Raw genomic sequence first — 70608 nt, 5'->3', positions numbered from 1 at the left:
CACGTGCAATGATGAGGCCAAGACAGCAGTCCGATGGTGGTTGCACAGTCAGCAGGACGAATTCTGCCACAGAGGCACCTCAGATTTAGTGCTGCGATGGGACAAATGTCTAAACCGGTGTGGGGACTATGTGGAAAAATAGTTTCAGGTACGTAAAGTAGTACGTATATTTGTAATTACCTGTATGTACAGGCAATGGTACAGGTCGGTCCACTGATAGAGGGAACACGCGAGCGCGTGGCTCATGAGACTCATGTAAAACCCCTTAAACTTCGTAAAGTAGTGCCACGCTTTGAAGAATGTCGCCTCCTCCTCGCGCGCTCTGGCCGAGGGCGACGCCGCATCTCTACTGGCTTAATAGCATCACGTGGGCCCTCGCGCCATGCATGCGCCATTTTTGCTCGAGAAGCGTCTACGGAGTGGCGAGGAGCGCATGTTGGCGCCGTTGCTACGCTCGAGCACTGTAGGCGGCGCCACGGTCTAGGAGGGAGCGTGAAAGAGAGGAGAAACGAGGAGGAGTGAAGGCGGAGGAGGAGAGTGTCGGTACCTTACGAAGCACGGAGGTAGGAAACTCAGGAGAGGCCTTGACGTCACTCTGTGAAGCGAAAGTGAAGCCGGAAGTTGGCGTTGCTCATGGCGTTGCTCCGCCTATCGGGCTCTCTTGTTTACATTTCTCGCGAAACCACGCCGCGCTAAGCGCAACCGTGCTACTCGGACCCGCGCGCTCCGCAGCAATACTAAACAATCGTTAGCACGTTAGCATGATTCCGCCAAAGAGGGCAAAATTTCCCGCGGATATTCCTTCGTCCGTTGCCGTTGCCGTGGCGCGGTACATTGCGTACAGCGTTGCATGCGCGTTCATTTCACGAACTTTAGTTCCTCCTGTCCCACCTGGCCACAGCAACATCCGGTAGAGCACGGTCCAGATAACGCAGCGCAACAAAACACGGAGACCAACGCAAACCTGCCTGCACGGCGCCTTTGCCACGGTACGAAACCTACGGAGCAACACGTGTGAGCGCACAGAACAATAACAAAGCCGCCACTGAGGCCCGAAAGGCGGGGCCGCTACTGCAAAGAAATAAAAAAAACAGCAAAACACAGGAGAAACTACTACGTCATTTCCTCCACACTTTTCTCCTAGCGCGCGGAGGGGGTAGGGCCTCTCCTCAGTTTCCTTCCTCCATGTTACGAAGTTTAAGGGGCTTTAGACTCATGCTCCGCGCAGCACCATCTACGAAAAGTGGCGAAAACCAAGTGCATGCGAGAAACTAGAGTCTAGTATCATCATCATCAGCCTGGCTACGCCCACTGCAGGGCAAAGACCTCTCCCATACTTCTCCAACTACCCTGGTCATGTGCTAATTGCGGCCATGTTGTCCCTGCAAATTCTTAATCTCATCCGCCCACCTAACTTTCTGCCGCCCCTGCTACGCTTCCCACCTCTTGGAATCCAGTCCGTAACCCTTAATGACCATCGGTTATCTTCCCTCCTCATTACAGGCCGGCCCATGCCTCCCCCCCCCCATTTATTTTTCTTGATTTCAACTAAGATATGTTACTCGCGTTTATTCCCTCACCCAATCTGCTCTCTTCTTATAGAGTGTAGTATATTCGGGTACAACTTTAGAAAAAAAAGGGGCGTTTGCTCCTCCAAGGCGGATGCACACGAGCCTCTACCAAAGGGCGAACGCTCTAGACTGACGTTACTGACGTCAAGAACCGGACAGTCGGTCACCCCCCCTCCCCCATGTAAAAGATGGCCGCCCGCGCTTCGAACTGGGCCGATTTGCGTCAGTCGAGTGCGTCTGCCCCACGTTAGATTGAATTCCCAAACTGTTTGTAATGGTCTATCATGCCGGTGCACCATTTGTGCCGCGTGCGTTTATTCTGAGGCGTGATCCGGCGACGAAAGTTTACGGCGAGCATCGCTGACGCTACGCTACGCGAACTGGTGCGACTGCAGGTTTACAAAAAAAAAAAAAAAACGTAAAAAGGAAGGGAAAAAACATATCACATTCTTCGAAATAAGTTTGTGAAAAAAAATAATAAATCATGCTATTTAAGACCAACAACGATGAATGAAGCGTTTTTGCACCTTTCCAGCCTCGATTGTCTTCTCGCCCCAGGTAGGCAACGGTTTCGATAAATACATTGTTTTTTAAGTACTTCTTAAATAGCAACTAAGCCATTTTAAGCTCGAAAAACGAGTAGTAAATGTGTACATGTAAACGAGCGCAAATGCCGTGCAGAGCTGCTCTTTCTACTTTTGTCTTTTGCAGTGAAGCTAAAAAGCAGACGACGCGCAGCATTCTAGACGACACATGGTTATTTTTCTCTATGTGCTGTGGCATTCCAATCACGAGAGCTCTACCGAACCATTCATCAAAATACAAGTCTTTATTTATACCGAGAACTACGCATTTTAGAAGCACTTTTTTTTTTTTTTTGAGCAGGACTATTTTAGTCGTGGAGGCAATCGGCTGTTCGCGTAGCTCCCACGTGAAATCCGCTATTCAAAATTTAATCGTTGGGATAGGTAGTGTCGAGGACGGGCCCCAAAGTACTCATTTGCTGTGGTCACCTTTGTTGATAATCAGAAAGTTAATTACCGTAAGTTCGCCAATTACGCGCGTAATTGCGGAAATTGTTCTGTCTAGAGGCTGCCAATCCGTACACTCGAATGGTAAACATAACGTTACCATGATCAATGGCGTAGGAACGGGGGGCCGTGGGCCAAGGTGCCAGGTGGGGGGGGGGGGGTTGTCATATGTTTGAAGACCCGCCCCCCCTATTTCCGCCGGCTTGACTGGGCGTGAATGGTAAAGAATGCTCCGGTAACCAGCAGCACGAGCTCACGTACCAGTTGTGTAGTGCCGCAGAATTGTCGGCCGCATCTTTATCAACATCCTACGTAATAATTGCACGAATTTCACTGTGTTCCATTTATCAGTTTTGTGTCGTTTGTATTAGTTTTGTATCAGTTTCGCGGTGTTGCGCAAGAATTCAGCGGGCAGCCACCCGAACTAGTTCGTATCTTCGCAAACAGGGCCTTAGTGTGTCCATCGAAAAATGCGCGTTAAGCGCGTTTACGCGCAAACTCATGGCACCGTACCCTGTTTCTCCCAATGGCCAGAAGTCTCACCGCTACTTAGGTGTGATTATTGACAGTGACCTGTCATGGAGCCCCCACTGCATCTACCTGAAGCACAGACTAACAACCGAACCCACAACCTTCGCATGGTTGTGGGTTGTGAGAAGGTTGTGGGTTCGGTTCCCACCTGCGGCAAGTTGTTTTTTCATCCACTTTAATTTCCATTAATTTATCGTTTCTTTGTTTCATTTATTAAGCACAAGTAATTTCCCCTATGTTGTGCTTGGTGTCGGTGTTTGTTGGCTTCTTATGAAATTAGCTTACTAAATTATTTTACTTAGAGAGAAGGGTTTTCCCGCCGCCTCACTCCAAGCTAAGCAGGCCGCAGGCGGTCACACTGCAAACTCCTGCAACCGAACTCCTACCCAAATCCGGCGTCCCTTAACAGCATATATCCTGAGATTTATCCGACTTGTTCTTGCGTGCCTGTGGTGAGGTTGCTACTTTGCCTCATATGCTCTGGGAGTGCGGGTCGCTGGGCCCGAAGTTCACCAAGCAAGAGTAGGACGCGCTCCTGCGAAGTCCCGTCTTTGAGGACCAAATCCTGGCCGTCCAGCGCGCCCGCGATCGGGCCGGCAGACTATAGATCTGTCAGTCCCGTCGTGGGATTAGCCGGGTGCGCATTTTGCTGGACCAAATAAAAGTTTATTCACTCACTCACTCATATGAACAAATAAAGGACATTTACACCGATGGATCTGTCTCCGCCGCCAGCTCCACAGGCGCTGTTATCGTCCTGGCCTTACAAGTCATAATTATGCAATTACGTTCAAAGTGTCCCGTATAACTACCTCTACGGCAACAAAGCTTGCCGCTCTACGTGCCGCCAAACCTCGAAACCAAACCTCGAAAGTGGGTCGTTTTTTGTGACTCCAAGGCAGCCCTTCAGAGTCTGAAGTCAGCCTTACGGCGCAAGACCCACGAACAACTGGTGTTTGAGACCAGAGAGGTTCTTCATCAAGCCCTCATGAACGGACATGACATCATCTTCCAATGGCTTTCGGGGCACTGTGGCATCGTCGGAAATGATCTTGCTGATGATGCGAGTGCAGACCAACAGTAGCGCAAGCTTTCGCTGGCAAGGGCTTCATCGTGGCCTTCTCATTTTTGCTTGGTGACGCCAAGAATCGACGCGGAGCGTGCTCCATTCCATTTCCAATCTTGTGGCGCTACCGCAGCTCGGATGATCACGTTTGCCAAAAGCAGCAACTAAAGAAAGGCCTTATGGATCAGAATGAAGAGAACTCGTCATTGTCATACCATTGGCGCCCACGCAGCAAGCAAGCAAGCAGGTGGCGTTTTCTGGCAGGGTGGGGAGATCAGCGTCACTGACACGATATTTAATTTTCCTTTGGGTTCAAACCTGGCGACAGCCAAAATACCACAAGCCGTAGTACCTACGACGATTTTTGTGGTTGTTGTTGGGCAACATATGACTGTCGGGCTTCTATTTTGCAAATGCAATATTGCCTCTGAAAATCGCTAATTAAAACTTTATCTGTATTGGATGCCAAGCCTTACAGTCTGACAGCAGATGTGCAAATGCGCTTATCACAAGCTATCAGTGCAGCACCCTGTGTTATTTGGTGCAGAAATAAAACAGCCTCTACACCTGCTGCATTAGCGATCTCTGGGAACAACAGCGAAGTTGGGGGGGGGGGGTCCTAGGTGGCTGTGCTAGTGCTGAAACATCACCCCCCCCCCCCCCGCCTCCACTCCCGGGACATTTTCGATATCCTCGCCTTCTTGACTACACCAGGGGAGGGGGGGGGGGAGGCGGTGACAGAAGAGCTATGGGCCCCGGGAGCCAGACGACCTAGCTACGCCACTGACCATGATTTATATTTTTCTAAATTAAAAAAAAAAATGGTGCAGCTAAAGAAACACACCCTGTATAGTCATTCGAAAGTATCGCTCTTCCAAAACGATAGTGAGGAAGTGACACTAACGTATATAAACAAATACACAGAGTAATACTTGTTGGGGGGCTAGTTGGTGCATGTTTTCAGAAGAGGGTTGTAGCGCCGAAAAAGAAAACACACAGCAAGCGAGACGGGACATGCGCCTGTCCCGTCTCGCTTGCTGTGTGTTTCGGCGCTACCAACCCTCTTCTGGAAGAAATACATAAAGCACAGCGACGTACAGCACAGCGACGTTATTTGGCGTATCCAAAGATACCGTTCATCGAAAGATAGTTCTGCCCCTGATTATTCGTATTCTACGTCACCGTAGTGGAAGCGAGTGTACTTATGTGCTTTCTACGTCTAACAGGTGGCGTTGCATGGAATTAAATGTTTCTCCTTGAAACGGATACTCTTGACGTGAGATTTCACGGCAGGGTGGCCACGCACAAGCAGGGCGGGCGAAGGTGCGGTTTGGTAGCAGATGACGGACGAAGGAAGGAGACACGAGACAACCACGTAGGCGCACTAACAACTGAGCGTTTTATTTCTTGACACAGGAATAAACAGCTGCTGCCAAGGATCAAAACAACAAGAAGAAACAGGGCCGTCATCTGCATCGCACAACGAAACCACGATGCCGAACAACTTCCAAGTTCCGCTCCCAAGATACGCCTTCGTCTGTTATTTTATTTGGTGCCTTCGTTGTAATGTATAAACCCGCCGTGGTTGCTCAGTGGCTATGGTGTTGGGCTGCTGAGCACGAGGTCGCGGGATCGAATCCCGGCCACGGCAGCCGCATTTCGATGGGGGCGAAATGCGAAAACACCCGTGTGCTTAGATTTAGGTGCACGTTAAAGAACCCCAGGTGGTCAAAATTTCCGGAGTCCTCCACTACGGCGTGCCTCATAATCAGAAAGTGGTTTTGGCACGTAAAACCCCAAATATTATTATTATTAATCATGTATAACCAACTCGCCCACCAGCACGTGCTCAAGACCAGAACAGCAGCGCCCGCGGGAGGCAAAAAAATCTTAGCTTTAAAAGTGTCCATTTCGCTGGAAGACGAATTATAGACGGCGATAAGCATCGAGCTATAAAGTTTAACGTTGCGCTCTAGCTCCTCGCAAGGTGTTATTACAATGCGCAGGTCGAGGCGACGTGCCGCGACGCAGCACGCGAAGCAACTATAATGCTGCGCGCAACAGGAACGGCGGGCTAGCAGATGCGATGCGTGTCACAACGCTGGCGCGATGAGTAATGTCGGCAACGGCGTTGTACTGCATGGCATCGCACCTCGATATGGTGCACGAGATGAGACCGACGGGAAACTGTCGGCATTTTGCAGCGCTAGATTTATCTTGGCATTTACTGTATATTTCTCGCCCACACCAGCGTGTGCACCACGGTGTGATAAGCACACGCACTAGCTATCGCGTTCAGTATGAGTGAAAATCAACGCGCGGTCTCTTGGCCACGCGCTTTCGCGTTGTAGCTCATGGCTGAGCGCGATCTGGCTGCTCAGCAGGAATGCTGAGCATAAAGCCCCTCAGGGGCTTTAGCTGAGCAGCGTGCGCACGACGCTCACGCCAGCAAGGGGAGCGAAAAATTGACCGCGTGACCCACACCTTGATACGCACAGCGCGGAACAAGATGGAACACCTGCAGCTGGCCCCGGTCTCGTACCTCGCGTGAGGGTGACTTCGAGGCTTTCGCAGCTAAACGCACTCCACGTCTCTGTATACCCATTCTAACCTTTCACGCGCGGGCCGCATACGCGTCGATACCGTGACAGCACGGCGGCGGCTCAGACGTACGCCCCTTGTGCCCTGATTGCTGTCGCAGTAAGATGGCTCTTGTAAATAGTTCTTACTGCAAGAAATAGCTTAACGTTATATTAGGTGAAAAAGCAGCTGAATGTTCGAACACGCGTATTCTAACTTGGGAACGAAAACATGAAAATGGTAAATGAAATAAATAAAAAAAGGCGATAAAATGACGCAATTGCAAAAAATAATCGTATTGAGAGATATGACAGAGAAATCGCAAAAGCGGTAACAGTCACACCTCATGAAGAGCAGTTCGAAGGAAAATATTTTTTCTCTCCCAAAAAAAATATTCTTTTGCTAATCTAATTATAAGGAACCAGTTTTTCCAATTTGTGCCGTGAGCTTTGCACAGAATGCTTTGGAGCGCGCCCGCATGTGCTCGAAGCTCCCACCTATGCTCATTAATGAACGGGCTGCGTATTCGCAATTGCTGATAGGTACAGCGGGGCGTGGCACTTACGGAGACGACGGACGTTTGCGCGCATGCGCGAGTAAGAGCGGAGGTGGGAGAGGTAATAATAATAATATTTGGGGTTTTACGTGCCAAAACCACTTTCTGATTATGAGGCACGCCGTAGTGGAGGACTCCGGAAATTTTGACCACCTGGGGTTCTTTAACGTGCACCTAAATCTAAGCACACGGGTGTTTTCGCATTTCGCCCCCATCAAAATGCGGCCGCCGTGGCCGGGATTCGATCCCGCGACCTCGTGCTCAGCAGCCCAACACCATAGGCACTGAGCAACCACGGCGGGTGGAGGTGGGAGAGGAAATGTGCGGACTTTTGCTCCTTGAATATACAACTCTGCCTAGGCACTACGGAGGGGTTTCTTAGCGCGTTGTATGCGTTTGTCCCTATAGGCGTGCCGGCAGAAGTCGCGGGACGCGGTAGTGCTGAACTTAGCCTCACAAGTTGGCGGCTGGGCGTAATTACATTTATTCAATCGTATTTTGTACTAATTGAAACAACGTGTCATTATTTCGCATTATTGGCGGCGCCTCGATCCAGGACACCAAAGCTAGAACCCGGACTGATTCGTGGGTTAGGGCTCGCCGAAGCTTGCGCGTGCCAAGGGTGTATAAGATCGGCTGTCCGCTATTGCAGACAGCCGATTTTTTATGCGAGCAACCCCTGGCACCGCTTCGGCCTCTGCCGCCTCAATCCACGGGCCTCCAGGCTTCCAGCTTTGATCCTCCCGCTACCCCTTGTGTGCCCTGGAGATCCTGCACCGCCTGCTTTATTATAACCTCATGAGCTCTCCTGAGCATCCGTTTGCCGGTTACATGTGCCCTCCTGGACCAGTGCTTGTGAAAAAATTCCATCTGTCGTCGCGACGAAAAAAGCGACCCGTGACTTATACAACACCAGTCAGAAACTTGCCCCTTCAGACGCAGCGATCACCAAATGGGGCGTCCGTGCCCGCTGGCTCACCGCGCGGGCGTCGAACGGCGCTCGACCGCACTCCGCAATGTCGGCATGTCTAGGGGACAAACACATACAAAACGCGCTAAGAATCCTCCTCCGTAGTGCCTAGGCAGAGTCACATATTCAAGGAGCAAAGGCCGCCAGATTTTCTCTCTCGCACCCGCTCTTACTCGCGCTTGCGCAGAAACTTCGAGCGCCGCGAGAAACGCCACGCCCCGCTGTACCTACTAGCAATTGTAAAAATGCTCCCCGGTCCCCCCAAGTGCATGCCCTCCCAGGAAGCACGCAGCTAGCTAGCGTACGTCGATCTTGATCTACCTAAGGCCACAGCTAGTAGCCGTCCTTTGTAAGCTGTAATCTAGACCTAGATCTTTACAAGCCAGCTAATGCTCCCTCAACTTACGGCTAGTAGCCACCTTGACAAGTAGTGCTGTAGCCGCGGTGTAGACATTCATTGTCCAGTCTTGTTTCAGCTGCTCAGCTGCTATAGTTAGCTTTACTTACCATGTTTACGGTCCTGGAAGGTTGAATTATTTTACATGTCACCACAAAAGCACAAGGCAACGCAGACCACAGTAAAATTTTCACTTTGACTGTGGTTAGCATCTTACTTGTGTCCATTCCGAACCAGATGATCTGTTGTCAAGTCATTAATTGGTTTCATGCCACTGTAATATATTGCACAAATGCCCAATTGATATTCATTTAAAGAAGTAATAAATACAGTGCGACAAAGTACTTCTTGTCAATACAAAGACCCCGTACCGAAATAGTTATCCCAATGTTCACAAAGAAATGTATTTGTGCTCTATGTATTGTTCTCCCACTCCTTGTAAACTGGTGCTTGTAAACTGAAAGACAACGGTTTTCACCTAAGCTCGAGCAAATACATGCATTTCTAGTGATCAAGAGGCATCAGCACTAACCAAATTTAATGTGTACCAAAGTTGGTAACGAAACATTATTGTAGGTTTTAATGCAAAGTATGACATCTGCCTCTTTGCATGTGCAGCAGAACGAGCGACTTTTCATTATGCCCCTTTATTGTTAAGAATTTAAGCTACAGTTTAAACAAGTACAGCTGTTCAGCTTAAGCACGCACTGAGTACACATGGTGCATTGCAGTCCACTAATTTTGTTGGGCCATTCTCTACGTTCGAGCACCATGCCTGTAGATCTACATTTTCAGTCTGAAAGGACCATTGTTTTGTGATACTAGTGGATCAGTACTAGCATAGTATACTGTACATGCTGGCTGTAACAGTGTATTTAATCAGCATGTCTGTCTGAAATAGTGCAACAAATATACAATTATATTTCCCTTGTTCCATAGGCCATGAGTAGGTTCCACTGCATATGCATCTTATATGTGCCAGTAGACTTGTATTTGGTATGAAAATGTATGGACCCATATGCAAAAACCAGATATACCATTTCCATGACCGAATACAGCCAATAAATACCACCATTACTTCAGGTAAACTGCACTCTAAACGGTTGCATATAGTACTAATGGCAGCAGAACTGAGTGGAAGTGTGTGGAGAGTGCATATTAAGCAAGATAAAACAGCATGCGGAAAGGCTGTTTCCTGTCTCTACACAGACACAACCTTGCATAACGGCTCATACATGCTTAAGGGAGCAGTAAAAATGCAGTTTATTTAATAAATACAAATGTGATTCAGTATGGCCGGTCGATATGAATATGGCTAATAGAGCGGGCCCTTAGTAAATGCAATTTCTTTACAGAGAACTTAGAAATCTTAATTATCAATGCAACAAAAAATAAAATTGTCTTAGTTAAAATGAGAAGGTAGGTGGTTAACCGAGGGGCCCGATTTTTATAAATCATATCATGAAAGCCAACAAACAAAGACACCAAGGAAAACATAAGGGAAATTACTTCTACTCACTAATTGAATAAAAGAAATGATAAATTAATGGCAGTGAAAGTGAATGAAAAAACAACTTGCCGCAGGTGGGAAACGATCCCACGTCTTCGGATTACGCGTGCGATGCTTAGTTAAAATGGTAATTCAAATGTTTATAAAGTGTGTACAGGGACAGATTAGCGTTCTTTGAGAGCATTACATGTAGTAGACGTTATTTTAAAATAAAGGCAATCAGTGCAGAGAAGGATTTAAATTGAATTACAAGCTTAAACGGCAGCAAATGTGCATTCACAATGCTCTCTTGAATATATCTTTCCATAACCAATGCTCGAAAATAATTATTTTACTTACACACACACACACACACACACACACACACACACACACACACACACACACACACACACACACACACACACACACACACACAAAACTCCTGAAATACTGGAACACACGACCCCGAAACTCTGCTTTCTGCTACGGCAGGCAGCGACACAAGCATAAACTTGTGTCGTACACGCACGCACGCGCACACACACACACACACACACACACACACACACACACACACACACACACACACACACACACACACACACACACACACACACACACACACACACACACACACACACACACACACACACACACACACACACACACACACACACACACACACACACACACACACACACACACACACACACACACACACACACACACACACACACACACACACACACACACACACACACACACACACACACACACACACACACACACACACACACACACGGTAGCAGCGCGCATCCCATAAATTCAGACAAATGTGCACTTTTTTCTTAAAAGTCAATTAACTGTGCCAAGTGTTACACTAAACGACGTAGGCTCCAAATTGCGATCTTTCAGCAAGATTTGAGCAAGAACAGTGCAGCGGTGGGCGCACAACCTTTTTTCGAACGTGTGTAACGAAGTGTGCAGGACCCAGTATATTTAAGTTTTGGCGCCTCGAGAGAGTCCCGAGCAGGGTGTCCCGAGACATGCGATCAGTCACAGGTGAATACGGGTGGGCATCGCACACGTTCTTGATATCACTTTAGTATGTCCTAGCAGCTTGAGTTTCATGTCAGCGTATTTTTTGAAAAACGAAAACACTTATTTGCCGTATATGTATTTGTCCACACTAAGCACTCAACTCATCGGCGTTCGGATCGTCATTGCTATCGCTGTCAATCATGGTGCGCCTGAAACACCGGTATGTTTTGGTTGAGATATTGTGGAAAGACTGGCAAAATCCACATATTTTGGAGCTCCCCGTTGCAGAAAAAGACATTTACGCGTGCGTGAGAAAAGCTGTGCACACCTTGCACGGGGACTTTGGCCTCGGCGTCACGAAGTTCAACCTCGCCATCAAGTTTTTCAACCCACACACACGTGTCTTTTTGCTGCGGACCCGGAGAGGCGCGCACACTTTGACTTTGTCCGCGCTTCCATTTGTGAAGAAGATCAAAGATCAAGTGGCGACTTTGAGAGTTCTGAAGCTCACGGGAACCATCAGGTCATGTTTAAAATATCTGAAAAAGTACGACTGTAGCGTCTTGCTTAGCGTCTTGAACAGGTGCGACAGCGTCGAAGCAAAACGTGAAGTCAAGAAAAAGATTGCCGAAGTGTACGACTCGCTGCAGACTAAAGGTGGCGTGCGCCCAAGCTAAATACAAGATGTCAACTGCTGCCTTATGAAGCTGATTATGATGTGAACGTGTTGCATCGAGAGTTCTGCTGCTGCATTTTCTTGTGCGCAGTTTGTGCGTGCGTCATGCGAGCCGCGGTCATGTATGTTCACGATAGTTCGGAACTAGCAACAGGCTTGCAGTTTTCAAAAATGTTACCGATAACGGCAACGTAGTGATCTTAGTGCAACATTTTGTTTTCCACAAAAATATACACCCATTTTGTTGATTCATTATGACCATTCTTTATTGTCTGTTGGTTTCGAAGTGCACATTTCTTGGAACAAAGCTTTTGAAATACTAAAAAAATTACAGCATGAACGGCGCAAGCACATGCACATTTAGTGTACTTAAAGAAAGACAGTCAAATGAAGCTGTGTCTGCACTATTCACACTGTAATTGAGACGTGCAAACTAGCCCAGCACAAGTTCTGCTAGACAAAAAAATAACAGTGAAAGTGACATCAGTCATTTCCCAGCCCCCCCCCCCCCCCCCCAATGCAACCAACCTAACCAACAAGCTAGCACAGCACTCAAATGTGCGCATGACAGTATTCACTAGTGCGTTAATCTCAACCTTGTGTGGGCAGATGCACCTGTGCGTTGTAATAGTTATGCATACAGAAATTGAAAGCTGCTACGGGGAATAAACGTAAAAATTGAGACGTGCAGGCAAAACAAACAAGCACAGCACTCAAATCTGCTTGTGACAATATTCACAAGTATGTTAACCTCAACCTTGTGTGGACAGATGCATGTGCGCATTGTTGGGATAACTATGTATACATATATGTAAAGCTGCTACTGGGAACAAATGAAAAAATTAAATATGCAGACAAAACAACATGTGAATGAACCTTTTGTCCTTTAAAAAAACAAAAGCCACATAAAATTCTTAGATGCAAACTTAAAGCTGCTGACTTGGCACAAGCCTCAGCAGTGTGTACAAAGTAAAACTGCACACAGATTATGATCTATAGGCAGTGTGTGGCTTTTAAGCATTGAGCTAATCTAACTTGAGAACACAATTTTTTTTTGTGCTAAATTACTAGTTTTTGTGCTATCCTAAATTCACATTAGATTTTAACAGGGAAGTCACACCTTTCACAAGCACCAAGCTTTCAGAGCCTACAATCTTGACCAAGTCTTGAAAAAGCTTCAGTGAGGACAGAGTAAAAAGGTCGCTGCTTCAGCACACAAGACAAATTACTTTGCACATGCATAAATTGTGCAGCACTTGCAGCATCAGTGCAAATCAATTGGCGCAAAACTAAATGAATCAACAAACACAATAAGTATGGCTCAGCAATTTGGTTTTCAAATTAACATGTTTCGAAACAATTTTTGACAGAGCCTGTCCTAACATAAATGCTTAACAAAAATGATAATTTTATAAGCTTGCATGAAACTTTCAGTTCAAGCTTTCAATACTTGAATGCCACCTAGTTGCACATTCTAGGTGGCTCAGCTGTAGTAATATGCATTACATTTTTAACCACAAAAATATTTCTCTTCTATTACCACTTTATTCCTTTATGTGTGGCATTGCCATCATGCGATGGCTGGATAAAACTACTAGATCAGTGTGACATGGCACATATGTCGTGATCAGTGTCGCCAGGTTCATTTGCACTCTAGATGCACTGGGCACAGCTTGTCACAGTATTGTGGTGTTCCATTGCTGTCACACTCGGTGATAGTTTTCAAAATGCTTGACAGTTTGAAGAACTCCATCAAAAGATGTCACTGAAATTGCTACATACTTGTATGGCATTTTCCAATTAGCTTTAAAAACACTGACCTTAACTTCATTTGTCAAAGCCTTTAAAACATTCACAAAGGCGACGTAACACAGTTAACACAAGAAAAGAGCAATCAGAAATGGACATGCTAGTAAGCAGTACATTACACTCTAAAACAAAATTACACCTTTTGTTTGGGTTGTATCTTGCCACACAACAATAAACGTCATCTGTCTTGTCCGCATTTCCTTTCTTTAACGCTGCGAGCCCGGTACTTTCCAGTAACGAACGGCATGCGCATTATCAGCATGACATAGCATTCCCGACAGGAAAGTAGCGGACGCAGCATTTTCAAGAAGGGAAACGCAAGCAAGGCAGATGACAATTATTGTTGTGTGGCAGACATACACCCCAAAGGATGTGCCTTTGTCTGAGAGTGTAGCGTGCCAATGGTACCTGTCGACTGTGCTGCAACACTGAACAAAGATGAAGCAACATTTTGCAATGCAGAAAAAAAAAGTGGGAGAGAGAGAGAGAGAGAGAGAGAGAGAGAGAAGGGTTCAATAACAGCAGTCAGTACAACATTAACAGCTTCTAAATAATGTGCTGTCAGGCTCATCATTAGTCATACAGCATGTGCCTTGGCCACCAAGCAAGCTGAAGTGTGTCCAAGGTTGTATTGCCATAGCACTAAACAAAAAGTGAGGGTGAGAACATTTGTGCATGGTAGACATAACCAGCAAAACGCTGTAGCTCCATATTGCCCAATACAGACTGATAACATTTTTCATTCTAGGAGTGTGCTCCAGCATAAGCTTGACATGACAGGTCATGAAGGTGCAGTAGAACAATGTGAATAACCTGCTTTCCATACTTTCCACTCTTCACAGTGAAGTCAGACAACCATGGTCGTACACTGTGCGATTGACTGGGCTTTATCCTATGCGGCTCATAATCTATAAAGAGGACAACTTTGGCTTTTTCAGCGAGGTCTCCGCAGATGGTCTTTTCATTGTTCTGCAGTGTTGCCACACTGCAGAACATGCATGAACCTGGTCTTGCAAGAGACTACGACCCAAAGCTAAATGACTGCACATGAACACATACATGTGAATATACAGTACCGAAGCTCAGGCACACAGAAAGCTGTCAATGCTGTAGCTGATATGAAGCTCCTTCTAGATATTTTAAAATTTAAAACACTTGACCACACAATAAAAATTGGTGGAATAAAAAATATTCCGAGTTTGTAAAACACTCTCTAAAATGTATGGTGCAGAAAATGCCACCCTGCACCAAAACAACCTTAATCAAACCCAGCACTTGTGCATGAAAAAGGACAGACAAACTTTGTGCGTACCTACTATAACAGCACAATAACACACACCAAGACTTGCTAGCACTTGCATCCACAAGTTTCCCTGCTGTAGCGGCAGACAGTGGACAATGCAGCTCCACCAGATTTCTGCCTTGTAACATAATATGCAGTATAGGCAATCATAAAGGAGCATCCATTATAGCAAAGAAATATGTGGTATGAATACTAAAAGATGTAAGTAGCCCAAGAGATTTAAAAAGGATCAGAAACAACACCTTGCTCACAGGACGCCCATTAGAAAGTTTGATGCAAGCTCAGAAAATGTGGGACTAGACTGCCAACGCAATTAAAAAGCTAATAAAATAAAGGAGGGATGGAAAGGCCTCATCAGGCTTACACAGACTAAGCAAATAATTTACAGGTTCCAAAAAATTTATGAAACTAAATTGAATGTGGTGTTAAGAGTTCAAGCATATACTGTACCTCTTGTCATTTAAATTCACAAGGGCAGCTTGCAAAAATGTGATGACAAATCAAGTTATGAAACTGAAACATGGTGTGGAAGAGTCACAGTAGAGAGTTCTGCCACACAGTGTGACCATTGTAGCTTTTCACCACAGGTGCAATGCATGGCTCACATGCACTGTGCTGGCAGCAGCTACCACAGATGACGATGCCCGTGTTGGTTGAATTACTGTGGCACGCATCTTTCGAACTTGTTTCATGTTCTGCTGTTGAAGCCTTTTCATAAGCACTTTCCCTTTGCCTGACACCACGCTGAGAACAGAGTAGCAGCCCTTTGCAGCTCTCTTGATCTTCTCCGGAGCTATTGCACTAGTAGATAATTTTTCTTAGTATTCCATTTACAACATCCATTGTTTGATCGTCGAGAAGTACAATGTCGAAACTATTTAAATATTGTGGAAGGCGTTCTTCGATCTGTAACAGAAGTAATTAGTAATTAGTACAAGCTATGAGCTGAATCAAGTAATATAAGATGCATTTATGCATAAACTGTGAAATAATTGCTCCTAATAACAGTAACAAAAAACCATAACATAGGGTAACACTACTCAATGACTAATGGTAGTCAGTTGGTACAGCATAACCAATCAACAAGGCCACTTACGACTTCACTAGAATTTCAACTGATCTCCTCGAGTAATGCCCTTTGTTCATCACTTCTCATGGTTTTGACATGACAAATGGTGATGTTGACAAAATGCATCAAGGAAATACTATGACATAGAAATTTAATGAACAAAAGTGGATTCTCCAGCAATCCACAAAATCTGAACGATAAAGACAAAGAAGCCGATGAGGGTAACATGAGAACGGTCCAGTAGATTCATTAAAATACAGTGCTCATGTGAAATATGTGCATCTACTGATGATAGCCTAGTGCGACACAAAAGTTGTGGGTTTGATACCTGCCAGTCACATGCTGTCTTCTTCCGCACTTTTAAAGTAACTGCCTATGATTGAGACTGAGGACTGTCTGTAGTATAGAGCAGAAAACTTGCGTCGCTGATATTCACAGCAGACTTTCTCTTTTTCTCTGAATATTTCTGTCCCTTCTATCTTCCCCCAGTGCAGGGTAGCCAACCGGGCTCAGTTCTGGTTAACGTCCCTGCCTTTTATTGATCCATCTTTTTCCTCTCTCTCTCAATGTACAGTTTTATTTCTTTGCTTTGTCTGCTTTCTTGCAAAGCAAGCGCAGTGCTCTATGCAAAATCTTTCCCAAGCAGTGCACCTCTGAATAACCACATGCCTAGCCAGAGGGCTACTTAGTTTCACACTTCCGTTAGAATATTTGTTTGCATGTTTCTTGGTGCCAACAAAAACTGGCGAAAATACAACAAAAAGGACATCACATACAAAACTGTTGAAGACACAATCTTCCTTGGAGATCGATTTGGGGTTTTTGGGTATCTGGCTGCCAGTTACTGAACACATTTATCAAAATAAGGTACTCCGAGGCCTTCTAGTGCACGTAGGACGACGAAAAAGACTCGCCATGTTAGTGTAGAAATATGTATGGAACAGTACAAATACATAGTTAGTGCAAAAAGGCCAAAATTAAGCCCAGATGGTAGGGTATGAAATACTTTATTCTCGTTCAAACTACACATGCCCAAAAGCAGAACCGTAAGCGTAACTTAATGAAAAATGTGCACTGATCCCAGAGACAGTGCAGTCTAAATATGTGGGCCGATCCTGAAAAAGGTAGTGCAGAAAGAAGAAAAATAAAAGGAAAAAACTAAAAAGAAAATGAGCAAACCACATGGTACGCTCATGTATCCATGAAAACCTTGTATTTCTTCGATGTCAATCGTCATTGACGTGTCTTTCTTTTAAGAGTAAATGACACATTAGAGATCATGTGTTTATCTTGCAAGATGTGAACATGTAATACGGTGCATCCTAAATGGCCAGTGTCAAAAGGGATAACAACACAGTCGTTTCACAAGCAGTTCTGTCACGCAACATCTGCAGCTGCTTACAATGCTTTTTTTAAGGCAGTAGAATCACAAGTGAGAACTTCTTGACGGATTTCTTTGTGCTCTAGAATTTATTTTCATAGTAGCAGAAAGAGGAAACAGTGTTACAAAAACAAAAAGAAAGCGTACCCCCCCTCCCCCCCACTTCTATGTCATTTCTTGCATTACAGCCTTGTGTACTTCAGTCACTCTGTATTTGTCTCAAGCACAAATAAGAGAGAGGCTGTTCAGTTGCAGGTTTCACAAAGGCACAGAAGAGCATCACTTAATCAGGCTAGATTTCTTCTGCAATTCTTTGTGGAAAATATGGCTTGCTAGCAGAAAATAAGATGACCAAACATCCCTGTATTGAAATTCTGTACTTGAAACAAAACACCAACGTCCCTCAGTGTGACATCTTGTTTTCAAGTGTAGATTAATTTTTGTACTTGAAGAGTTCGCTAAAGTGACCAGGTTGACTTTTATCTTCGAATGCAGTTTAACTATTTTAGTAATAAATCGATAACTGGCCATGGGTAGACACTGTTGGTGTGGGAATTTCACAGTGTTGTGTCTGCTCCTCTTTCACTTCTATGCCAATTCCTGGGCACAGAAATCCTCAATCTTGGCAAAAGTCACATGTTAGGTATCCCTAGAAGTGCAATGAACCAATATGCTCAGCATTTCTCCATGTCGTCCCTTTGAATTCAACAGTTTGATTTTCTGAAATGATATACTTCCACAATCCCAAAGTTATACAGGGCCTTCAAAGTTCACTTTAATAAAAAGGCTGGGCCATCTATGTAAATGCTGCTTGCACAGATGGCCTATATGCTTTGATGAACACAAAGTCAACAAATCCATAATTAACAAAATGAAATTTATTAATTTTCTCCATTTCGTAATTAATGTATGCTTATACCAGGCGACCAAGGAGTCCTTGCACCTGATTTTTACAAGGCGTAACTTTTGTTGTAGTTGTTGGATAATATTGCAACTTTACATTTTTGTTCTTTACATCTTTTTTCTTGAATTGGTAAAATATGATATTGCTTAGTTTCACACTTTCAAGGTAACAGTTTCTAAATGCATTCAGACCAAGGTCATTCTGCTCTCCATGTTTAGGAGCTGGCACAAAAATATTGTGGAAATCACTGGCGCTTTCCACATGACAATCCAATTTACTTTCTGATTCACTGAGGAGACTAATACAGTCTGGCATTGAGCTAGGAGTGGAGAACCTTGTACTGCATCATTTCCTACAATGGTCAGAATTATCAATTAGCAGACTTGGCATGATTCAGGGTTTAGTTAGAAACATCACAGAATGCTATCTGTGCTTGCGTTCAATCACACTCCAGAAGACGCATGCTTTGGATGATCTTATGAAGTCAAACCACCCTAACAAGTGTCATACGCTTCTCAAGCGTCTCTCAGGAATGCCAAGGTACAGTGCCGTTCACTGACGAGAAACAATTACACACTGAACAAGTTTCAGCTTCCAAAATGACAGAAGTGAGATTCCATTGGAGAAAGAAGTGAATGAATGTGGTGTAGGTCATGGTTGACTGGCAAGAGACCCTTGATTTTTATCTACCAGGAAGTGAATTACCTGAACAACATTCTGAAGAGACGTTATTGCCCTGGAGCCAGTCTCACTTCAAAGACTGACTGCAGAGAGGCAAGCAAGATTCTGCGTCTGCCCACAAGGTCAAGGTGATTCAGCAATGGCGCGGCTCTAAGTTTCCGAACTTCATCAGTTTGCAAGAGTAGCCTTCTTATTTACCTGGCTTACTCAACCTTCCTGTGTCGCCTGTGCTCAGAGCAATGTCTGCGTAACTCCCCACAATAATTAAAATAGCCTACAGCATTCCCTTCTGACAGCACGGGAAAAAATTGACAACCAATACCTCCGTTCCATGGTGAATGTATTCTCGAAGCTCCGTAAGGCCTGAGCCAAGGCTAAGAGAGGGCTTTTTGAAATCTAAGCATTGTCTTGTTGTTCACAGTGTTGAGCTAAATTGTTAAGTTTTACATTTGTATCTCCCTTCTTGTTGTTTAGATGATGAAAATACCAGGTGCAATGACTTTTTAGCCATTCGGCATTAAACATTTGAAGACAACCATATTTGAACACAACTCTATTTTGCTTGACTCTTCTAAAGCGTGTTCCAAGGTATTCCAAACTAAATTTCATACCGGGTATGGGAATATGAAGAGCCAAACTTGCACAAGACACCAGACTTCTTCCACCTTTCAAGAGGCACAGAAAGACAACTAAACAAGATTTTCAGTAACGATAAACAAAAGAAATGAGACATTAAACTCTATACAATAAATTTGCCTAGTTAGCTGTATCATTAATGAAAATAGATTTTTGAGACACTTCTTCCCTTAAATAGATGCCAATTGTGCGGCAGTGATGCACTAATGTGCGTATACAAGTGTTGCACTTGCAAAAAATGTGCACCATTCATTTGGTTGCAATGGGAACAGTTGCAGAATGTTCTGATATTTGGTAAATTGGTGCCAATGCACTAAGAAAACACTGCAAGTTGACTTGATTCTGATTCGAAAATTAATTCCCAGTGCCCAGCTGCAAATTTTCAACAATACTTTGCATTAACTGTGGTTTCCACAACCGAAATTAGAATGAAAAAAGTGGTGGGCGTATCTAATGTTTGACTTGGGTGTCTCTTAGTGGCACTCACACCTCGGCGTTGGTGTTCTTTAGGTTAACTTTAGACAAACACAATGCACAAACCAAACTTGGAGGCAAATGTTTTCCATTAATTAGCAAGTTAAATATCATGCCACCTGCTTGTGTGCGATGTCCTTAGTGACGCCATTACTTCCGCTTTCTACTTCCAGGTTTCCAGGAATTTCGCCAAAGTCATGCTCACATGGTGGGTCTCTCAAATTACGACTCTGTGCTTTGGTGTACGGTAATCAGTGATTTCTAAGTAATTCTAATTATTCCAGACACTTCAGTAACTCAACTTAACTTATGCTCTGATATCATATCTATAATGAAATCCATGAATTTCGTACTGGAATATTTCTTTAACATTTTTTCTGATTTATTTTGAATTTCATACCTGGTCATATCAGTGATTTCTAATTAATTCCAATTATTCCAGACACTTCAGTAACTCAACTTATAACTAAACTTATGCATTGCTATCATATCTATATGAAACCCATGAATATTCTACTGCACTACTTTTAAAAAAATTTTTCCCGATTTATTTTGACTTTCCTCCCCAGTCGTTTCAGTGATTTCTAAGTAATTCTAATTATTCCAGACAATTTAGTAACTCAACTTGCAACTAAACTTATGCTCTGATATATCTATAATGACACCCATGAATTTCGTACAGGACTATTGTATTGTTTTTCTATTTCTTTCTGGTTTATTTTGAATTTCATCCCCGGTTGTCTCCGGAGGTGACCCGGAAGTGCTATGCAAGAAACAAGAGTGTCACTAGATTCATGTGCCACTAAAAAAATAAAATAAATAAAGAATAAATAAATAAATAAATAAATAAATGAATGAGGTGGCACAGGATCTGCACATAAGGAAAAGTGATGGTGCTGACTGCGAAATTATGATGACTGCTTAGATATGTACCCCCTCCCTCAAAAGTTTTCGGCATGCGGGATCCAAGTAAAATCTATTTCCTCACAGCCTAGGTACAGGTTCTTCAACCAAAAAGTAGAGTAGATACTTCTCACTAAAACCATCACATTTCTGACATACATTTCACACTATGTAGTGAAGCTGCGAGACAATTTAACTTATTCTCATTTTCTGTGCTTCAAAATATTCTGAGGGTGGTTGTACGTGTAAAACTGCATACAAAAGACTCCTTGTTTTTGGGTTCCACATTTATCAAAATTTCAGGAATCAAAATTGGTGGCTGCTTTTAGGATCAATAAACAGAGAGCCCCCAACTATTGTATAAAAGATCCAACTGGGTTTTTTCTACAATATACATCCAGAATTTGTGCTTTTCCAAATAATTTTTACCGATGAAAGTTGCTAACAATTACGAGCAGTCTTTTGTAGGGCACAATGTATTATTTCATTTTCATGGGCAAGTCATGTGCATTCTAACAAGTATTTCTCAGCTGTCATTTCTCTTTTTTATTTGTTTCTCATTGACTTCTAGCCACACACCTGGTTACTGATCCCAAAAAGGTTTAGTCACCAAGCAAGTAGTCGAGGTAGCATTTCTGAAATGGTTGCTAATTTTTATACTACGTAAGCTAATTTACTTCTTGGTGCTAGACTTTTAGTATTGCCCCATTTGGGCACTACTCATGAAGGAGATCTTAAGAGGCAACCACATGGACATGACATTGCCAAAACAAATAGCGACAAATTTCCATTGTTACGTGATCAAGTACAACCATACACTCGTAAAAAATGCAAATGTACCACAACACAAATGCTTTAACCAGTCTATACTATACAGCAGAACCTCGTTCACACGTTTTGGGAAACACCGCGAGGAAAAAAACGTACTAACCGAGAAAACGCACGATCCTAACTAAAGAATTGTGACAAACTTAACTATTGTTGACATCTACGTAACGCGAAGCGTCGCGCAGATCGTTGCGACACAAGACACCCACGCGCGTCGAGCTGGTCGTGCTCAGGCGGCCCGAGACGCGTTTTGTTATTTTCCTATTGCGTGTTGTTTTAAGAGGGCGACGCGATGGGAACCGAAACGAGATCGTGCTGGTGGGCGACGCCGGATGCTGCTGAAATGAAACGTGATGCCCACATTGAGCCGCCTACAGCAGGGAACGGTGGCGCATTTGAATTATTGCCTACTAAAAGCGTGCAGTACGCTACCAATGGCACTCTGCACCAAGCGCTGTAAAACAGACAAGTGAAGATGCTTATCGCAATAGGTTTGGCAGCGATTGCTATGAGTGTGGCGTGCGACGACCCGGGTGGAGCACGGAGATTTGCTGGTACCGGAATAAGAAACTGTGCGCCGTCGTTTTCACATGAGACGGACTGTTCTCAATCGCACGCGCCTGGCACCTTTTTTACAGTGAGACCTGTATATGGCTAACCTTCCGTAGTCTTTTCGGCATCCGGCAACATAAACGGACTTAGCGACTTCTAACAAACCTATACACAGTTGTGCATTGTTTGCTTTGTGTGTGTGATCCCGTACGGGTGCACTGCGGCGGTGCAGATGTCAAAGTCTAGAACAGATTAGAATGCTCGCCGTGAAAAATAGTGTGACGTCAAGGTTATCGCAGTATATAAGCAGGAGTGGTATCGGCGCTAAAAACAGCTGTGTTATCGATGGGGCAGACACGTATAGTTCATACACCCGAAGAACAACATGCCTACGAGGAGCGCCGGCGCGAAGCGACTATAACGACGAAGAACATTCCCGCAATGCTGAACGAAAACGACAATCGCGAGCTCGGGCAACCATTCCACTCTGTGAAAATGGAATGGCAGCGAAAGCACTTTGCTTTTCATTTGAGAGCTTTGACTGTCATCAGCTTTCGCTGCCATTCCATCTTCACAGAGTGGAATGGCTGTTATTATTTGTTCACATGGAATCTAGTGGCTGGAAAACGTAGACAATCGCAGTCTGCAGCAGGGAACGGTGGCGCGTTTCGGTTATCGCCTACTAAAAGCTTGTACTATGCTTCTGACAGCACCACGTGTTGTGAGACAGATAGGCAAATATGTTTACATGGCAATAGGATTGGCGGTGATAGGTGTGAATGCCGCATGCGACGCCGCCGGAGATGATTTGCCGGTACAGAAATGAGAAACTGAGTACGAGCCGGCATATTCAAGCGAGACGGCCGTGTGAGTACTGCAGTGAAGATGCCGCGGTGGGCAGGTACATATGCTGGTCTCGATCGTGTGCGTCTTGCGCACTTTTTTAGTTACACGGGATCTAGGGGCCAGAAAACGTATACGATCGCAGTTTGGCAACATAATGAACGTTGGTACCAAAAAATTGTTTTCCGGGAATGTATGAACCGGTAAAAAGATGAGCGCAACTCTATTGGGCCATTTTTGTATTTGAGATTGCGAACGTTGGCGCCGGGAAAACGTACATAACAGGAACGTATCAGTGAGGTTCTACTGCATATAATTTAAATATGCTGTTATAGTCAGTGAGAAAAAAAAAAAAAGTTTACATCACCAGCGCTAGATGCTGTGGCTCCATCTGGTCAGTTCAAATCAAAACGCTTCGGCAGTTGTCGCTTGCACCTTAGGCCTATGGCATCAAAACAAACATCTGATCTAAAAAAATAATGCCTAAACATCGCAAAATTTTTTGTAATAAGTGTGAGATGAGACTACGCAAAGCCTAATTTTGTCATTTATATTTTGCTGACATGTTGGAGGGCAAGTAGCAATAGCGAATTCATACTGAAGCAGGTGGCCTGAGTGCTGACATGTTGCTACCTGTCACTGTAAGCCACTGCGCGGACTTCCGGGTGACAGGCTAAGTTTTCTGGCTGGCCAGAAACTGGCGACATACTGCCCTTCATGATGGTCAAACTTGTCATCCATTGTCGTCGCTTGTCACTGTCACTCGAAAATCGCATGCATGTAGTTGTGGCTTTACTCCATACCATGGCACTACTCTATAACAGTTATGAATAAGCCCTGCTTTGAACACCTTATGTAGTTGTCATTGGGATCTTGCCAAGAATCTTTTATGTTGCATTATGTTGACAAAGTGACCAAAATGAGGCAGTAGCATAATTATACTGTTCTGGTGTCTTGTTTGTGCTTCATCTGAAGTGCACATCTATTGTCCGAACTCACCATCTTGACCGCCAGGGTCAAGTAGGCCTGTCATTGCCTACTTTTAATATTACCAAGGGAAACGAGAGATCTCATGAAATTCAAACGAACTGAAGGGCTCCAATATTTTTATGCAATATGATTACAGTCGGTGCACACTGCACAAGGGCCGCCTACTTTGGGAAAGTGCAAAAACCAAATGCAACAGCGAGAAATGGGTCACTCTTATCCACGACAATATCAAAACTGATGGTAAACTTTTTTTCTGGGATGAACAAAAAAATGCACGTGTGGCTCTTCATCCGCAAGCTACAGGCTCAGAATGATGCTCTCGGCAAACTGCTTTCAAAGAAGTGAGTGCTTAACATAAATGTGCAAAGTTTATCGAATAAAGTTCGTAAGCTCGAATACCTCCTACTCGCCAACGATCCTCACATTACAGTAATTACAGAAACCCGGCTGCACGAAGATATAAAGGATTGAGTTCCAATTCCTCCAACCTACCAAATTTTCATATGTGACTGGCCTTCTCGAGGAGGTGGTATAGCAATAGTTCTTACAGATGACATTAGTGCTCTGCTCCTAGAACAGTATCACAACTACGAAAGTTTATTTCTTGAAATAAACTGCTGGGGTTATTCCTTCACTGTCTGTGTTGTCTACAGACCACATTTAGCAATGCCCGAATATCTAAGTTATATGACCACATGTACCTGTTCAAAAATGATCGTCTGGTTCTTGCAGGCAATGGTAACTTACCCAATGTTCATTGGCGCGTTCAAGATTCTGGCTCTGACATAATTCTGAACCTGCTTGCTGACATTGCTTTGATGCTTGATTTTGTACAGATTGTTACCGAGTGCACCAGAGAGGCTGGCAATGACCGTTCTACACTCGACTTAGTGTTCTTAAATTCTAATCTATCTAGTTATGCAGTCTTCGTTGAAGATGGCATCTCCGATCATAAAGCAGTGTTTTTATCCTTCTGTATTGGTGAAAAAAAGGGTGCACAGGCAGGAAACAAGACATGCTGTTAAGGATTATTCGAAGGCTGACGACCAGGCCATTTTGGGTTATCTGTGGCTTTTATGTGATAATCTTCCTGATAATGCGTCCACTGTTTGGAATGAAATGAAAACTCCCATACATTACTGCATTGACAAATTTGTGCCGAGCAAATCATATCAGGAAAAATAAAAATAAACCATGGGTTACTAGAGATATAATAAATACATTTGCACCGCAGACTAAGATGTACCAGAAAGAAGAAAAAGAAACCTGCTGTAGACTTACTACATTGAGGAATCAGCTTGAAGCTCGGATAACCGAAGCCAAGATGAGCTACCTCAACTACTCACTCCCTCACTATTTGAAAAATAACCCTGATAAATTCTGGCGGTACATCAGTGACAAGCACAAAAAACTGACCGCGATATCAGTGGACGGCCATATTGTCAGTAATGCCACCAAAATAGCAAATCCATTCAATTGCTATTTCCACTCAGTATTCACTCAGGAACACCACACTGACACGAGTAATAATTACCTTCCTATCATATCTACCGATTTCATAACTCTCGAAGGTGTCTTTTCTTTGTTGCTGAAACTTAAGACTAAATCTTCTGTTGGTCCAGACGGTCTACGGAATGTATTTCTGCAGCAGTATGCTGAAACTATTGCACATGCCTTCACCCATCTTTTTCATTCTTCATTTAACGATTCAATTCTTCCTGATGATTGGCTTAGGGTGCACATAGTTCCTGTCCTGAAAAAAAGGTGATCACCTGAATGTTGAAAACTACCGGCCTATATTGATAACTTTCGGTCTCTGTAAACTTTTAGAGCATATCAATACACATTACATAATGTTTTTTCTAGAAAAAAATAACAATATTTTGACTCCCTTCCAGCATAGTTTTAGGAAAGGCCTGTTGACTACCACCCAACTTGTCACCAGTATTTATGACTATGCAATAGCAAGGGTGGCCAAATAGATGCTATCTTCTTAGATTTTAGAAAAGCCTTCGACAGTGTCTGTCTTGGTAAACTACTCATGAAGCTTTCTAGCATTGGTCTGCCCAATAATCTAACTGGAATTGCTCCTACCTCACCAACCAGAAACAGTTTGTCCAAGTCGAAGGTTGCAGCTCTAAGTTCTGCTTGTGACCACAGGAGTTCCCCAGGGTAGTGTCCTTGGCCTTGCCTTGTTTTTTATCTCATCAATGACATCGTTTCATCAGCAGGTACCTCGGCCATAAACTTAAAACTTTTTGCAGATGACTGCATTCTTTACAAGCGAATTAAATGTAGAAAGGACCACTAGTGTTTGCAGAACAACCCAAGTTCTCTCTATGATTGGTGTAATACCTGGTCAATGGGATTAACATTAGGAGATCGGTCTTTATGGAACTATCAAATAAAATTAGTCCATTCACATCTAGGTATACATTAAATAATAATCCCTTGGTCAAAGTCGGCAGTTTTAAACAGTTGGGCGCCACAATTACCAATCGACTATATCATGGTGTAGCCATATTGACGATGTCTGTTCATCTACTTCTAGAAAACTTGGATTTCTTAGACACAAACTAAAGAACATGCCATCCCAGATAAAACTTCTTGCATATAATACTTTTCTCTGACCTTGCCAAGAGTATGCATCTGTGGCCTGGGACCTGTATATTAAAGAGGATGTTTATAAGCTAGAAATGGTTCAAAGGAGAGTGGTAAGTAAGACTAATCTATAATGCATAATCTATAATCCCACTCTTGGAACCGCAAAGAGCTATCGCCAGGCTCAAATTTCTTTTCTTGCTCCACAATTGGCAGTTTAATATCAATGTTGGTATATACCTTTCTCCCACTTTTCCCCGGCAGACCAGACATAGTCACAATAACGACCGGACACTATAATTCGCATGCACTAACCTTTTCAAACACTCATTTTTTTCTGCGTACCATCAGCAAATGGAACACACTGCCTTCAAATGTTGTTTCCAGAATGTAGCCTTCCTGACTTCGAAAAATACATGTATCAGTTCATGTAAACTACATTGTTGATAGCACCATACTCTTGTCTATATTTTGACAACTCATGAACTAACTTGTATTTGGTTTTTCTTTGTGCACAGAAAATTGCTTTCACAGAGTTGTGCAATTTTTTGTCTCCAATGTATTTTTAATCATGTTTGTTAGTCTATGCTTGTCTTTGAGTGGTAATGTTTTCTATATTCTGTTGTATAACTTGTTCAGTTTCGTTCATTATGCTAATTTTTTTCACCCCTCCTACTTGGTCTTCGGACTACAGTATGCAGTAAATAAAACATGCCAGATGACAACAATGTTGACCGGAAGACACATTTAGGAGAGATGACTGGTTCAACTCAATTTTCATCAAAGCAGCTCAGGGTGGCAAAAATAGGGAGAAATCAGGTTGTATCTGAAAACTAAGGGCCTTACCCATATGCAACATCCAACTAAACCTTCTTTGGTGCCCATTAAGTATGAGTTGGTCTAGGTTTAGGAAAGTAACAGTAGCATTAATAGTTACATACCCTGCTGTTAAGGAAGCCAATGCGAAGAACCACTTCCTGTAGCTGATTACCAGCAAGCATGTCAAGGTCACCAAGGGAGTCTCCTAAGAGAAGGATGTTGGTCCTCTCCTTCACTGCCTGGTAGTATTCAGGATGCACATTTGACCGGTTCTTGTTGTACATGTGAATCAGCTCACCCTTAAAGCCAACGATGTTACCCTAGAGGAAGGAAGAGCCTGATAAGCTGATTGTGCATTCCACATTGACAATTGAAAGAGACAGCATGACCACATTCTGAATACAGCTCCTTCATTTATTCCACTGCCAGTAATTAAACATGGTTAAATTTAATGTGGTCACTTGTATTCTAACAAACATCATGAAACAAACCATCAAACTATGCCAGGAAGTGCCCTGAGCAGTAAGAACACCGCTAACATACTTCCATTAACCTATACGGGACAGTAACATCTGCACATACAGGGTCTCACACATAGATAAACACATACATGCAGAAGCATGTTACCACCCTGTGTGTGCCATGTAGTATGGCACATTCAAGGCTGACACAGAGATCATGGGTCCTGCTTCAGGCTATGCCAGTCACAGTGCTAGTGGAAGTAATGTTGCACTACACAGGTGCAAGGTATGGAATTGGTAGTGCTGGTAGAACAGTGCCACATGCTTCCAAGTGCTGTCAGCGAGGGGCATGTGTTTACTCATGTGCCGTGGCCAGTCACTTTGTACCACCAGAAACTGAAAGTCTGTTGTTGACCAGCATTGTATAGTACATTGAATGGTCACTGATGTGACAAGCACATTGCCTTCTGTGGCAAGTTACGAAGAACCATGCTTTGTGGCAGACATTGTGTCTCAGTCAGCACTATTTAAGCTCTTCATAGTTTGTAGTGCATAGTGGCTGTTCCCATTAGCTTGAATGGTTAGTGTGCCACAAGGATGAGCCACACCTTCAGGTGTGCACACTATCAGTGGACCACCCTGATCAGGGAACATGTAGCTGCTATGTCGTATGATGTGTGAAAGAAGTCTTTTAAGCTATTGCAACCACACTGGTGGTACAGCCAGGTTAGGATTTCGAGCAATTTTTGGAGCAGAAAAATTGTCGTTTAGGAGCAGTCACAGCAGCATTTTGGAGCAGTTTCGGAGCAGAAAAATTTGTCTTTCTGGAACACTTTGAGCAGTACAGCAGTAATCTGTAGGCTCTTTTTCAACAGCGCCAAGGACAAGGATGAGACGAGTGCATATACACAGCACTGTGTATGTGCACTCATCTTGTCCTTGTCCTTTGCGCTGTTGAAAAAGAATGTTACACCAACTTGCCCAAGGTTCTACAGAATCTGTAGGCATTTGGCAAATCTTGTTATTACTGTACAATCAGTAAGTGCTGCTCAACAGTGAAGCAAGACACAAAGCAAGCAGTGACCAATTAAGCTTGCCTTCCCACAGATGGTACATAACGCATGGTATGTTGCAAACATTTTTATTTGGGTAGCCAAGGAGCTTAATTTTGCAAACAAATAAAATTTTGACTTGCCTGTGACACAAGACAGACATAAAAGTACAAATGAGCTAGAACAATTTGCACTATCAGGCACAAGACAAAAAGTGATGGAAAATGTTTTATGTGAATTCCAAATGACAGATGTGCTTTGATGTGCTTTATCGCACTAGATGTGTATTATGCTCAATAACAATGCTAGAAGCTCGACAAGAGACAATGCGTCTATAAATGAGATGAGATGCCTCCGTATGGTGTGTTGCAAAGATTGTGATGGCGGTGGAGACTAATGTTTGCACAATCCCGTACACCCACTTCCATTGTGAGGTGGTTTGTCGGCTTCCTGTGTGTCGTGTGGCCTCTGCAAATAGATACGAGTCCATTTCTGTCACTGCGTCGCAAGTACTTTCGCCTTTGCCTCTTTCATAAGGTCTTCCATCATTCCTCACAATGTACCGAGCTTATCACGCCACCCACTTATCGCTCATCCCGGATTGACCATAACAAAAAGTTAAGGGCATTTTTTGTAACACAAACACATTTTATTTTTCCTTCATACAGCACTCATCAAACTATTGGAACCACCTACCTGACGATATTGTTTCCATTTCTGATCATTCTCTTCTTTCCCATTCTTTATCTGCGTGCCTTCATTGTGATAACCCTGCTTGATTATCTTGTGTATCTCTCCTCCCAACTCCTTTCTTTTTCTTTTTACACGTGTCACCATGCCTGCAATTTCTTTTGCTTTTTCACATTTTTCTTCTCCCTTTCCCAAATTGCTGTTACACTCATATTTGGCACTAGTATTGCATAACATGCTATGTTTACTTCTGTTCAGTTATATTTAGTTTAGTACTGTTCTGTTATATTTTATTTCACTGTTACAATTGGTCGCTAATACTGTATAACGCTGCATGTTTCATTCTGTTCCTTTCTTTGTTTATATGCTGTCACTCACTCCCCTCTGCAATGCCTCGGCGATTAAGGGTATCGAAAACAAATAAGTAAATAAATAAATAAATAAATAAAACGGAGATCACCTTCGCCAATACTCGACCGACCTTTCGAAGCACTACCGATTAAACCTAACGGCCAAGGCAGTGCGCCATGGCGAAACTTGGATGTTGGCCGACGCAATCGGCAAGCTTTCCACAAGCTGTTGCGGAAAGTTTGCCGCTAATATGTTCGTATGAGTGGCTAACCGGCGATCGGCTCCGAAATAATTCTGAAGGTCTGCCAGCACAATTATTAGGCGTATCGATGCTCGTAACGTGACAGGGGACAGCGGTGCACGCGTGTATAATTAAGGAATACATACTGTGTGCCATCCTCAACTGCCTCTTCCCACTTCTGGTGTGCTTCACCGCAATACTTCGCGTATGTTTCACCGCGTAACACTGCTTTATTGAGGCGAAGCTGACTTTCGGGAACCGGCATTATGCAACGTGTTGTGCTTTCCGAGCTTCGAAGCCATTGGAGAGAATTACAAAGGCGGAGTCGGCAACATTGCTAACAGCGTTGAATTGTATTAATAGAAAACACGGCACCGAACAGCAAGAAGCTTGGTATCGAATGTCGAAGCAGCTAGGCCTAGCGTTGTCGCGGTAGTGGCTACGGCTGCCAGCGGATCTGCGTGCGAGTGCGCCTGTTAGAGGCGGCGATATAACCAAGATGGCGGTTGTGGTGGCTTCGATCAATGCCGTTTCGGAGCTGTGGTCATAGCAAAAAGTCCGGAAAATCGGTCGATGACTGGTTGCATAACTCCACTGAAACCATCGCATTGCCGTGAAAACGCAAATATACCGCACTTTTGCGCAGTTGGCGCGAATGGCACTTGAGCGGGCGCAGCAAGGAGCAGGCAAGTCGAACTGTAGCAAAATGGCGCAAATGGCGCTGTTGGCCTACCACTGCAACCGGTTGTAGATACAGCTGAACAGCTAAAATTCAGCTTAGCGTACAATTATACGCTAAGGAATAGTCATATACAAAGTGTTTGAGCGAACACTATAAAATTTTTTTCAAGGTTGCCTGTGGCAGATTGCGCAATTCTAGTTCATGAACTGGTCTACACAAAGAGGCCGACATTATTTCCACAAAAAATTGAGATGTGTAATTGTCTAACGAAAAAACATCACTAAATTTTAAACTAATTACCTTATGGCCCACACGGCAATTTACAAATTCTAGCCGTTGAGTTCACAAGGCGGATCCTTTTTTAACGAATTCTTAGGATGACACCAGTTTCGAGACATCAATTCCCTGACTTTGCGGAGAAATGCATTGGCATTCCAGTTACCTTTGTTCTTCAATGCAGAAAATGACGTTTTGTTGAGAAAGTAACTGGAACTTCAATGCTTGAAACGACGTTTTGTTAAGAAAGCAACTGGAACGCCAATGCATTTCTCCGCAAAGTGCAGGAATTAATATCTCGAAACTGGTGTCCTCCTGAGAATTTGTTACAAAAATTCAGTTTCATCCGATATGGATGAAATTAACTGTGTTGTTAGCAGCTGCCCCGGTAATTTGTGTTATCTTTAATTACATACATAGTATCTAATAAAACTTTTTACTTATTAACTTCCTGACTGTAAATATAATAAATTTCTAGAGCACATTGGAAAGCATGCACTTTGTTGCTTTCAAATCACAGCAGTGTTGCTCTCAAGCACACTGTCTCCCAGCAAAGTAGCCAAATTGGCCCATACATGCGACATGCTGCCTTTCTTCGAAATGGCAAATCAAAAGCGACTTTTGCAATTCTTGATAACATGCATTTCACAGACTGCTTCTTGCCACCTCAGGCAGTCAGATCAATCGACTAAGTAGATGCGAGGCTCATCACTAGCAAGAACTTGGTAGCTACATCAAGATGAAACACCCTGCCAAATTGGTGCAAGGGCTGCATTACAGATGGAATCTATTTAGTTAGTAACGCCTAAAAAGAAAAGCTTTAGGAAATTGTAGGCTTGTTTTCAAGTGCAATAAATAAGTAAGGAAGCAAATAAATAAATAACATACAAAAAGCCCCTGGCCGTGCATATACTACATAAAGCCTTTAGAAGTAAGTACCAATAGCCGCCAAAGGCCTTGCAACAGCTTAATATGCCAGGAGTGGTATTTTCGATAGATCACTTTTGCGAGATATTGTGCGGCTCAGCGCCAGGCACATTGGGCATCTAGAAGTAGCAACGATCCACGTAGAGCCAAGAACATGCTGTTGCACGTAGGCACTGACGTGTCTAAAGCCTAGCCATGCGAATTACTGCGAAAGGGCTCATATCGCAAAGCAAACTGACAATGCTCCACGTATACGTGAGAATGCATGTTGCAGAGGTCGTGCATACTTTCTCATGCTTATCACACTTGACACTCCGCCTGCATTATCAATGAGATCGCAGCCAGCCGTGAACGGTAGATAGTAGGAGTGGCGTAGAATTAAGAAGAATTCGCTACAAACTTGCGATCCTGTAATTTTTTGGCGATATCGCAGTTGCGCACAAAGTATGGAAAGCTTTGGGTAGTGAATTTTTCCTGACGTTTTCGCAGTTGAGATTTCGAGATATCCGGAGTACGGCGCAAAACGATTTCGAGATAAGAGGCGAAAAATTCATGGAGTTGACACTGAGCCAGGACAAAATTTCGACAACCGATACTTCGAGCTATTAGAGTTTGAGTTAACAAGCGTTTACAGTATATGCAAAAGGTTGCATGTCACAACAACAGAACGCAGCATTTTCAAATGTGCTCTAAAAATATTGTATTGACATTATGGCAGTAAACATATTAAGAAGTTCATCATCATCACCAGCAGCCTGTTTTATGTCCACTGCAGGACGAAGGCCTCTCCCTGCGATCTCCAATTACCCTTGTCCTGTGCCAACCAATTCCAACTAGTGCCTGCGAATTTCCTTATTTCATTGCTCTACCTAGTCTTCTGTTGTCCTCGATTGCGTTTCCCTTCTCTTGGTACCCACTCTGTAACTCTAATGGTCCAACGGTTATCTAACCTGCACATTACATCACCTGCCCAGCACCATTTTCTTTTCTCTTGATGTCAATTAGAATATAGTCTATACCCATTTGCTCTCTGATCCAAACCGCTCTCTTTCTGTCTCTTAACGTTATGCCTAGAAATCTTTGTTCCATCGCTCTTTGTGTGGTCCTTGTTCTCAAGCTTCTTTGTCAGTCTCCAAGTCTCTGCCCCATATGTCATCACTGGTAAAATGCACTGATTGTACACCTTCCCTTTCAATGATAATGGTAAGCTTCCAGTCAGGAGCTGGCAATGTCTGCCGTATGCGATCCAACCCATTTTTATTCTTCTGTGAATTTCCTTCTCATGATCAGGGTTCCCCTTGATTAATTGACCTAGGTAAACGTACACCTTCACAGACTCTAGAGGCTGACTGACGATCCTGAACTCTTGTTCCTTTGCCCGGCTAATTATCATCTTTGTCTTCTGCATATTAATCTTCAACCCCACTCTTACACGCTCTCTGTTAAGGTCCTCAATCATTTGTTGTAACTCGTCTGCATTGTTGCTGAATACAACAATCTCATCGGCAAACCGAAGGTTGCTTAGATATTCGCCGTCAATCTTTACTCCTAAACCTTCCCAGTTTAATAGCTTGAATACTTCTTCTAAGCACGCAGTGAATAGCATTGGAGAGATTGTGTCTCCCTGTCTGACCCCTTTCTTTATAGGTATCTTTCTGCTTTTCTTGTGTAGAATTAAGGTAGCTGTGGAACCTCTGTAGATATTTTCTTTCCAAGGTATTTATGTAAGCATTCTGTACTCCTTGATTCCATAATGCCGCTATGACTGTTGGTATCTCTACTGAATCAAATGCCTTTTTGTAATCTATGAAAGCCATATAGAGAGGCTTATTATACTCTGCGGATTTCTCGATAACCTGATTAATGACGTGGATGTGATCCATTGTAGAGTACCCCTTCCTGAAGCCAGCCTGTTCCCTTGGTTGACTAAAGTCCAGTGTTGCCCTTATTCTATTGGAGGTTATTTTGGTAAATATTTTATATAATACTGGAAGTAAGCTAATGGGCCTATAATTTTTCAATTCTTTAATGTCCCCCTTTTTGTGGATTAGTATAATGTTCGCATTCTTCCAGTTTTCTGGGACACTTGCAGTCGATAGACACTTCGTATAAAGAGCCGCCAGTTTTTCAAGCATTACGTCTCCTCCATCTTTTGATTAAATCGACTGTTACTCCATCTTCTCCTGCCACTCTTCCTCGTTTCATATCTTGCCAAGGCCCTTCTGACCTCATCGCTAGTTATAGGAGGAGTTTCTGTATCCTGTTCATTACTACTTCTAATTGAGGTATCCTGACTCCTCTGCGTACTATACAGGTCAGTATAGAATTCTTCCGCTGCTTTTACTATATCTTCCGAGATTGCTGATTATATTACCCTGCTTATCTTTCAGTGTATACATCTTGGTTTGTCCTATGCCAAGTTTCTTTCTCACTGATTTCAGGCTGCGCCCAATTTTTACTGCTTCTTCAGTCTTTCTCATGTTATAGTTTTGAATATCACTTATTTTCGCCTTTTTGATCAGCTTGGACAGTTCCGAGAATTCTATCTTATCTCTTGAGTTGGACACTTTCATTTTTTGTTGTTTCTTTACTAGGTCCCTTGTTACGGTTTCATTCATTAGCTCTATGTCATCATCTCTCTGTTCTAAGGCTGCATATTTGTTTGCAAGTACCAGCCTGAATTTGTCTGCTTTTACCCTTACTGCCTCTAAGTTGGCCTGTTTCTTCTTGACCAATTTTGCTCTTTCTCTCTTTAAATTGAGGTGAATCCTAGACCTCACTAACCTATGATCACTGCACTTTGCCTTACCTATCACTTCTACATCCTGCACTATGCAGGGATCAGCAGAAAGTATGAAGTGAATTTCATTTCTTGTTTCACCATTAGGGCTTTTCCAGGTCCACTTTCTGTTGTTACGCTTCCTGAAAAAGGCTCATTATTTGAAGCTTATTCCCTTCTCGCCCATTACTACAGTATACTGAGTTTGCACTTTTGTCATCGCTAATTCAAGGTTTTCATAAAACTGATCTACTTTCTTATCATCGTGACTGGATGTTGGAGCGTAGGCTTGTACTACCACCTTTAATCTATACCTCTTATTAAGTTCGATTACGACTACAGCTACCCTCTCATTAATGCTGTAGAATTTATCAATGTTGCCCGCTATGTCCTTATGGATTAGAAATCCTACCTCATATTGCTTTTTATTATCTAGGAGACCTCTATAGCAGAGGAAATGTCTGTTATTCAGCAATGTATAAGCCTCGCCAGTTCTTCTAATCTCACTAAGGCCGATGATATCCCAAATAATGTCGAATAGTTCTTTAAAGAGTCCTGCTAAGCTAGCCTCACTCGAGAGGGTTCAGGTGTTAAACGTTGCAAGGGTCAGCTTCCATTGGTGGCCTGTCCGGACCCACAGATTCTTAGCACCCTCTGCTGCGTTACAGGTCTGACCGCCGCCTTGGTCAGGTGCTCCGCAGCTGCTGGGGACTGAGCGCCATTGGGTAATTGAGTGAGCCATGTGGGAGGGGGTGGCCGAATACTACACCAGCGAGGCAAATTCCTGTTCTGGTGAGGGAGTGTCTTGTTGAAGCTTTGTGGGCCTTCCCAAATTGGTTGTACCTGGGTTAGCGCAGCCCCACTTCCTCTCGGCATCTTTTGCCGGTGACAGGCGTCACTCCAAGCCTGCAGATCTTGGTTAATAAGTTCATAAGTGCTAATTTTTAAATTAAGAAAATACAAGGAATGCTGTTTTCTTTTCTTTCCTTTTTCTTAATGGCTGCCAACAACAGATAGTCGATTTCATCCGCAAGAAGGCTTTAATTTTTAAAGAAGCTTGCTACATCTAAGCACGGACACCTTGTATATAATATCAGGGGCTACAGCCCTTTGGCCTATTAATTGCAAGATACTATATTTGAAAATTGTGTTCACATTGGTAAATACGTTAATACATTTCTTCTGTGGCAGAAATTACTTTGTGCTTCAGCTAACACTGACCTAGTAACGAAAGACGAAGCCTTCTGGGCAGATGAAACATCTCTGCAAGTTGTTATCAACCTTCTCAAGAAGCCTCAAGTATTTTGGGTCATTATTAATAAATCAGAAATGATTAATGAGCAAGAATTTAAATTAACTTTATGGCTACAATGTCAATGTGAGGTTTAAAAAGCCCATTTGAAAACATCACTTTTGGTTGTTTGCAATGCATTACTGTTTGCACAGTTTTTTCTCCTTGCTTCAAAGAAGACTTCTGAGAGCCACTGGAAGCCTGCCACTTGTGAGCCACAGCAGCATTCTTTAAATATGGAAAACAGAGTTACGCAAACGTTAGCAGGTTGGAAACAAATGAAAGTAATGTTTTTGAATGTGCTCTGTAAACCTGGTATTGACACTGTGGCCATAAAGTTATTAATGGTGGTCTTTGGCCAAAATTGGCCCTTGCACCAAGAAAGCACAATAATCATCAAAGTTGCAAATGAAAAGTTATTTCGCTATTAATTATTTGAGAACACAAAACAAAGGTGGTTTTGGTGTTCATTGGTTCTTTAAAACTGGCCTCGTGTTACCTGGGGCACCCAGCATAAGTGGGAGCAATTGGAAAATCATATGCGCAAGGATAGACTGCCAGTACTCGAAGCTTGAAACAAAGACATGTGCAAACAGTGCTCGACAATGTTTGAAATATTTACAAGCTATGCAGTATTTTCAGGAATGAATATTTCATAAAAAGGACAGCTGCATATGTGGCTACTGAATTTCAGTATTTCTTGTCCAGGCTGTGAAGTTAAGCTGGCTTGTACTGTGATTGTCGAATAAAAGTTCAGGATGCATAAGTTGCATGTTCACTCAACGGTATGTTGACAACACTGCAGCACGAGATGAAAATCGTGACAAAAGCCACCTGGAAGCCAGTGCACAGTTCTTGACCTAATAAAATAGGGAAGACACCTTGTGATAAACTGAAGATTGCTTGTACCACAACCAGAAAAGAAATGTAGTAGAAACTTAAAAGTTTTCTAGATGAACAGATAACACATGCAACCTGTACAGCGAAGCCTTTTATTCCGGCACAGTAGTTCTAAATTTCTCGTAACCTATAAGTTTAATGAAATTTTCTAATAGCAAAATTTACATTTCAAGGGACACTAAAGTGAATTTCAATTTTGGATTTGTGTTGTAGACCATATCATGTTGTATAGGCCTCATGTGCTGCTGTTTTGAGTGGGTCATATAGTGCTATCTATGGCAAGTGGCTGCGAAAAGCATTGCTCACGGCGCGCAGTCACACAGTATTTAGCTTGGTGCCTGGTAGAAAATGGCGGAGTGCAAGGCAAAGAAAAGGCACTTATATGTGCTGTTGTGTCTATGGATGTCATAGTGGATGAAAACCGCTTCAATGCTACCCAAGATGCAAGTTGTTCTGTTACAGTGGCAATGCTGTACGAATAACAGCTGTCCAGTGCGCAAGTTTCTAATGATAGGAACGAGTTGTGACGAGCAGAGAAATACGCAAACACATAGAGTACATGAAGTAAAAGTTTCTATATCTCTTTGCCCCCTTTTACGAGAGAGACACTGATTACGACATCAAAGCTTTCTGGGTGCTTTTAAATCTGAGAATCTATAAATGGAACCTGTCAATTTTAATGCATAGCATTGCACAGAATTAGCACTGCATACATTGTGACGCAAACTGCACTGTGCACGTTTTGCTAACACTTCTAGCATCTGTTCTCATCATTATCTGATGCTGCTGCTGCCGAACGAAAATGTTTATTGCATGCAATAAAATGCATACCAGTGCATGCAGACAGGATTGTAAGAGGACATGTGGCGCATGGAACATATGAAATGTACACAAGTCGCCTGGAAGGTGATGCACGGCATCAAGGAGCAGTGATGCCCCCAAATCAGCGCACAAGGCCTATAGGTGAATAATGCTCCATTCTTCTTCAGTCAAGAGCTCTATTTCATTTATAAATTGAAGAATGAGAGATGAAAGCTGGCGACTCCATTGGTGTAAAAATAAAGTGGTGCAACTCATGACTCATTAACACCATGCACTTAGTTGGCGTCATCATAGTTGTTGAGTGCGCTGAAATTAATTGCAATGATTCTCTCTATCTTCATAGAAAGTGCACTTATGCTATATCTTTATCTAAAGGCTTAAAAAAAATGCAAGTACACAAGTAGTGGAACGAGTACAGGGGGCTATTCTGTAAGTGTTTACCTAGCGGACGAGCCCATTTTGTCTGCTGCTGAAGTGCTGATTGGCTGAGGCACCTGTCTCCTCCTCACATGTACTCCAGCCCAGCCAATCAGAACTTCAGCAGCAGACGAAATGGACATGTCCACAAGGTGGACACTTACAGAATACCCCCCCTGGTCCCTTGTCAACAGAATCATGCAAAACTGTGCAGCTCCTATCAGTACTGTCTCTTGTGGTTTATGATTCTTACCCTAGATGGCACCCAGACTCTACCCCAAGGGGCGAATTCAAAGCACTATGACAAGCCCCAATGTGGAGAAATGCACAATGGCACCTGCATTCACGGCCGCTAGAATGAGGTAATTTGCAAACTGGCACTTGTCTTGGCATGTCAAAACAACACCTTGTCACCCACTCACAGGAGGGCCTTTGCTTAAGGAGAAAGCAATGTGCCAAGTGCTTCTGGTGCTGGTGCCTTCTTGTCAAAGTCCTTCTTGGGTGACGTTAACTAGCTATGCCAAAATATGAAGACCTAGTCAAACTGAAAGCATCATACTGCAATAAACATCACCTGCACTTTGCTCATAGTTGGCTTGTATCAATGTGTAATTGAGAATGCGGGAAGTAAATTCGGCTTACTTCAACCCCTATTTTTCGAGGGAGATGTGCTTATACAAATGTAGAACCCGTGAAATGCAGTTCAAGAAACCTGGACTTGGGATTTTGGAAGCTACAAAGTACATGATCATAATTAGTGTCCCTTTAAGAGCTCACAAAATTTTAAGAACTCATAAAAGAAAAGGAGTTTTATGGCAATTTCGCATTTGCTAATGTGATTCAAGCTTCTCAGACAAAAGTACTGTAGACATCCTCTGCGTTTGTGAGCAAAGGAGCTGCAGCATCTCTGTCACAAAAGTCGCGTTATTTCTTCAATTCTCCGCCCCCGCATCCTATGTATACACGCCTATTAAGCATCGCTTCTTTAAGAGTGGGCCGCAAGCCTACGTGCCGCACAGTTTCGCAAACGGTGGAGAACATGATCTTGGGTACATCCAAAGTACGTTGAACTATGTGTGTTCGTGACTGCTGTAATGTGTGTGATTAATTTGTTCGCCGGAGAAGGCGACCGCTGGTAGGGCTGAAACCTTGGTGGCTACACACCCGGGCTACGTGAGGCCTGGTGAATCCGTGGCTGTTGTTTTGTGTGTTATTAAATTGCTTGCCAGTGAAGGTGACCGCTAGCAGAGTCTAAACCACGGTGGAAGCAAGCCCAGCCTACGTGAAGCCGTCTTCGTCCGCAGCTATTGTTTTGTGTGTGATTAAATTGACCGCCGGTGAAGGTGACCGCCAGTGGAGCCTGAACTACGGCGAGAACCAGTGTGGGCGTGTCTGATCCATGTCTGGACGACAAGAGGTAAACGCTGGCGCCTCGAGAGATTTATAAAAGCGCGCCGATCCTACACTTCACCAATCTACTCCGGGGATGATAAACGAACGCCGAGCAACTCCCGGGCAAATAAGCTGCCGACATCACACCCCGACACCGAACACCGCCAGCCGGCGTGGAAGCCAGTCGCCGACGTCGAGGCGCCGACTTCGAGGGTCACTTACAGGGCGCATCGGTTGGGACGGACTGCCCGCGCGCTGGGTTGACTGTATGTCGCTTTTGATTCTGTAGACTGTGGACTTTAAATATTTGCCTTTTCGATTACTGTTTAGGAATCTAGTTAGAACTGATGTTCATTGTTCATGTTGCGATTGCACATAGTAATTGTTTAACTTGGTTACACCTTTTCTTTGGAATTGTAACTTTACTGTTTCCATCTAACATGTTCATATCCACTATACTTAATAACGCTAGTTTCTTTTGTTGCCGAGCGATCACATTAAACCACTGCCTTTTGCTTGATTTCATCAGGCCTTTGCCTCGTTCACGACGGTAATTTGTGAAAGCCAGGCACTAGACTCCACTCCCTTATGCCAATACACAGGAGGAGCTAACGCATCGACGCTGAGTCGTGACAATCTCTGGTACATGGCTGTGAAGGCAGGAGAAGCTGCCTGTTTCAAACCCTGCCTGTCACTAATTCTGGTGACTTCACTTCACTTAATAAATTTAATGCTCTGTAAAGACCCTTCTCTGCTGCCACAGGAAGCCCTGTTAGTATTTTAGTATATTTGGCTGCACATGTTCAAAAAAAGACTTTGCGCTCACCGCTGCCCTGTTCTTGATCAAATTTTGCAGAAAGATCGCATTTTGGCGTCGACTTCATTTAGTATATCACTTGGCATAGCTAATTGCCTGGTTTATAAGAAAAAAGTGGAAATTTTCCTGCGCTCATGGGGATGCAAGCTGCTGCCGTGACGGCGCAAGCATGAACTTGTGTCGCCATCTGCAGAAAGCAGCATTTCAGGGTGGGTAGTCGCCTGCTCCAGAAGCGGGCAACACATGGCAGCCCTCTCTGAAACGCTGCTTTCTGCAAATGACACGGCAGGTGGCGACACAAGTCTATGCCAGGGCCGGCTTTTCAGACGCCATTTTTCCCATAGACGAAAACAGTTTCTCGTTCCTGTGTTAAAATATAGGCGATTAATCATGCCAAGTGTTTAACTAGACGAAGTCGACGCCAAAATGCTATCGTTGTGCGAAATTTGAGCAAGAACAGTGCAGCAGTCAGCGCAAAATCTTTTTTTTTTGAACATGCGCAGCCAAATATTCAGGACCCTATACAATTAACAGAGAATTACATCATACTGGCACTTCAAGGCTATCCTTCAGTAGCAGCAGGCAATGTCAGCTGCACCACTGTAGTATCTTTGTCACACTGCAGAATGAAAGACTATATGCGACACACAATGACCTTTTCATGCATTCTTTCAGGATGATTTCCATGCAAATACCCAATTCATGTAAGAAGTTAATATTGTAGCACTATTTTTTCCAACGAAAGGGCTCATTCTAAAGCAGCTAAAAAAGCTTTTAGAATAAAAAGCCAAAGCTTGCCTCTTCGTCGAACTGCATGTAATTAGAGATGAACTTCAGGTTGGGAAAGTGGCACTGGAAGTGCCTCAATGCTTCTTCCAAAATGTCACCAAGGCCAGCAGAAAATACCAGAGTGGGTATCTGGTGCTCGTGTAGCATCTCAAAAAATGACTCGCAGCCATCCCTGCAAGATTGAGCAATTCAAAATCAAAATGTATACCAAAGGATTACAAGCATGACATTAAGAGTTATTATGCCGAACCTCAACATAATCGACGAGTCTGCCACAAGCTTAGCAAAATCATGCTTTTTCAAGCCACAGCTGACTAAAATGGCATGTGACCGCGAGTACCATTCCACCATTTGAGGTATTTTCTCCTCTGTCGAAATATGAGGATCAATTTCGATTGGGTGGTACTTGTTGTGCAATTTCTGTGCCTGGAACAAGAAAAATGTAATTGTAAGAATGAAATTAATACCAGCACGGCGACTTGCTCAAACTTGCTACCTGCACCTTACCTCTAGTTGGTACTCCTTGGCGATGATTTGACTGGATTCAAGAACGCCTGCACATCAGAAAACGTAAATATCAGGCACCTGTTCATAGTGCAACTCAAGTACATTAATTTGCATGTTTGCTGGTACAGTGTAAATACAGAAACACGATTCTTCATTAACGTAGAAGTCTACTGGCCACTCACCATGGGTTGAACAGCAAGGTTTTCCATTGAAATGTGACCTCGAAATTGTGTTGTCGAAATCTGTAACAACCTGAACCACCGAAAATCAAATTAGCCTTGCAGCATTTTTTTTCTTCAACCAGGTATATGCTTCATGAGAAGCAAAAGTTTTTAAAAATTCACGGCAACAAAGTGTGCAGATATTTGTGTGTAACAGCATTAACTGATTAATTTGATATAGACTACAAGAAAACATTCTTATACCTGGAGTTTCTTTGGGCCCCCTTTAATCAATTTGCAGACAAGTTCTTCCACACGCTCAGGGTCTTTCATTCGAACACAGGGCTTCTGGAGTTCCAATACCTAGATACAAAAATATAAGAATAAAGACAGGTTGCCCTTATCCACTTGCACACGCTTCAAGAGTCATCTGAGAAAAATAAATCCCGTCACGCACATTTTACTTTCCCCGATATTCAGCAGTTAAACGCATAGCAAAAACCTGAAGCTGTGAACTGATTAAATAGCAAAATCAGAAATAGGTACACAATGCTCTGTGTTATTTAAGGTCTTGCGGCCGGCTCACACTTTCATCCATCCAAGTCACGCACAACGATCGCGGCGCTCAGTGAAAATCGGCTTGTCAGTAGGTGATTTATTCGATGGCCCCCTGGCACCGGTAACTTCATCAGAACAAATAAAGTAAAACTGTCAGTGCTGTCGTGAACGAAACAATTGCTAACAAGAAACGAGACAATGCCCGCAATTTCGCTCCCAAATAGGTCCTTTCTACTGGCAAATTACAGGTCGATCCTACGCGATTTACTGCAACCAGGAACAATCGCAACTGCAATAGTGACTTGGGAGACTGCAAAAAGAAATCCACATAAAATGCATGTGTTCTTGGTCCCCGTGAAGGACGTATCATGCACCGGTCATTCCCCGGGACAGTACTAAACGGGTGTGCCGGCTTTTTCATTTTCTCTTTTTTTTTTTGTGCGAGAACGCGGAGCGATGAATCACCTGGAATGAGTAACTCTCTTACCGTGTCTATCACTCGCTTCGCCTTCGCTCTCTTTCGCTTCCGTAAAAGTGCTGTCGTAGCGAATGAAACCACGACGACAGTGCCGATACCTAATGCTGTCCACATCACGACAGTTTTACGCGACATGTCCTCTCTTTGCTTCCACCACGCAGGCAGCAACTTTTGGAATTGCCTAATGAACACAGAACAACGTGGTGACGACCGTGGCGACGAACTCTTTGAATCTTTTTCTCCGGTGTCTGGTGCCACCGTGGACCCGGCCACTTTCGGGCGCCTGTGTACTGTGTCGGTGCTTGCTTCGTGCCGGTGCGAAGCTAATTTTGCGCCGATGCAGCGGCACTGCCATTCAGTGTGACCCCCGCTTTAGTTTGTTTTGTTGCGACCTCTAGCAGCGCCACACGCTAGCCCGCTCGCACGTTATACTGAACAAGGTTGCCTGCCTGTTTATCACGAGATGCTGAATTTGGGCACAAGAACGCGGCGCGACGTTTGGCACACGCGCGCGTAGGCAGCGCAGGCCTTCCTCAGTGAACAGTAAAAAGGTAAAAAAGCACGGAGTAATGCTTCAATATTCCTGGACACCATAACTAACATGGGCCAGCGCTGAACCGTGTTTTAGTCCGCTTTTGTGCTGTAATCTGACTGATTCAGATTCAGATGCAGATTTATTGGTTCCAAAAAAGAAGTTATTACATGACAAAAAAATGGCTGTGGCTTAGCTAAGGTTAAGCCCAGGATGCGAAGCATACTAGCCTTTATTTTAGTTGTTAAACCACTGTTTAGCCTGGTGAACTGCTGTTGCTTGGCTATATTTGGTTCGGCTAGACGAAGAAACAACTCATGCGTTACTCTGCTTATTCCTTTATTTTCAAACCAATATCGGTATTCTTGCGTCTGTAGTAAAACCATCTCTTCTGCGAGCTGCTCCTTTCGTTTCTCGCTTTGCCTCTTCCTGTAAGCACGTTCCTTTTCGAGACGCTGTTGCCTCTGTTCCGGAGTTTCTTCGGCACGTATTCTCCGCTTGGTTGCATTTCGCCGCTCCGAGCGAGTAGAAGTACTCCCAGATACACTCGCAACTTCATCCTTTACCTCGGACTCTGTAGAGGAACGCTGCTGTTTAGCCGCGTACTGTGCACGTCGCTTGGCAAGCCGAACTTCTCGTTCTTCGGCCGTTTCCGTGGCTCTTTGTAACTTGCGCTTTGCGGTCTGACGAGCGGCCCTTTCCTTTCCCGCCATCGCGCTATACAACGCCTCGACGAGAGCGCGCCGCTCTTTTATACAGCTGTTATGACGCCAGTGCCCTAGCGGGAGGAACGGGAGTTAGGCCGCAGTACCATCTGTGCGACCGCAGGCGAGCGCACGAGCTGAGACCCGGCTAGGTAGCTACGCGGCCGCAAGCGAGAGCACGAGTTGAGCCTCCGCTTTTGCAGCTGTTATGACGTCATATGGTAGCTACGCGGCCGCGCGCGGCGCAGCAAGGAAGAGCGTGGTTGTGCGGCTAGTATGCTTCGCATAATATACAGACGAGGGTCCCAAAGGGAAAGAACTGTAGTGGGACCCTCGGTTAATAATAACGACATTGATGGTGATATTGACACGTGTACTTATCTTTATCGGGCAACCACGTTTCGCCGCCTAACAAATGTAATCGCACAGCGTGGGACGCGCCTGCATGTATCCGAAGTTTCTGGAAAGTTATCGATGCTTCTATCCGCTATCTGTTGTCGCCGAACCTTATGTTATCTGATTTCATCACCTGACGCGAATGGTGTAGAACTTTGTGGAAGGCACGCGGGACCGAACGATTAGTCTGGAACATTCGACGACTGCTGTATAAAAGCCGACGCACTTGACCCGCTGATCAGATTTTCGACGATCGCCGACCGTGTTCGCCGCTATCGTTGTGTTATAAGTGTACCCTGTTTTTGTGGGCACAGGTTCGCCCAATAATAGTTAGTTTTGTCTTTCACAATATTACCACTGTGTTCTTCAACGTCACCACCACGTGACAATATCAATAGTCAGCAAATTAGCGTATTATAAACATCTACATATCAAGTACATCATTAGACATGTCATTTACAATCAAACACGAAAAAGCACGTTATAAAGGAAAGTCGGAAGAAAGCATGGATGAAATACAAGAAATGACATGTGAGATAAAAGGCAAAGGTACACCGCCAGATCGTAGTTAAGTTATCGCAGGAAATGATGCTTAAGGTGATTTTTAAAAATTGCAAGAGAAGTACATGATCTTATGGTTGATGGTAATTCATTCCAAAGAGAAATTGCAGTGAAGGAAGATGTTTTTTTTGCCGTAATTGGTATGAACCATGGGTAACAAGATATTGTTGTTAGCCGCGAATCTGGTCATATTTTTATTCTGCAAAAGGTCAGTTACAATGAACGGAAACGTAAGGTTATTATGAAGCAACTTGTGGAGTAAGACGAGTATGTTAAACTGGAACAAATTATTAATAGGCAAAATATTATACGCGCGAAGTAACAAAGAGGCATTGGATTGCATGGAGCTAGAAGTGATAATGCGTATTGACTGATTTTGGATATGTTGAATTGATGATAGGTGACAAGCGTACGTGTTGCCCCATGAAACAATGCCGTAATTAATTTTACTATGAATGAACGCATAATACAACGCTAGCAGAGCCTCACGAGAAAAAAAAAAGGGCGAGCTTTGATTAATGCACGTATACCAAACGCAGTCTTGTGCTTGAGATGTTGGAAGTGAGAGCGAAATGTAAGGTTAGGGTCAATATGTATGCCAAGAAAAGTGACATCGGTGCTAACGGGAATTGAATGAATTCCAAGCTTTACTTCAGGAATAGAAGTTAAGGCCCTTTAAGCACTTTTGAATAACATAAATTTAGTTTTTAAAGGATTAAGAACTAAGTAATTGTTGCTACACCATTTTATAATGTTACTTAATGCAATATTTAACTTAGAAGTAAGAGTAGTAACAGATTTGTCAGATGAAGATATGGTTGTGTCATCTGCGTATAAAATGCAATGAACGTAGTTGGTGGAGTTAAGAGAATCCGGAAGATCATTAACATATAAAAGGAAAAGCAAAGGGCCCAGAACTGATCCCTGTGGTACACCTTGGCTAATACATTTTGTTACTGAGAAAGTATTTGCTGCATGTACTGTGTATGGCCGGTCAAGTAAATAATTTTTTAAGAATGTTAGCGCAGGACCGCTTATACCATAAGAGTCAAGTTTATTAAACAGGACTTGATGGATAACCGTGTCATAAGCTTTACTGAAGTCTTAAAATACAGATCCGACTAAGTTTCCCGAATCAATACATTTTTTTATGTAGTCAGAGATAGAACAGCTAGATTCGTGGAACTTCCTGGGCGGAAACCAGATTGATTGTTCTTTAGCAATTTAAACTTTGTTAAGTAGTCATTAAGACGTTTAACAAATAATTTCTCAATGAGTTTACTAAGGCAGGAAAGAATTGCAATTGGTTGGTAATTATTAACTGTGTGTTTGTCGCCTTTTTTAAAAACAGGAATAAACTTGGCATTTTTTTAAAAATGAAGGGAATGCACCTTCTTTGAACATAAGATTGATAATATTACACAGCGTGTCGAAAACTAAATGCGGAACCAGTTTTAAATGCCTGACACAAATATTGTCTAAGCCAGGCCCTGTATTTTTAAGGTTAGCAATCGTGGAGCACACTTCGTTTGGTGTAGCTGGTAACAAGAAGAATGATTGTGTCGTACGGCTCAAAGTATTATGCAAGCTGCGCATGTATGTTGTTATTAGTGTAAACAGAAGAAAAGTAGTCCGAAAAAGCATTAGCAATTTCGTTGGGCTCAGAAGAGTGAGACCATTGTAATTTATTTTGGTTATAGAGGCATCAACAGACGATTTGTTAAGAAAAGAGTTCAATAACTGCCATTACTTTTTGGGGTTATCCTTATTCTGATCAAATTTATTTTCGTAGTACTTTTTTTCGCCTGTTTAAGTAAAACATTCAGTAATTTACAGTACCTACTATAGCGTCTAGCTAGTCTAGTATTAAAGGGCTGACGTTTAGTTTTCTTGTATATGTTTTCCTTCTTTCTTAAACTTTCTAGAAGATCGTCCGTCATCCATGGGTTGCGCGGATATTTATACTTTTCCCCACATTTAACAGTGCGTGTGTTAGTCGAAACGGCCAATAAAAATAAAGTGCAGAATTTGTTTAGTGCTTCTTCGGTATCAGACATAGAATTAATTGGCGACCAATCAGTTTCCCTGATGGCTTCAATAAAGGTATCTGCACTAAATACGGAAGTAAAGTAGCTATTATCGTTCTCATGTATTTCATTGTTAAATGTAAGAAAAACAGGAAAATGATCGGTTATGTCAGTATTAATAACCCCGGAGCAAGGCGATGGTGATATATGTTAGATAACACGTGATCAATAAGCGTACTGCTCCCACGAGAGCCTACCCTAGTTGGGCAGTCAATGAGTGATTCAAAACCGAAACCAGCGAAACAATCTGTGTAAGTTGTGTACGAGGTAGCTTCAGTGTCAAGTAAGTTAATATTAATATCGCCTACAATCACCACATCCTTATTTTCAAAAGCTAGCTTGGACAATACTGCATCAAAGAAAGCAAGAAATCGTTAAGCGAAGATGACGGTGAGCGATAAATGCAACCAAGGATCAAGTTCTTATTGTTATTAAGGAATGACCGATTGACTTCAATCCACACAGACTCACAATGATTCACGTTAACTGCCAGATCAAATCTGCGACCGTAGGTGACAGCTTGTGAAACAAAAATGGCGGCGCCACCATGACTGTTAGTTGGACGATGACAATACTCGGGTTGATAAGATGGAAAACCGCTCATGTTGTTGTTGGAATCAGAAAGTCAAGTCTCCGATATGCAGATAAAAGCGAGGACATGGTGAAGTGAGGCAATGAAGTTATTAATTCCATTCATGTTCTTACGAAGGCTACGAGCATTGAAGTGAATGAGTGATCGTTTATTTGCGGTAAGACAAGATTTTACGTCAACAGGGTAGAGCAAGGCCATGGAAAAAAGGGAAAAAAGAAAAAAAATATTTACAGTGAATCACGTGAAGATTCGAAGGTCGGACTCAGTGAAAATGCGATAGACCCTGCTATCATCAGTTTTGCGGGCTTTTATCTGGTAGTTTTCTGTCCATAAGTATTTCCACTTATTTTCTTTTTTGAGTGCCAGCGCCTTCGAGAACATCTTGTTATCAATGGTCAAGTGGTCATATACATAGACAGGCGTGCTAGTGCCACCTGTGAAACCAATGTCGTCAGTGCGAAGCCTAGCTCTTCTTGCCTTCCTGATGAACTCGTTTTTCTTATCGCGTGAGCAGAAGCGAGCAATGATGCTCTTCTCATTTGACTTAGAGGCAACACGGTGAGCCGTGTCGATATCAGCTGGTAAAAGAAGGTACTCGATAGCATCGCCAATTCGCTTCAGAATGACTCCGCAGTGTTCACCCTGCGGTGAAGGGATTCCCTTAATTTCCACATTATTCATTCTCGAATATTGCTCTAAATCAGCCACTTTTCTTTCGAGTGCTTCGTTACGCGACAAGAGCGCCTTGTTTGAGGTTACGAGTTCTTCCTGTTTTAGTTTTATTGTGTCTAGTTCCTTGTTCATGAACTGAACACTTTCACAGAGGGAAGCGTGCTCACCTAGTCCTACATTCTGCAGCTTGATGTTAATTCGTGACACTAAATCATCGATCAGTGTATCCAACTTCTCGTTCAGCACTGCTTCAAGAGACAATTTTTTTCGCCAGTTCCGCTGTGGTAGGCATAGTGAAGTATATACACTACGAACAGTGAAACAAGAAGTTTGGGCAGCAGTTGCGGCAGAATTAATTTTTAGATAGTGTACAGAAGTAATAAACCAACCTATTGGCAAGAAGAATTTTCTTAGAAGGAGGACATGCCGCCGCAACTGCTGCCGCCAAATTGAATCAGTGCCGTTGTGTGCGTCCTTAAATGGTCCTCGTTGAAGTCAGGTGCAGTCCGCGCAGACGCAGAAGGCAGTACAGGCAGTACCCAACGTCAGTGATTCTACCCAGTAGCTAGCGGGAGCAGGGTGGCAGGATGGGCTTCCGCTCCATGTCTCTCTCTCTCTCCCACCGCTCGGCCTTCGGAAACCGAGGGGGGTATCAGCCTCTCCCCATTTTCAGTCTCCGCAAATGTTTTGAAGCGAAGCACAAAAGTAAATGAAACGCTCATGCATTTCGTCGCCAACTTAATTTGGGAATGAATATCTCGAAACTCGTGTCATCCTGAAAATTCGTTTCAAGTGGTTGTGCTTTGCGAACTTCCAGGCCTCGTAAATTACGATATGTGCCGCAAAGTAAGTAAGAAACTAATATCAGTGTTTCTTTTCTTGTTAATTTCGATTTCTCGCGCAAGTGATGTCCGCCTCCTTGAGCTAAAATTAGACTATCTGCCACAGGTTTTTAACAAGTCTGTATGGTTTAAAACAAAAAACAAAATGTATGCACGGTTTTTCCTCGAACGCGAATCCTCACGCCACCTCACCTCTCACACCCAAACGCAGGCGCTTCCGCGTCTGAGCGGACGGTTGTGATGAGTGTTGCTGTATGTCGTCCTTGTAATGCGGGTGTCACACGACGCACTTTTGATCGCGATCAAGCCCGATCCGGATTGTATTTGAGAATTCCTGTGTTTGGCGGGAATTCTCAGATCATGAACAGCAGGTTGCCATTATCCCTCAAGAGAAAAGTTTATAACAGCTGTGTCTTACCAATACTCACGTACGGGGCCGAAACCTGGAGGCTTACGAAAAGGGTTCTACTCAAATTGAGGACGACGCAACGAGCTATGGAAAGAAGAATGATAGGTGTAACGTTAAGGGATAAGAAAAGAGCAGATTGGGTGAGGGAACAAACGCGAGTTAATGATAAGAAGAAGAAAGGGGGGGGGGGCATGGGCAGGAAACGTATTGAGGAGGGAAGATAACCGATGGTCATTAAGAGTTACGGAATGGATTCCAAGGGAAGGGAAGCGTAGCAGAGGGCGGCAGAAAGTTAGGTGGGCGGATGAGATTAAGAAGTTTGCAGGGACAACATGGCCACAATTAGTAGTTGGACATGACCGGGGTAGTTGGAGAAGTATGGGAGAGGCCTTTGCCCTGCAGTGGGCGTAACCAGGCTGCTGCTGCTGCTGCTGCTGCTGCTGATGATGATGATGATGATGGATTGTATTTCTCGGCCGCGATTGGTTTCTTTGCGCAAGCTGCGCGAGGGAGCCAATCGCGGTTGGGAATTTCGATCCGGATCGGGCTTGATCGCGATCGAAAGTGATCGTGTGATACCGGTATTACTGTATTCTTTACCGTTTGTTTTCTCTGCCACCACGGTCGCTAATCACGCCTCCTGTCGCGAGCCGGCACTGATTAGCCGTGGCATCTAAGGGAGCCCAGCTATTTGCCTATGTTTGAACTCGTGACGTCAAGGAGCCACACAAAGGATGAACGGAATTTAGTAAAGTCGTAAATAAAGCCGTAAATTTAGTAAATTCTTCAAAGCGACAATGTATGTCCCCTGCCGCGTGCAGGCAAGCAGTATCGGTTGTGCAGCTAGTAGTGCAGCTAAGAGAACGTCTCTCGCTTTTCTTGATAATAAAAGCGTCCATAAATATTAATTGTTCAGACACGGTGCTCACTAGACTCATTGTGGCGGGAAACTAATTTCTGATTGAGCCTGTTCGGGATACTTTGTCAAAACAGGAACGTCAACGTAATAAGAGTAATTTATTTACTTTCCAGAGCCACTCCTGCCGTATGAATGTTTCAGCACTCAGGCGATCCTTTCCTTTTTTAACAGCACCTCACACTTAAAGACCCACTAAAAAGCAACATTTAGTTTACTTTAAGTAGTTTTTCTGAGATTTGATTTGCATTGATTGGGGTGGAAGGATTAGTTAATAGAAGAGAAGGTGAAGGGCGAATTAAGCCTTCTCTTTAGAATTTCGCAGCGCCGGTTTCAAAGTACTTTTGCATGCTTCAGTAATTTTGTTCAACAAAAGACTCTAAAACATCGTCCAACTCTAATGGAGCACTGGCGTAGCCAGAATTTTCTTTTTTCGGGAGAGGGGTGAGGGCACGTACTTGTCCAGGGACGGGGAGGGCGCAGGGGGAGAGGTTGGGCAGCAGGCCGCATACAAACAAAAATTTTGGGGAAGGGGGGGGGGGGGGAGAACGTGCCCGGTGTGCTACCACCTGGCTACGCCACTGTAATGAAGTCACGAGGAGTTAGCGCCTGAACTTCAAGCTCGTCTTAAAGAGACCGACAACCAATTTTTTCTGGTACCCGTTTTTCTCCAAGTTTTCTCTTTCGCGCCCGCTCTTGCTCGCGCCTGCGCACAAACGGCTGGCGATCCCTCAAATGAATGTTTCGTGATTTCCACTACGTCCTTTATAAATGCCCTGAGCTCCAGCCACCTTCTGATTGGCTGCTCACCGCTCTAGAGCGATGGGAGGTCGCGGTGTCCAACTCCGACCCAGCTGTCAAGAAACGGCTGGTGTGCTGGGCTTTGGATGTCGCCGAGCGCCACCAACTGCTGGCCACTTCCCGCGATCAAGAGCCGGCCCAGTACTAGGATGTATGCATACGACTCCAGGTATGGTGGTGGACTGATCGGTATTCAGCTGGCGCGGCTAGGTCCTACACTTTAACAAAATGATAAACGAGACCGTCGCATATTTGGAAAAGAGTAGAATTGGAGGCGCTACATATGGACATCAGGTCAAAATTTATCAGACGCTATATGAGAATTTTATTGGGCTGACAGGAATAGGAGCACCGCGCCATAGGAAGTAGCACTCCTCGCCGTGCTATCGGAACAATCGCCTTGTTCTGAAGCAACTGTCAGGGCGTTTAAATGAACCCCGCAGAATTCGGTCGATTCAGCTTGTCGGGCTATAATATGCCTGTCCAGTTAATGTAAACAGTGGAGGAAGGAAAAAGTCAGGAGGGAGCATCGCGCAATGCGATTGAAGCGAAACCTGTCGGCCCAACACGTGACCGCACGCCAACGCGCGCGGTTGGGAATTAGTGTTCCCGCTCTGCAGGCAGAGAGCCACGGCAGGGTAGTCGAACAAGCGCGCACCGAATAAACACTACTGGCATAGCTACAGGGAACCAAACGGCTTCGCAAATCGCGATTCATGCTCCGCGATCTCGATGCAAGCGGTGACGTGTTGGGCCACCGCTGAGCAAAGGGCCTTGCCCGCCTGGCTTCACGGAGCGTTCGCTTGCCAAGGCTGGCTGCGTGACGTAATGCTCTCCTAACTTTTTCCTTCCACCATGATGCAAACGATAGCCTGCCAGAGTGGACGATCGTTGAGTCGGGCTGACTCAGCTCGATTGCACGGGGTAGGGTTGACTCAGCCCGACCCGTTTGCAAGGTATATGTAAACCTTTAAACACGGAAGGGTCGGGCCCGCCAGCGCCGATATTTGCCCGGGACCACTGTGAGGTCGCGATTTAGGCGCCGGTGGCGGGTACAGTATCAGGAGAAGGCCAGGACAAGCCTTGTAAAGTGCAACCTCATCGTAGCGATAAGACCCATGAAATAGAGCTGTTGCAGACGGCAGCGGGAGCTGGAAGCCCTGCTCGAACGCGTTGATGTCTTGGCTCGACGGTGTGTGCCGTCGTTGTCCAGACTCGCCAGAAGCGAGTTCATGTAAACGCGGTAACGTCGGGCTCGGTCAGCTCGATTTCTTGACTCGATCCGCTAGCATCGGGTTCATGTAAACGTAGCCTGTGTTGAGCCGACACTTGCCAACATCTCATAGATAAGACAAAGCCTGCGCCATAGAGTTTCTCACTATATTACCCAGAGGGAAAACTGGCGTTGCTGCGCCGTGGCATGCATGGGAATGCCCATGCCGGTATATTAACGCGATAGCGTTAAGGAGCTCGTGTCGCAGAAAAGCCGGTGTCGTCGGCGTCCGCGGCGTTGGCCGTGAGCGATAAATCACGACAGGCACTTCATAAATAAAAAGCAACTTCCAAGATGGGCTGGGTGGGAATCGAACCAGGGTCTCCGGAGTGTGAGACGGAGACGTTACCACTGAGCCACGAGTTCGATGCTTCAAAGCGGTACAAAAGCGCCTCTAGTGAACGCGGTGTTGCCTTAGAAACGAGCTGCTTCTAAGGCTCAGGCGTGCGTCGCTTGCTCAGGCGCACATTTCGTTGTCGCGCCGAACGCTGCGTTGCTCGACGCTCACCGCGTCCGATGCGGGGCGCGTAGTCGCTGCGCCGTAGCCCATTGTCTTACACCCCTTGGCGGGTCGACGGGAACGCTGTCGCGTTCCACTCTTGAAGGCGAAGCTTAAGCGTCCTCCAATTTTGTGACTTCGGATTGGCATCGTTCTCGGAGAGCCCGGTAAGCACCGCTCCGTCCATCACAATGATTAATTTTCTACCAAAACAGCACGTAAAAAGCTGTTTCAGCTTTATTATTACACAAAAACATGTTTTTTTAACTATGACAACTTGTTATTGCATGTACAATTATATGATACGTAAAAAGTATCAGCGGGCCGCTAAAGTTGGAAGACAGACGACAAGATTCGCGCTCGCTTTGAAACAGTTTGTCGTCTGTTCTTGCTTTTGTTCGCTTGTCATGCATTGTAGGTGAGTAAAGATGCAATATGCGTGAATGGAAAGATTTTATGAAGATTTTATGAATAACGTGCATCGTTATTTGTGTAGCCATATCCAGGTTGCAGACAAAGCCTTTTACAACACCAGCCAACACAAGCCTCGCAGACACATATACCGTCATTCCTAGGACGGCACGGCGCCCCTTAAGAAACTCCCATAGACGGTGGCGCCAAATTTCCCTCTAGGTGTTATAGTGCCAAATTCTATGGCCTGCGCGTTCTTGCTTTACGTCATCAACTCGTCACTGGCCATCTTGCTCAGCAGCCCGACAGCACGAATCGCCGCCTTTGGGCGCGAAGTGGCTTCGATCGCGTTTGCATTGAAGGCCCCCCCCCCCCCCCCCCCCCCCCTCACCCACCCCTTTGCACTCAGCAAACGCGCGCCGTTTCCTTGTGTGTACGGGCGGGTCATATCAGCCGACCTCGGAAACTTCGCCGCTTCGGTGGCAGTAGGTGGCAGGGTAAATTGGCACCATCCATCAGGAGGGCGAAAAATCAAATCCGCTTTCCTTGCACGGCCTCCTAGATCCGCGCGCGCGCCGATCCTGGTGGCCGTGCCCTTCCTCCGTACATTTCCTCTCCTCGGCCTCCCTCATCACTCCCTCGTAACTTCCTCACCTTCGACCGTCTCCGCGGGCGCGCGCCCCGCGGTGCCGGCACCGCTGGCTCTGCCGACCAGACGCCTACTTAGCCCGCTACGCAACGTTTCATTTTCACTATCTGCTGTCATCGGGATGCGAGCACGGCGCCGGCCCGGCGCCAGTTTAGCCGGCTACATGAAGTTTCATATTTCCTTATCTGGAAGCGTGCGCTGAGTGCGTTGGCCGGCGTGGGCAGTTTCTTGAATTTCGTGGCCCTAGCCAACTGCGTGCTAGCGCTCCGCGATGCTTCACGGGCTTCACCCGTTCCACGACAACTCGCACGGCTCGTGCATCGTGCAGTGGTGCACGAATACCTCAAAAACGAGCCGTGCAAGGTTCTTCCGGGTGCCTAAAGACAACAGGTGAGCGCGCAGTTGGCTTCCCGGTTTTCATTTGTGCTAATTAGTGTGAGCAGTCATACATAGCCGTTTTGGAGTGAGGCAACAATTAATAATTGTAAATATGGCTGATTTGAGAAGAGCAAGGATGTTGCAGTAATATCATCATACGAACAAGCAGCGAACATAAACCACTTGAGATATGCTGTATAATTTCACCTTTGCGTCTCTCATATAACCACGTGCTTTGTGCTTTGCATTTGTCTCCTGCTGTGAACTAGGCATCGTTTAAAAACGCGTTTTTGAGCCTCAAGGTACTTGTACTGTGCCGAGACGACGAAACAAGTGCACTTATGCATGATCCGACTGCGCACTTTATCACGTAGGAATTTATGGCTTTCACTTGCTTTTCTTCAGAATGGAAGCGTTTCTAAAGTACTCTGGGAGGACTGACATGAGATTTGCCCAAGGCCGAGGTCTACAATTACAGAATCTGTTCAGCGCACTTCACGGATGGAGACTTCATGTACCCGGCGGAAAGCAAGCTCGTTTGGAGTTCGGTGGCAGTGGTGTGCGATCAGGGGACAAGTAATGCCACACTTTAGTTAAACGTAACTCCATATGAACCATTCTTCGAGTGGGTGGTCGCAAAGTTTATTTTCTGTTTGACACTCCACACTTATGAAGTGCACCAGAAATAACCTGCATGCCCCTCACAAACTTGTCATTGGCACATACATTGAATGAATACACATTGGGGAGTTATACGGGAGCTCTGATCCAATTAGAATGAAATTGGCAAGGAAACTGACAGATGAGCATATTTACTAGAGGCCTTTCAACAGTATGAAGGTAAAGTTTGCCACTGAGGCACTGAGCGAGTCAATGTCGGTGGCATTGACATTCATGATTGCTCTGGGGAAAATGTATGGGACTTCTACGTCTACTGCAGAGTTTATTGATGGAATTGACAAGCTATTTGACTGTCTCAACAGCAAAGCATCACTGCCAAGCCTGGCAAGATGGACTACGCCATCAGTGCTGACTCTGATCATGTGGAGTTTTTGCAGGAGGCAGTCAAATGGATCAAATGCTTGAGATTTGACAGCCCCAGACAGCCTCACACAATTCGGGGCCGGCTTGTCACCATCCAGGCTGTCCTCTTGCTGTGGAAAGACCTCTCCCAAAATTTTCACTTCACTTTTCTCCTGACACGCCATTTGCAGCAGGACCTTCTTGAGAATCTTTTTGGCATCGTGAGAAGGAATCTTGGCTGCAATGAACATCCAAATGTGTTTCAGGTCATTGCTGCTCTGAAGCACATTTCTTTTGGGAAGCTAAGCAATCTGATGTCTCGTGGGAACTGTGAAATAGGAGACACCTATTTATTGGCTGAAGGTAATGGATGGTGGTGCAGCCGCACCAGCACTCATTGCTGAAGAAGCAGAGGTGCCAAGTTCCTGCGACACATGAGGTGGTGACCTCCTAGATGCCGAGGAGCAGAATGCACTGTACTGCTTTACGGCTCACCTCGTGCAGCAATTTCTTTAAAAAAATGTCCTGCGGAGTGTGTTTGCAGCCGTTGGAGGAGGCGTTAGTAGGTTCCCATCAGTTTATGGCCATGCTTCAGGCTCATGGTAAGCCAGGGGGACTCTTTGCCGGCCTGATACAGCCTTCCAAGCGTCTCTTTGGGGCGTTTAAGAACATAGAAAAAGATTTTCTAGAAAACATTGGTGTTCTAGCTCACCTGTCACGTGTTGTACATGTGCTAGAGGAAAAACTGTGACAGCGTTTCCCAGGCACTGTTTTGCTTTAGAAGCTCTGACACTGACTTCATTCAACAGTTTTGTCGAGCAAGGCGGCTGCTTCATATAAGGCACGTAAATTGAGATCTACGAAAGCAGCGGGGAAAAATCGTCAGCTAAAAGAAAACTGTAAGAGCTGCAAAATTAAATTTTCATGATATATATATTCTGAAACATTTTCTGTGTCTACCTGATAAAGTGAACAATTTCTCATTATTATGTAACTGATATCCTCATTTTACGTCCCTTGTTTGGTCAGCAGCCTCAATCATTGTGTCATGGGCTTTGGCTGAAATTACAGTTGATTCTTTTCTTTTTTTCATATTTTTGGTCTGTGGTTCTTCCGCCATTTTCATAGGCTGCTCATATTCGAAGTTGTATTCAGTTGTTATCGCAACAGGTCTTACCTGTAGTAGACTATAGAATATGCAGAAATTATAATTATCAGAATTTCTTATTTCTCTTTGCCATCAGCCATGTTAATTATTGCAGCAGAATACACGTCAGTGATGGCGTTAGAAATTTTTTTCCCACATTTAAATGACCAATGTTGTACTATTACATTTGTACTATTACTTTGTGTGCGTTCAAATGAACTGTACATGACAATTGCACTTGTTCGCCTAGCCCATGACATTGCACTACAACACCATAGCTATTCAACACTGCCTGCAGTGGCTAATGGGAGCACATGTTCTGTGTTTCATATGTTACCTTCACGCGAAATCATGTAGCCGATAATTGTGCACTGATGTTGTTGCGCTGAGGTTCTTTAAAACGCATCTGTAGTTGACGCAGAAGTAAATAAATGATTAAATGCTAGGGTTTTATGTACCAAAGCCATGATCTGATTATGAACATGCCGTAATGGTGTACACCTGGGTAATCTTGATCTCTAGGGGTTCTTTACTGTGCTCCTAAACCTAAGTACACAACCATTTTTGCATGACGTCCGCTTGGACATGCGGCCGCTGAGGCTGGAATTGAACCAGCGACTTTGCGCTCAGCACTGCAACGCCAGAGCCACTCGGCTACCATGACGAGTTGATGTAGAAGCATCTCGTTTTCCATTCTGCTTACATTGCATTGTGCCAGGAGCAGCTGAACACCTTCACTTTTGAGCCACTTCAGTTGGTTCCTTCTAGAAAGTCTTTTTCTATGTTGCGAGTTTTCTGCACATTTCACAATTTGGTCTGTGTGCATGTGGCTTGGCACAGAAAGACAAAGGCCAGTAGAAAATGAGAATGGCGATAAAGGCTTATTGGTAATTTATCTTGGGAAGAGTGAACTGGAGTGCAAGACACTAGGACATAAGACGGCTCATGTACACGAGCACGGCTTTATGCATGTGCGTGTTCCATGAGTCTCCGGACGTCGTCGTGTCTTGATTGTGCCACACTTTGCTCTTACCAGTATACAAAGCTCACAAATAAATGTTCCTTCTCAATAAATTATGGGGTTTTACGTCCCAAAACCACCATGCATGCCGTGGTGGGGGACTCCGGATTAATTTTGACCACCAGGGAAACATTAACATGCTCCCAATGCATAAGGCCACATGTGTTTTCGCATTTCACCCCCATCGAAATGCGGCAGCCGTGGCCGGGATTCGATCCCGCGACCGTTTTACAGCAGCCCGACACCATAGCCATTAAGCAACCACAACGGGTTGTTCCTCCTCATTGTCACCTGCTATTTGACTAGTGTTTTTCTTTGCCAAGTCTCATAATGCAACTTCAGAATCTCGCCCAGCTTTCCACTCCGCCCTCAGTTCTTTTTCTGTGTGTCACCATTCTATAAACATACTAACAGCTAAAAAAATTACTGTTCATGTTTATGTATTATCTAAGTTATTGCCGAGGGGGAAAAAACTACGCGAACAACCTTCATGTGTAGGCATGATACGCTTTTTTTTTGAAAGCATGAGCATTGCAAGTGTCCTGTAGAGAAGATTATTGCAGTTTGTGTTTATTACACAAAGGAGTGCCCAGTATACAAGGTATGACTTAGTGCCGTCAGTGACCTAATTTTATGTTAAGCATTGCATTCGTGCTGAAATAAAAGTTGTGTTGGCTTATTTCACCTGGCCTTTTATGGAGAAATAGGCCTTTCTGCCAAGGTTTTCTATGTGCTGCTGCAAAAATTGACTGCTTTCTGCTACCCCTTGCCATCGTTACCCAAGTGGTGGCCAAGTGCAAAATAATGTGTATTTCCATTTTTAGTGCAATGTTATTTTTGTTGTGCCATGTCTGCCTTTTCATTTTGTTCAGTAGTAATGAACATGTAACGCATTTCATACACTTTTGTGCAGGTATAAAAGTAATTATTTTCCTGTTTTTTTTGCTATGAATGTCAATAAAACAATCTTTGCTTTTCATTCTATTTGTTTAGGTATTTTTCGTGTCATTGTTTTTGCCATTGCCAGTCGCTTTTTTTAGTTGTCATGACTATGTCATACACGTCCAGTTTTGTGCAATATCTCAGTGCATATATCAGAAACTCGTCTACACTTTGGTATTTAGGGCATTATATAAAAATATTTTTTTAATATTATATGCGTGTACATGAAACGGCCTTCGTGTTTTCTTGCGTTTTCTTTATTTCATTCTCTCTGAACTTTTGACATGTGAACATGTCATGTATTTTTCACTTCTGTTCATTTTCTGAGCGTGTATCATACCACGTTATAAGAAAGATATTTGTTTTAGGAAACGAAGTCAATAGAACGAGACCAAAGATCTGTTGTGTTGGAAGTTAAATTTTTTTATGTACCGGCACATGCTGGTATAATTGAAGTATGGACAAGACTGCGTGCGTGCAAACACATCACCCACGGCGCACCACACGCCAGCTCCCAAGCAATGCCAATGCGCAGCCTAGTGCGCGCGCGCGATAAAAAAAAAAAAACGAAAAAAAAACGTGCCGCCTTCAGGCAAAAACAAAAGTAAACGGCGCGCGCGGCTTGGGGGAATTGGGAAAGGAAGTGGAGCGGGTCGGCATAATGAGAACAAAAAGAAAAAAGAAAACGCTGGGAAAAGGAGGCGCCGCGCGGCTGCTGTTCCTGTTGTCATGACAAGGTAAACAATCGTGTGCGCCGCCATTTTGCTAAAGTATCGCCCTCCTGTTAGAGCCGTAACTGAAGGGGACCTTGGCGCTAGCGTCGAAAGAGCGTCTGCTTAAAAACAACCAATGGCAGCCATGCGGAGATTCACCCCTGAGATTTCAGTGCGTCGGTGTGTGCCGCAAGCCTGCTCTCTCTACCCGCCAGGCATGTAGAAGTGTTTGTCGGCGTGCAGGTATGAGAATCATGACTAATAAGTGTTGCGTGCTCGTGTGTGTAGCGGCGACTGCAAGAGTGGGCGAGAAGTGAGAGTTTTTTTTTTTCGTTCCCAAAGGTAAAACTGCCTTTGAAGAAATGGAATCGTGCGATTCTCAGCAAGAATTCGTGGCAAAAAGTTACAAAGGCTTTGACACTGTTTTTTACCCCTATTTTTAATAACAAGCAGCCAAATGACTCGATCAAACAAGTATTCGAGAGAACATAATGTGAACCACTCAGTCTTGCGACATAAAGTGAGCATTTCGTTCTCGCGCCAACAAAATTTTTGTACGGCTAACATGACCCCAAAAGTTCGGACTCAAGGAATGAAACCGTACACTCTTATGTACACCCTTTGGGTCGAATCTTGCCATACAGCGATAATCGTTATCTATCTTACTTGCGTTTTCTTTCTTGAAAACGTTGCGCTCGATACTTTCCTGATAACGCGCATGCCCTTCGTGTCTTGGAAGTATTGGGCTCGCAGCGTTAGAGGAAGGAAATGCGGACCAGACAGATGACGATTATCGTTGTGTGACGAGATACGACCTAAAGGGTGTAATTTTGCTTAAGAGTGCACGAAACCTAATTCTTCTGCAATACAATTTGGTCACAATTATTGCGTCTCGGACTACTTACCACACTGCAAGCATTTCAAGTTTTTTTTTAATTAAAAGAAGTACGTTCGAATAATGCATAACGATAATGCAACTAAGTGGTTAATGTAATAAGGGCATGTTTGTTGGGCTGCTAAGCACAAGATCGCGGGATAGAATGCAGGCCATGGACGGCGGCCGCATTTCGATGGGGGCGAAATGCGAAAACACCCGGGTATTTAGATTTAGGTGCACGAGAAAGAACCTCAGGTGGTCCAAATTTCCGGAGACCCCCACTACGGCGTGCCTCATAATCAGAAAGTGGTTTGGCATGTAAAACACCTAAATTTAAAAAAAAAAATAAGGACATGTTCGCTTTTGCTTAAGAGTTGGTTTTACCTTGGGAGCTTAACACATGGTAACGCAGAAATCGTAATGTTCGGTACCCACTGCACCGAATTTGATGAAGTTTGTTGCGGTTAAATTAAAAACGTTAAACTATACCGACTGTAGGGAGCAAATTCTTATTTTGGGCAAGAGTTGTTTAAGACAGAAACATTTAGGAAAACTTAAGCACGAAATTTACAACTCTGTAACTCAGCAATTAAAGAACGCTATCACAATTTTGTAAACAGCACCTATTGAGGCAACTAAAGCGGACAAAATTGATGTATTATACGCTGGTCTGAAATCTACCACAAATACGTGAGTATGACTTTTTCTGAACCCTCGTAAACGTTGTAAGAAGTTCACCGAAGTCGTGACCTCATATATCACATTTAGATGTTCTAACAGGCGTACTTTGCAGAATTGCGATGTACAATTTTGGTGCAGAATACGGAATTTGCGAACTCGTGCTTTACTTACTTTTAACCTTAGCGATTTTTGACAAGTTTCGTAAAAACATTGAAGCCTTAAAACAAATTGTGCTTCATGCAGTCGGCAGAATTAAACTTTAACTTCGAAGTGCAGCAAATGCCATTTAGATCGGTCCGGTGGTTGTCAATTAAATACATTTGTGTGTTTCAGATGTATTTGAGTAGGGAAATGAAAACGCCATATTCATTTCAGTATATATTTTCTCTCTGACAAAGTGTGCATTTACGCGACGCCTTCTGCGCTGAATTTTCATTCATAATACTTGCAACTATTGAGGACGGTCGCTAAAGGTGCATTGACGATGTTTCGGCCGCGCTGTGTTGCCAGCATGGGCGCCGATTACAGGGGGGCTCCGGGGCCCGAGATCCCGCTCCCCTCCTTCCCCGGAAAAATGAAAACTTTTCGTCTACAATTTCCAGGATATATATATATATATATATGCGCAGCGAATATTGTGTCAAGCAGTTACCGCGAACAAAAACTGGCAGTACTGTTGCTTTGAAAGTAAATTCGTTTAAACAGAATACAGAATGTATTCGCTAGGTAATGCAAAAAAACGTGCCGAACGCTGTAGCGTGTTTCCTTTTGCGTGTTATAAAATGAGCGCCATTTAAAATTACATAAAGCTGTACATACTACCCGAGTTCAGAAAGCGACTTAATTTTTGTTTACGCATGTGTCAAAGTCGCCGGGTCCTTTTCTAAATGCTTATTCAATGTGTTTACGCGCCAGTTATGTGGTGCGCCGTAGCCGAGGGATGTCGGTTGTCGCATTTTTAATGCCGTCGGTTGTCGAGTACAGAGATGTTGCAATCAACCATTAAAGTTGTGGAAAATATTATTGCCCGTCTCGTACGCGCGTTAGTGCTTTTGTCTTCCATCGTGCTAAATTATGCAAATAAATGTGTCCTTGTTGAATAACTGTGTGGTACGTAATCAGCGGCTACCTTTTCCGTCGTGTTACTCAAATGTCAGTAAAGAAATATATTTTCTTCCTCAAAATTGTTTAATGAATGCGAGGAAAGGGAAGCATCATTCTCTGCAAAGCAATAAAGATTGTAGGCCCGTTGCACTTCTGAGGTCGCGGGATCGAATCCCGGCAGCGGCGACCGCATTTCGATGGCGGCGAAATACAAGGACGCCCATGTACTTAGATTTAGGTGCGCGTTAGAGAACCGCAGATGGTTACAATTACTCCGAAGTCCCCCACTACAGTGTGCCTCATAACAAGATCGTGCTTTTGGCACGTAAGTCCGGAATTTAATTTAGAGCTGCTAGAAGAATTAACATAAAACGCGGTTGCAAGCGAGCTTGAAGAGAATCCATACGGAAAATGATCGGGGAAAATACGCACAGGACTGCGGGTGGTGACGTAGCTGACACCGCGTCACGTGAAGTGCAAGCTTTGCCTTATTTAGGAGATTGAGACAGGTGCCCGCGACATTGTACGACGCAACAAGCCATGTCGCATTAAATTATGGTGTTTTACGTGCCAAAACCATGATTTTTGATTATGAGGCACGCCGTAGTGGGGGACGCCGGAATAATTCAACTTTCCACGGGCTCTTTAACGTGCAACTAAATCTAAGTACACGGGTGTTTTCGCATTTCGCCCCCATCGAAATCAGGCCACCGTGGCCGGGATTCGATCCCGCGACCTCGTGCTTAGCAGCCCAACACCGTAGCCAGCCAAGTCGCCTTACTTACCCACGCAGATGGTAGAATTACTCGCTATTTTGAGCCAGAGCTGAAAATACTAGCCTCAAACGATGAGTGTCTTTGTGGAGTTAAGGCCGAGACCAAAAGGCGTACATCTGTTCTAGACTGCTCCAGAACAGATGTACGCTTTTTGGCCTTAGCGTTACAAAAGAAGAAAGACCGTCGCTCAAGAGATACGTGAGAAGCTTTCATTATTGCGAAAAGAAAAGATGCATGCATGAGCCAAGGATTTCAGTTGATTCGTGAATATCACCAAAATCATACGCTGACCAAGCGTGGCGCAGGCACGCGCGCTGTATCAGTCTAAATTTTGTGCTTCCCCCCGCCCCCCCTTTTTTTTTACCATAAAGTCAGTTAATGGTTTCGCGTTCGTCATTGTGCGGTTGTGTTTCCTCCGTGCATTGTGTTCGTCTTTTGTCAAGCACAATTAATCAAAATGGGGATGGAACAATGAATGCGCTGGGCCAAAGATACAGAGCGCGCGAAAGCTTCTGCCGGACAGCGATTAGACGCTGCCTATGAGGCGAAGCGCCTGCAGTGTAATGCAGACGATGAACGTCGTTAGACCCCCCTCTCCTTCCCTCCTCCCAAAAAGAAAAATAAGAAAAAGAAGTTGCATTCTATGGAATATTGGCTCTGTTGTTTTTGTCTTGAAGTGTTAGTTAGTGTGATATTACGAAAACTATTAAGTGTATACGTAATGCAGCGCGGTGGCGAGGCGCTAGTTGTTTAGAACACATCATCAGTACTTTAAAACGCTGAAATACATAGACACGAGCAGACCATGGTTGCCATTTATCTATATTGTTGCACGTCAATGGCACTCATGATGTACCTACAACCTATATGTATACCCATTTTGGGGAGGATGGTTCAACCCGAATGGCTTCACCCTACTGACCTGCTCCAGGCCTTGACGTTACACAGACAGCTACCAACCGTTGCCTACCCCGAACCTGGTGGTTCTAATAAGCGCGGGTGATTCTATTGCTCCTGAGGTTTTTATCGTCGTACAGGAAAATAAGATATAAGCCACAGAATACTGCCGCCATGAATAAAGTGGCTCGAGGAAAGACCACAAAAAAAGTGCTTCTTTTTTATTCTACCCATATGCGCCTACGCAGCAGCGCCATAGGTTTCCTGTTTACAAACATGAAGCTTGTCTATAGGCTTGTTCACGTCATTTTACTGCGAGTCTCGTGGTCCGTCCGTTCCGTACTTGCAGGGATATATGACGGTCAAACATCCGAAGAGTTACAATAGATATTCTGGCGCTTGGCGCGCGCGCATTTTGGGCACCAGAATGACGACTCCCGGTATCTGATAGTGAATATCAAGCGTCAAACTTACAAGAGGGGCACGAGTAAAAAAATGTCGCAGTTTCGCCCGAAAGGCGAAGAATCGATTGCGATAGAAAATTAGTAGACAGCTATACGAAGTAAGATAGTAGTTTTGTCGGCCGTATAAACTTGTAAACATACGCTTACTAACTGAATTAACAAGCATGGTGTCACGCGCGCGCAAGTAAGCATGAGTACATCTCACTCGATGACAGCGGAAACTCGCTGCCAGACTGTGGGGAGAGGAAGCGCGGCAGCAGCAGCGAGCGAATTGACCTTCGTGCTGCCTCTCGCTTCATGCAACGCGAACTAAGCGGTGAAAATAGCGCGCACGAAGCTATCAGCACTCGGTGCACTTTGCCCCCATCGCAGATAGATTTCAAGATGGGGCCCGCGCGGCCGCGCACGACCGCTCCATACGCAACAGTAACCCCCTCCCTCCCCTTCCCTTGATGCCTTTCGCGCGACGGAAGACGGCGCGCTTACTCTCCTGCTTTTCTCCTTCATGCGCGCGTGATTGCGCCGCCATCGTCGGCTCACACTAGCATGCTTTCACTCGCATATACAACATACGGCGCGCGGCTACGATGTTATCGCCCTCGGACTTTATACGGAACATCACAGTGACGTCAGAAATGCGCCTGGAGTGTCCATATAATTGCTATAGCAATAAAAGAGGGGCATAAGTCGAAAATTACGTGGGAGAGAACTTACCACAGGTTGCTTAAGCTGCCGTCCGAATCTTGCGCGCATGGAGTACCCGGAGAGCCCGGGCCGTCCCAAGCTTTGGGTACTGCTTTGTCGGGTTTCGACCTCCTCGCCCTCCTCTTCCGGAAACGAAGGCAGGTCACTCGCTTGATCGCGTCCGCGAGCCCCACGCGATCGAGCGCTGGTCACCGTACAGGTCTCCAGGTCGCCTCCCAACGGAGGCCGCTCGAGCGTTCGACGCATGGCTCACGCTTACCCTGTATTTCAGAGCACAGCTCTCAGGCGCCCGTTCCTGCGGCGAGCGATGGCGTCGGCGTAGCCGAGCGAACGAGCATAGCAGAGGATGCAAGAGCGAACGCGGGGCGCCGCGGGGGATGAAAGACGCGAGGAGGAAAGCGGAGGAGGAGTATACGGCGAAAGTGTGAGAAGCGTAGTGCGGTGACGATAGCTACGATACGCGTGCCTCGTCTAGGAGGTCTGTCTGCGGCGTCTGCTGTGAATCGCGCCCATGCGTCACCCAAGCGCTGCCTCTCGTGATCTCCAGATTAGTGAGGCAGTCGCACCGCACTTCGCTCCGTTTGCAACGCGCCGCACGAGACAGATTGTCCGCGCTAGCCAATATATCGCGAAATAAAAACACGTTTAGAGCTGCGCTCAAATTTCCCGTTAGGAAGTGTCGGCGATGAATTTTTATCTTCGACTTTGCGACTCTTTGAGATTTACCGGCCTCGAGTGGTCTTTATGGTCGCGAGCTCGCAATTTTGATGATAGTTTAAACGATGGCAGTCTCTTCTTGTTGACCTTGAAGCCTGTGGCTCATACCCGCTATCGGGAATTGGCTCTGAACCAGGTAGGTAATTGAAAATGATAGTATAGATTACATTGCAGTAATGTAATTCTGTTATTGATAAACGTTGATCTGCCTGAAATAGACTAAATTGTACAATAACAGCAGAAAAAAAAACTGAATGGGGAGCATGAATTGGGGGGCAAATAAAAAAAAAAGAACCTTTGTTGACAGGTTCAAGAATTTTGCAAACAATGTGGATTGTTGGCATTACTTTTCTTCGTACTTCATGCTGCTACACGACTACACGGATATTTAACGCCTTTTGAGAGCAACTGCAAACAATGAGAATTCGTGGAAGAAGGCAAAAAAGAAAAGGAAAGCAAGGGTTATATTGAAAGAAAGTGACGGGGCTGGTTTCTATTTCTTTGCAATGCCACCAATAAGTTATCCATCGAATGTAATACTCGGCTGTCATATACGACGGCAAGCTCGACTGGCGCAGTCACATTGAGCATATTATAGGCTATGGCGGCTCAGTCACCGTCGCTCTGCACTAAGCAGGGGATTGGAATTCGGCTGTGTACTATTTTTCAGTGCCCCTCCCCTCCTGTAAATTTATACTCAGTGACAGAGAAGCTCTATACGGGGATGCCTCGGATTGATTTATTGCGAACGATGTTTTGTATGAGAAAACATATTTGCCTGCTCTATGGACTGTAAATTCCGCATTCTCACAGCACAAGCGTTTTGAAAGCTTTGCGATTACAACATGTATTATCAATGAGCCATCTGCGCTTTGACTTGCGGGCGCGACTATAGGTAGAGCGCGAGGAAGACAGGAGGTACATGAATGGACGCACACAGCGCTGACTTACAACTAATTTTACTCGATAAAAAACAACTGCGCGCATAATAAATATTATATGCTCATAATCACACCATGCTGCATGTCACAACCGCGGTGCTGCATCACAAAGGTTAACCAGACTGCGTGTGTACACCCAAGCGTGCCGATAAAAGACCACGAACAGTTTGGGTCTACATATGCTGTCTGATGAATCTTTGCAAGGTGCAGCGTCACGGTAGCGACAAGCTGGTGTGATTGACATGCTGCGCGCCGTTCTTTTAATGTGAAGCATTCTTGTCCGAGTCAACCCAGTTTTTTAAATTCCAAAAAGAGAGCAGAAATGCACATACACATAATACACATACATACATACACACGCATACACATTGCGCTGTTTTTCGAATTTACAATATTAGACCAACAAGCCCAACAGAGGTCCTCAACCCAGTTTTGTCGTGTATCTGACCTACTTCGCGAATAAATGAATAGAAAGAAACCACGGTTTACATAGTCATTGTACACAATTTCTGCCCGAATTAAAAGCTTTGTGCATCGGAAGAAAGTGCATAGAAACGCATAATTAACCATGAGTTTAATTATGCTCTTTTGAAGCTACTCTGCATCAGAGGCCGGGCATGCTTGCTCTATATTTGATACCGCACTCTTAATATTGCGAGGGTCGCCTCGAGTGTGGTCATGCTCGGCTCGAGTTGCTCTGAGAATGATCTAGAGTCCCGAAGCTGTTGTGGTCAAAACACGTGTGGCAGCTTATGCGTTTTATGTCGGGCGAATTACTGTGACGCCTAGAAAACTTGCCGTTAAGTTGGCCGCTTTAACGGGAACATACTACCTTATAAATTTGTTTTCTCGAATGAAACGTGTTGGAAGTCAGCGCTGTGTGCGTCTACTGTCCGGCTTGTCCTTCCTTGCGCTGCACGCATATTCATAAACCACCACCAGCCGCAACTTCCCACTTTCGATAGTGGTCGCCGTCATACACAGCCCTCAGCTTCACTTTTGTGCAAGCGCAATTCGAACTTTAATGTAAGAACAGCGCGAGAGACAGGGACAAACGAAGAAAGACACACAGCGCTGACTTCCAACAACTTTCAGTCAGCGCCGCTTTGTGTGCCTTTTTTCGTTTGCCCCTCTTTTGCGCTGTTCTTATTTCAAACACGAACCACAAATAAGCCCAAATCTGTACTCATCGCAATCCGAACCGTTAAATTTGCGAATCCGTCGAGCCGCGCTTTCGGATGTTGTCTTTCCAAATATCAAAATTAAGTTCGAATAAGTCTTTCTAAGTCATGCTGTTTCCCAGCAGAAATTTAACTGATATTGGACTGTCAACATGATGGCTAGATGGTTATTTCTTCAATGAGAAGGCAACTGTCGTGGATATCTTCCCTGAATTTCTTCAGTAGCCTTACCCTCCTTCACGGCGGCCGCATTTCGATGGGGGCGAAATGCGAAAACACCCGTGTGCTTAGATTTAGGTGCACGTTAAAGAACCCCAGGTGGTCAAAATTTCCGGAGTCCTCCACTACGGCGTGCCTCATAATCAGAAAGTGGTTTTGGTACGTAAAACCCCAAATATTATTATTAATTACCCTCCTTGCCTTTATGAATGCACATTCATAGCTCAATCAGGATTACTAGTCATTGTCTTAGTATTACGAAAACTTTCCTGGATTTAATGCTTAATTAGCGGTTAACAGTGGTCGAACAAACAATGTTGCTGGAATCAAAGTTTCGACAAGCAGACTCATCTTCGTCAGTAGAGCAACTACTTTCTTTAGAAGAGTTTGAGTACTCACAGCTCACTCTACCCCATACTCAGTGGGGGACGAGAAGGATAAGTTGGCGCTCAGAGTATATCGGTGAGGGTAGTCAAAGTGCACAAAAATAAAGAAGGGGGGTGGAGTGAAAAAAAAAACAAAAATTAGGCAGATCCAACGCACATTTTGTAATCTATGTGAAGCGAAGCTTTCGGGAAGCGGATAACGAAATGCTATAAATTTGCTCACTTCATTCCTGCGTCTCTCGCGCAAAGTAAACTGGTGCGCGCAACTGTTATGTTGCCTTGTATTTCTTCATTATTTTCTATTTATTTTAAGTGCACTGCCCACTTGGCCAACCCTTCCCCCCTCCCCACCTACCGCTGTGGGTATGTGCCATAGCGTGGAAATCATCATCATTATCAACACGAGGCGATCATCTAAAAGTGCTATAGCTGGCATTGGCAAGAGAGAAGGAGCATACGTGACCTGGAATGCAGAATGCGGACTTCGCAACCAACCTGAGACTATAGAACACTGCTTTATTCTTTGTCGTGACGCATTCTATTTTTGGGGATATGTTACAACGAATTAGTAAAAAACAAAAAACTTCCTATTACCTCTCGTGGTATCCAATTCCTCCCGTTAAAGAAAAGAAAAAAACCATCAATACTATATGATATTATCTGTTCATTTTTACTGGTACATTATTCACTATCGAAAAGCCAAATGATCGACAGACACGCCGAGCCATCTCGCTCAACAAGGCCTGCTTCTCGAGAAGAGGCAGCTCAAGGCTGCTCATTTAACTCGTCATCACTGCCTCGCCCTATTGCACATTGGAACAGTCTTCCGGACCACGGGCACTATAACGTAAAACTATTCCAAACTTTTCTATTCCAATTCTGCAATCAGCCCACCGCGATCGGTCAAAAACTTTTTTGGACCACCCCCACTTCACCTGTCTGCCACGCGACGTCACGAAAACCACGATAGTTCCCCATCTGATATGACGTGTACACACTAATTAGGCATAATTTGACCGAACAAAACAAAAATAGTTATTTCTGATTCGACGCCTTTTTGCCATTAGCCCTCGGCTATTAGTCAAAAGTATTCTGGCTGCGCCCACTTCACCTTCCTCTCACTTGACGTCACAAAACCGCAAAAACTTACCGCGTCAAAGTGACTCGTACGCGTTAAAGATGCATTAATATGCCGAACAAAACTGAATTTTCTTCTGAATAGCCTCAGGCTGCCCCGTTCCGAAAGGAATAAAAGATGGCTGCCACCGACCGCTCCGGCGCTGGCTACTCGCCTCTGCCGGAGAGCATGGGTTTATTTGCGTGTAATAAAACTTTTTGCGTGGTCGTGTAACGTTTTCGAGAACTTTCGGCACGTTTACGACCTCGTTCTACCGACTCTTCTTTGCTGAGGATTCGTTTTAGTGTCATTCTTAAGAAGCTTCCGTTGCATGCCGCCGCGATTGTCGATGAGCCACCTCAAGCTAAGTAAGAGAAAGCGGACCAATCGCAGACGCCGGCACCACCCTCTTCATCCAGTTATCGATATTCAGTGCAGTGGCTCGGCCCCTTCGAATCCCTCTACACTTGAACATGCTCCTCGCCTCTTGTAAGCCAATTAGATAAGATAAGCCGCTCAGTGCAGGCAATGTTATTCGATTTTCAAGCAAACAAAAGTGACCTCCAATGAACGAGGGGAGCATTTGATCGGTTTGTTCAGACAACCCTGCGGGTGACCGCCCGATGCTTGCGTCGGCGGTTTCGCATATTTGACGTCAGGAGATTGGAATAAAAACACAT

At 44.4% G+C, this 70608-nt stretch overlaps 2 protein-coding genes across 4 annotated transcripts; one reads left to right on the top strand and one right to left on the bottom strand.

Annotated features, from left to right (window-relative positions):
- The first annotated feature begins 11393 nt into the window (after positions 1-11393).
- Positions 11394-12163, top strand: Pop5 (POP5 ribonuclease P/MRP subunit). Its single transcript, XM_075676786.1, has one exon. It carries the CDS (start codon positions 11436-11438, stop codon positions 11910-11912), a length of 477 nt encoding a protein of 158 aa, XP_075532901.1. The 5' UTR covers positions 11394-11435; the 3' UTR covers positions 11913-12163.
- A 146-nt stretch (positions 12164-12309) lies between these two features.
- Positions 12310-43683, bottom strand: cN-IIIB (cytosolic 5'-nucleotidase IIIB). Of its 3 annotated transcripts, XR_012824957.1 has the most exons (9): positions 43305-43683; positions 42524-42622; positions 42281-42350; positions 42099-42145; positions 41842-42017; positions 41601-41763; positions 27827-28024; positions 23662-23736; positions 12310-15929 (listed from the first exon to the last, which is right to left on the bottom strand). XR_012824957.1 is itself a non-coding variant. In XM_075676784.1 (8 exons), exons 1-8 carry the CDS (start codon positions 43428-43430, stop codon positions 15825-15827), a joined length of 984 nt encoding a protein of 327 aa, XP_075532899.1. In that variant the 5' UTR covers positions 43431-43681; the 3' UTR covers positions 12310-15824. The 3 variants fall into 3 exon arrangements, 2 of the variants coding, with proteins under 2 accessions (XP_075532899.1, XP_075532900.1); XM_075676784.1 differs by lacking the exon at positions 23662-23736 and having other exon boundaries at positions 43305-43681; XM_075676785.1 differs by lacking the exons at positions 23662-23736; positions 43305-43683 and adding an exon at positions 42846-43192.
- Between the last annotated feature and the right edge of the window lie 26925 nt (positions 43684-70608).

This window comes from Dermacentor variabilis, unplaced genomic scaffold (assembly GCF_050947875.1).
Source record: "Dermacentor variabilis isolate Ectoservices unplaced genomic scaffold, ASM5094787v1 scaffold_12, whole genome shotgun sequence".
Classification (NCBI taxonomy): domain Eukaryota; kingdom Metazoa; phylum Arthropoda; class Arachnida; order Ixodida; family Ixodidae; genus Dermacentor; species Dermacentor variabilis.
This window is presented reverse-complemented; position numbering and strand designations above follow the sequence as displayed.

What these genes read in the sequence shown, in the direction of transcription:
- Pop5 (XM_075676786.1), top strand. Translation starts at nt 11,436, where the DNA reads ATGGTGCGCCTGAAACACCGGTATGTTTTGGTTGAGATATTGTGGAAA.
- cN-IIIB (XM_075676784.1), bottom strand. Translation starts at nt 43,430, where the DNA reads ATGTCGCGTAAAACTGTCGTGATGTGGACAGCATTAGGTATCGGCACT. An exon ending in ACCTTGCTGTTCAACCCATG is followed by an intron (nt 42,146 to 42,280) that starts GTGAGTGGCCAG and finishes TCTGATGTGCAG; the next exon opens with GCGTTCTTGAATCCAGTCAA. An exon ending in GACTCGTCGATTATGTTGAG is followed by an intron (nt 41,764 to 41,841) that starts GTTCGGCATAAT and finishes TCAATCTTGCAG; the next exon opens with GGATGGCTGCGAGTCATTTT.